At 44.0% G+C, this 72089-nt stretch overlaps 1 long non-coding RNA gene and 1 pseudogene across 2 annotated transcripts; one reads left to right on the top strand and one right to left on the bottom strand.

Moving 5' to 3' along the window:
• The first annotated feature begins 30391 nt into the window (after positions 1-30391).
• On the top strand, positions 30392-32166 carry LOC134929132 (uncharacterized). Of its 2 annotated transcripts, XR_010178309.1 has the most exons (5): positions 30392-30535; positions 30913-31010; positions 31478-31574; positions 31671-31776; positions 31959-32166. It is a non-coding gene; the product is annotated as an uncharacterized LOC134929132 (long non-coding RNA). The 2 variants fall into 2 exon arrangements; XR_010178308.1 differs by having other exon boundaries at positions 30392-31010.
• Positions 32167-51324: 19158 nt separating this feature from the next.
• Positions 51325-54647, bottom strand: LOC134929131 (spindlin-Z-like; annotated as a pseudogene).
• Positions 54648-72089: the final 17442 nt, after the last annotated feature.

The raw sequence follows: 72089 nt of genomic DNA, 5'->3' as shown, positions 1-72089 counted from the left end.
TACCTGTCACACCTCATCCATCGCCTGGTTACATGTGATATCATAAAAACACCATTCTAACAGACAATAGCAGATTCACTGTCCATCACGCTGTAATAACAACAAGAGCATAGAACCTAGTTAGGTATATCCCTCAATCCAGTTTAGACCGCACCAAATAGTGTAAAAACATTTGTCAACTCTCGTGCTGATGACCAGGGGAACCGTGAAAATTACCTAGTGTATAGTATATAGTCATTGTTGTCCCTGGATGCAGTCACAGCTGTTGGTATTTACAGTGCTGCAAGGGGAGAGAATCTAGCATCAACATCAGTTAAATTAAACAGCCAGAGAAAACAATGCACAACTTGGAAAGAATCAATTCAATAACTTACACAGGACTGGAGGCGTCTTGCTTGTGACTGCATGACCCTCCTAGCTCCGGAGTGTGTTTAAATACCGCGCCAACCGGAAATGACGCAACACTCAATATCATATACCACAATATCCTCCTTATGTCACAGAACTCATACAGGCTTCACTTGTGGGCAGTACCCATGGCAGCCACATCATATCTACAAAGGGCATCTACCACGCGGCCCCCCCAGACATGCCAATCGCCGCCAGCACTGGACCCGCAAATCATTGGCTGGAAGCAGCGCCATGATGCGTTCCACGGCGGCGGAAATGCTCCCATGGTGCGTTCCACAGCGGCGGAAGTGTCGTGGCCGTCCGTATGTAAATACACTGAACGGTGCGTTCCACAGCGGCGGAAGTGTCGTGGCCATCAGTATGTAAATATACTGAACGGGTCACATGTGAATGACGCTTAAAGTAAGATTCAACTATACTGTAGTAACCAAAAATGGGCGATACCCCTTCTGACAAATACATAGTGTGCATGCACATCGGAAAAAACGGATGCAATGACAATACACAATCCAACACGGTTATACCATATCCTCAGATAGGTAACCATGGTAACTAGCATAATCATCCAACATAAACGGAATAATTGCCAAGAGTCACCACCTTTTAAGTGTTAGCAATAAGCTAACCCTATAGTGGCGAATGGGTGTTCAAAAACACCTCAAGATAAACTCATTGACCTAACTACTCATTGTATCAGTATTAAAACCAAACAACAAATAACAATATATGGATAAGGTGTGACAGGTATGGGTCACCTATTATCCACCAGGTGGAGGATATACACATGGGTGATAACATAGCATAGTGTGCACTGATTCGAATTGGCATTATATATATATATATATTTTTTTTTTTTTCTATTTGGTGTGGGGCTTCCCAGGGACCGGTGAGGCATGTGATTTTAATTATGATCATTGTTCTTACAGATTTTTTTCTCTGTTAATGCAACTGAATACTTGATCTGCTGTTTCACCGGTCTTGAGAAAGGCCTGTTAACAGGCCGAAACGTCGACATTAAACTACGGTGACATCCGACTGTTCAAAATTGAATTATTTCTTCATAGCGAGAGTGCATCCCCACTTTGTGGACATTCTGTATATATAGTGGACCTTATGGTCTGTTGGAAGCACCCGCCATATGTCTTCTTTGGAGGATGTGAGTGCAGGAGCACCTTTGGATATATATATATATATATATATATATATATATAATGTAAAACGGGTACTTGTAATAAGGACTCTTAGGCAGGTTTTCGGGTGAAACGCTGTGTCTTCACTGGCATCAGACATGGGACGTAGCATTTACAAGCATGCAGGTACGTAACTTAAAATGAACAAATGATAGTAAGTGTCTTAGCTTTCCCCATGCTCGACAGTTATTCTGCTGCAATGCCCTGCAGCAACCATCCACCATGCTCTACAAAACTGCAGCCTACTCACTGGCCTCTAACAGGCACCAGTACCCACAACTCTGGGTGTATGGGAGTTTTAATCTCTCCTGCTTCTTTTACCATCATCTCCCCGCTGCATCTCTCAGCACACCATCATCTCCCCCCTGCATTTCTCACCACACCATCATTGTCCTCCTATGTCATCTGTCAGCATACCTCCATTGTCTCTCCGCACACCATCATCTCCCGTCTGCGTTGTCTCTCAGCACACATCATCTCCTGCCTGCATCTCTCAGCACACATCATCTCCTGCCTGCATCTCTCAGCACAAAATTATCATCATCTCCCCTTGCGTCATATCTCAGCACACCATCATATCCACCCTGAGTTATCTCTCAACACACCATCATCTCCCTCCTGCTTCATCTCTCAGTACACCATCTCCCCCCTGCATTGTCTCTCAGCACACCATAATCTCCCACCTGCATTTCCAGCAAACCATTATTTCCCCCGTGTTGTCTTGCAGCACACTATCTCCCTCTGCCTCTCCCTCAGCATACCATCATCAAAGCCTGTATCTTCCAGCACACTATCATCTCCTTCTGCGTTGTCTCTCAGCACACCATCATCTCCTGGCGGCATCTCCCAGCACACCCTCATCTCCCCCCTACATCTCTCAGCACACCATCGTCTCCCGTCTGCGTCTCCCAGCACATCATCATCTCCCCCTCCATTTATCAGCACACCATCACCTCCTCCTTCGTTATCTCTCAACACACCATCATCTCCTGTCAGCATCTCCCAGCACAACATCATCTCCCCCTTCTTCATCTCTAAGCACACCATCTCCCCCCTGCCTCTCCCTCAGCACACCATCATCTCCCACCTGCATCTCCAGCACACCATCATCTCCTCCTGAATCGTCTCTCAGCACACCATCTCCCCCTGCATCTCTCTCAACCACATCATCTCCCTTTGCTCCCGTAGCCTCTTAACACATACAGCAGCAGCATTTGCTCCCGTAGCCTCTTAATACATACAGCAGCGCACACACACACCTCTTACTACATATAGCAGCAGCACACTGGTGCACACACATAACTCTTACCCCATATAGAGTAGCAGCAGCACACTGGTGCACACACATACCTCTTAGCAGATATAGCAGCAGCATGCTGGCACACACACACACCTCTTACCACATATACAGTAGCAGCATCAGACTAGTGCACACACACACACCTCTTACCACATATAGCAGCACCACACTGGCGCACACACACAGCTCTTACCACATACAGCAGCAGCACACTGGTGCACACACCCATCTCTTACCACAAATAGCAGCAGCACACTGGCACACACACACACACCTCTTACCACATATAACACCAGCATACTGGCACACCCATACCTCTTACCACATACAGCAGCAGTACACTGGTACACGCAGGGGGTGCAGTGCATCATTGGATTTGTAGTTTCTTTTTTACTGCACAGAGTCTGAGCAGTAAAAATTAAACTACAACTCCCATACCACCCCTCTTCCTTCTCTGGCCGATCGGGGCTGGGGTTGTGTGTGTAGGGGGCTATCAGTGAGAACAAGGGACAATCAGTGGCAGGTGGGTGATGTGAGCACGATGCCGTGGCTGGCAGCTCCCTCCTCTGCTGGGCCTGCTACAATACCCAGGGCATGTGCCCTGCTCGCCCCAAATTACTTATGCCACTGGGGGGTGGAAACCTTGGGATTTAATGCCGGATCCCATTCAGTTAGAATCCCTCTTTCTCACCCATTAAATTAATAATTAACATATAGAATCCATGATAAATTCCAGGACCTATATGTCAACACTGTTATGGCACCCAAAAACAGGCTATTTCTCCGGGATATTTTTTTCAGATCTGTTCAGACCTGAAAAGAAAAGAAATCTCTGTTAATTAGAGCCTGCGGGCTGCCTTCAGGGACTAATTGAATAGTCACAGGGATCAATTAGCCCACAGTTCAGTACCATGGCTAATTTAAACTGGTATGAATTATTTAACTTTAAATCATAAACTGTTTACAAATGTTTAGTACTAGCACAGATATATTCAGCATCCCTTCATCATAACAGACGTTTTTTTGGGGATTTCCTTCTATATAACTTTAATAAACATGTCGGTAAATAAGCCAAAACAGTGTAGTACAGGTTGAGTATCCCTTATCCAAAATGCTTGGGACCAGAGGTATTTTGGATATGGGATTTTTCCATATTTTGGAATAATTGCATACCATAATGAGATATCATGGCAATGGGACCCAAGTCTAAGCACAGAATGCATTTATGATTCATATACACCTTATACACACAGCCTGTAGGTGATTTTAGCCAATATTTTTAAAAACTTTGTGCATTAAATAAAGTGTGTCTACATTCACACAATTCATTTATGTTTCATATACACCTTATACACACAGCCTGAAGGTCATTTATTACAATATTTTGATAACTTTGTGTATTAAACAAAGTTTGTGTACATTGAGCCATCAGAAAACAAAGGTTTCACTATCTCAGTCTCACTCAAAAAATTACGTATTTCGGAATATTCCGTATTTCGGAATATTTGGATATGGGATACTCAACCTGTATATAATTGATGTATGTTCAACTTTGATGTGATGTTTTAACTGTTTCCACCTTGTTCAGTTAATTAAAGACAATTGCTATGCTTAAATAGAAATAAGTAATATCCAGTATAAGCAACAACATGTTCTCCAATTTTCCTAGAATACATTTGCTACTATTAAAATGTTGTTCTTCTGAAGTTATATGTAGTTATTAGCACGCTGTAATTGGTTTTAACTTTTCAGTACTTCATAACTCTTGGAAACTTTCATGCTCAGTTCAGCATCTGCCTGCCTGTTGTAGTGATGAGGACTTATAACTATTTATGCACCGTCTGTTTTTAGCAGACACTAACTCAATGTGATATGAGCTACAGCTGTATGTGCAATGATGTGTAAGTCATGAAGCAAGCATAAAGCATATCTGAAACTCAATATTGTAAATTCTTGGCATATTGAACTTTACTTCTTGCTGAAGAAATAAACTCAAAATGATCAGTTCTGAAAGTACCACATTTAAATATCAACTTTTGAATATAAAGAACCTGGAGTAGTATAGGGAATAGTATAAAACATATACTGTTCTGTATTATAAATGCACTAAAAGACATGTATATATAGTCTAAGGTAGCTTTGGTTAATGCAGTTTATTCTCATACAGTAAAGATAGAGCCATCTTTATCTTGGCCTTTAATAGGACTAACTGAGCCAGGACAGTGGGACTTTAATTCCCTGCTGTAATGATTTAATCCCCTGATGTATTGTTCTCTCTTTTTGTACTGCATCTGAGAACAATAGATGAAAGGCTTATGCTAATAAACCATGGTGTGCCTAGGCGCAGCATAGAAGCCAAGATGATCGTGGCTCCATCTGTATGTCTGTCATTTGTCTTGGACCCCAGATAGGTGGCTTCAGTAGACTCTTTTGCATATTTCACAGTGACCCTAAATACAGATTCAGAAACTCCACTTTGGGTCCTGTACTCACAGGGTGCGCCTTAAATATAAACTTACTGTATGTGAATTATGGGGAGATGTATCAACACTTCTAAAGAATGGAGAAGAGGACAAATGGAAAATTTGTCATTAGAAATAGCTTCTGCCTAAAGTACTTGATAAATGCTAGCTACCTGTAGAAGGTAGTTAGTTGGTTGGTTGGTTGGTTGGTTGGTTGGTTGGTTGGTTGGTTGGTTGGTTGGTATAGGGAATTTCTCCATGTCACCTGCTCAATGTTTTAGAAGGTTTGATACATTTCCCTCTAGGTGTGATTGTTCTGGCCAGATTGGGTCTCTTCTACTAATATTTAGAGTTAAATTCTTATAGGATGCTAACAATATTAACTGTTTAATTGCTGATGTAGATATCAAATACATTAATTCTGCAACTGAATCACTTGTGTACATATCCCTAAAAAAACTCTTGCAGTAGTTTATGTTCTAGATACTTCACCATTTTTGCCCAAAGGCACTAGATAGTCAGCTATAAATATTGAGAAATAATGTATAACCTTATTTCTTCTCTAATACCCCTTTCACACCATACAAATAACCCGGTATCGACCGGGTATATTGCGGGTCGACACCGGTCGACCTGCGGTGTGAAAGGGCCATGGTCGAATTCCCGGGTCGCGTGACCCGGTAATTCAACCCGGGAATAAAGCAGTGTTATTCCAAGGGTTGAATACTGGGTCAGTGGCAGTGTGAATGGGTTCCCGGGTTGATGCGACCCAGTACCCATTCATTACAATACAGAGACGCGGTACGTAGATGAGCTCATCTCCCAGCACCGCCTCCGCCCCCGCTGCTGGCTCCGTCCCCCCACTATGGCAACCGACCCTGCATATTGTCGGGTTGGGAAGCTGTTAGGGTCCAATGCCGGATCCCACCTGGGAAGGACCCATTTCCAATTCCCGGGTGGGATCCGGCATTGGTGGTGTGAAAGGGGTATTATAGGCCCTTTTTCTCCTTTTAATGGAAATTCATATAAATAAGAGAAAAAAGAAACAATCAAGATACTATAGGAGGAATTCAATTGGGTGCGAGGTTTAGTAAGGTAAAAGTACCTCGTGCCCAATTTTGGATTACAGCAGGTATGCACGCTCCCAATACCCGCAGTATCCAATTAAAACAGTGACTGAAAACCCTGCAGCGGAAGTTAAAAGAAAAGTTATACTAAACTCTTAAGGGTCTCCGGTGGTCACCCTGGCTCCTGGTGGTCTCCCTTCCATCTTTGCACAGGAGAGGGGGCTACTGGGAGTTCCAGTGGCTGCTGAAAGACTCCATGGCTCCTGGGAGACTTAAGGACTGCTGGGAGATGTAGTTCTCTTAGACACTGCCTCCAGGGTGGAATACACTACACGGGGAGGGGTTACACACACTCCGGGGTCACACATACACTACACACACAGACACTCATACATCTACACACTCACTCACATACACACAAATGCATATTCTTTTTTTGGACATGTGGGGGGACGCCCAGCACAGGGTAAGTCTCTCCCAGGGCCTGCCCCCCCCCCACCCACAGACATGTGTAATCATCGCATGGCGCATGGTTCGAGTAGCCCCCTGCCTACGCAACCCAGCTGCGACTTGCCCCAGCAATGGTCCAGATATGCCTGCATTGTCTGGACCGTGCCCCTTAAACGGAGCGTCAACACCTACAAAACGAGTCGTCAAATGCCCCATTCCCACCTCCCTCCAGGTCTTAAACTGTGTTCTGAAGAGAATGCAGTTTAGGACCTTGCACATGCGCGTACCGGCGTACGTGTATGCGCACATGTGCAAAAATCGCTTTATAGCAATATTTGCATACTAACGACAGGGTCTGAATTAGGTGCTAATACCAGGGGTAATCTGCGCACTGTGGTGATGAATCTGTACTGTTAGGGATGTGCTGCTTGTTAACGGGTGTCCTTACCCTCTTACTACTACACAAACAAACAACAGCGCTCAACCCCTACAGTCCTATATATAGAACACCCAATCCACATCAACAGACAGCGGCAAAGTGCAAGAAAAGATCGAGATCAACGGCGCTGACAAATCACCGGTAAGCCGCACAGACGGACTGGCAGAAAGAGGATCCCGCAGGTGAGTCTCCGTAGTGGAGAAGTGTGTCCCAGCCGCAGGTTCCGTTCAGACCCTGCAGGCAGAGCACCCTCTCCCCCGACAACGACTAACCCGGCGCACGGAGCCAACTCACGGGGAGATCCGTAAAAGGACGAACCGTGGGAAGGCACGGACGCAGAGGGGTAAGTCAGTCCGGAGCAGCCCGGAGATCCCGCAGCCCACCCGCACCTGTGCCCCTTATCTCACGGCCGCAACGACAGTGCACCATCACTTGCCCCCAAACGTTAGAGGTACGGGACGCCGTCCTCTATCTGTAAAGAGACTTACAAGGACAATCACAGTCCGGTTAGGACTAGGACCTTTTGATTTAATTTTCTTTAACCCATTCATCAATTTATGCCTCATTTTAGAGTCAGCATCAGTTGATAAGACTTAAAGACTCATTACCAGCTGTAGTGGTATACAGACAGAGCACCTGTGAAGAATCCATCACAAGTGACAACATTTATGACTTATAACTCATGATCATATCTGCATTTTCCCTCATTTTCACTGTTTAATTGATATAGTGCAGACTTGCACCTTTCAAGTTTTGTTTTTCAAAGATTTCTTCTATTTTCCCTACATCAATGATCTTTATTTTCTTTATTTTGCCCACAGTAGCATCAAAATACTTGCTTAGGGTTATTACCATTCAATAAATATTCTCTTTTTTATTCATCAATATTCGTGTTGCACAATATTTTCATAAGCAGACACCACTGTAGGGGTTGAGCGCTGTTAGGCTTAGCAGCCACTTTGTTTGTGAATTAGGTGCTATAAATGTGTTAGGGTCTCCTGCCCTGTGCTGCCACGTCGTCATGGCAACCGGGAGACAAGTGCTAGTGGAGTAACCTGAGCGCAGCTGATACTCCGGTTCGGGTCTTTTGCTGTGCAGTGGTTATAGGCTCTGTGCACGGCAGGGGATCCGGTGCTGGTTTTTGTGCTCACAGTCTGTGAGGTCTGAGTGGGGCGTGGACAGCACCTGCTTTATAAGGCCTCTTTTCAGGGTAAGCAGATGCTGCTGAATCTTTGTTGGTTAGTCAGTTCATGAAAGTTAGCCAGTACTGTGTAGCTTTGTATTTGTTTGTTGCTTACTGCAAATAGGCCTGGGGATTTGGTATTACACTCTGCCAATCCAGACCTAGCAGTAAGACTGGAGTCAGTCGTTTAGCTTGCTGGGGTTCTGTTACTACTCTGTGAACTTAGCAAGTTTGCGGCTGTATTCTAAGACTTGCCTGTCTAATCCTGTCTCACTGTGCTAGGTGTCAGGGGTCAGTTTAGTGGCAGTAAGCTAAAACCTGTGCACTGCAAGTGAGAATTAGGATTGTGGAGATTCTCCTTGTGTCTATCATTCCATCTCTGACCAAGGAGTTTACTGCCACACCCGTTGGTAACCCTTTAGGGTTTTGCTGTTGCCCTTAGCAACAGCATTTCGGGTTCTCTACGTATTAAAACACAACATCTTGCTTTTCCATCTGAGCAGTTCTAATACAAGGGAGATACCCAGTTCCTTAGCCTCTGGGCTTCTCTGTTCACTTTGTGTGTATTTTGTTACCCTATCACCTTCTGTGTACATTATGTCATATCCCCCAGTTTGTCTGTGAGTCCATCTGTTTTGCATTACAGTTCTAACACCAGTACATTACTGCAGACACTGGAGTGCATAGCAGTTCTGACACCAGTACTTTCCTGCAGGCACTGGTGTGCATAACATATTCAGCAGCCTAATACTCCTGTTGAAATTTTGTGGGAATATGGAGCATACCCCTCAAAATACGTTGCAACAGGTGGTCGATCAGGTGCAGGTCCTGACTCGACAATTTAATGATTTGTCCATTAAAATGCACACCTCCCAGGCTGCTGGCGGAGCTCCCGCAGCAGCAGCACCTGCAGGGGTTAAGGAGCCGAAAGTAAATCTCCCGGATCGTTTTTCTGGAGATCGCTCGCAGTTCTTTTGTTTCAAGGAGAGCTGCAAGCTATACTTCCGGCTTAGGGCTCAGTCTTCTGGGTCGGAGATTCAGCGGGTGGGCATAGTGATTTCCTTGCTACAAGGAGACCCACAGGTCTGGGCATATGGGTTGCAGCCTGACTGTCCGTCGCTTAAAAGTGTTGATGCTTTTTTTACGGCACTGGGCATGTTGTATGATGACCCTGACAAGACGGCCTCAGCCGAGGCTCAGATTTCGATCCTTAAGCAAGGGCGAAGGCCAGTTGAGGTTTACTGTACGGAGTTTCGGAGGTTGGCCCATGATACCCAGTGGAATGACCCAGCCCTGAGACACCAGTACCGAAGAGGTCTTTCTAACCAGATAAAGGACCAACTGGTACAATATCCCTTGCCTGATAGCTTGGATCAGCTCATGCAGTTATCCATCCGGGTGGATAGACGGCTGAGAGAGCGTAGGCTTGAAAGGGAGACTGAGATTTCCTTCCTTCCCAAGGGAACCTCAGACTCTGAGGAATTTTCTGAGGAGCCTATGCAGATTGGGGCTACCCGCCTCTCCTCGCGTGAGAAGACGCGGAGGAGACAGCAGGGGTTGTGTTTGTACTGTGGGAATAAAGGTCATGTGGTAGTATCATGCCCAGAAAAGCCGGAAAACTTCAGGGCCTGAGGGTGATGGGAAATATCCTGTCAGGCCAGAAGTCAGAATTTCCCAAGAAGACTTTTATCATTCCGGTGACCTTGAAGATCCTCGGTCAAACTGTCAAGACTGAGGCCTTTGTGGACAGTGGGGCCGACGGGGTTTTTATGGACCGCCAATTCGCCCTGAAACACTCTGTTCCCTTAGTACCCTTGGCATCGGAAATTGAGATTTGTGGGTTAAACGGGGAACCATTATCCCAAGGTAAAATTACCTCTTGCACTAGCCAGATTTCTTTGTTTATTGGAGCCACACACTCTGAAAAATTGTCCTTTTATGTGACTGTCTGTACTTTTGCCCCATTGGTGTTGGGGTTACCCTGGTTAAGGGCCCACAATCCTCAATTTGACTGGGTCTCTGGGGAGATTCTTAGTTGGGGTACTGATTGTTTCAGGAGTTGCTTGAGCCTTCCAGTCAGGCTCTCGCAGCTAAGTTTGCCAGGATTGCCAGGGTGTTATGCAGATTTTGCGGACGTGTTCTCCAAAAAAGTTGCAGAGGTACTACCTCCCCATCGCCCCTATGACTGTGCCATTGATTTGTTGCCAAATGCTAAGCTTCCCAAGAGCAGGTTGTACTCCCTGTCACGTCCTGAGACTCAGGCTATGGCAGAGTACATTCAGGAGAACTTGGCTAAGGGATTTATCAGACCTTCACAGTCTCCAGTTGGGTCTGGGTTCTTCTTCGTGGGTAAAAAGGACGGTTCGTTGCGACCCTGCATCGACTTCAGGGAATTGAACCGTATCACGATTAAAAACTCATACCCACTGCCTCTCATTTCGGTCTTGTTTGACCAGCTTCGTACTGCCACCATTTTTTCTAAGATTGACCTACGCGGTGCGTACAATCTAATCCGAATAAGAGGGGGGGATGAATGGAAGACTGCCTTTAATACCCACTCAGGGCATTATGAATATTTGGTGATGCCTTTTGGGCTCTGTAATGCCCCGGCAGTCTTCCAGGATTTCATGAATGATGTGCTCAGGGAATATTTGGATAGATTCTTAGTTGTATACTTAGATGACATCCTAATCTTCTCCCATTCCCTGGAGGAACATCGGAAGCATGTACGCTTAGTCCTCCAGAAACTCAGAGACCACCGGCTTGGGGCGAAGCTGGAGAAGTGCGAATTTGAAGTTCAGCAAATCGCATTTCTAGGATATATTATCTCCCCAGAAGGTTTCCAAATGGAGGGTTCCAAGGTACAGGCAGTCCTGGATTGGGTGCAGCCCACTAGTTTGAAGGCGCTTCAGCGTTTCCTGGGCTTTGCGAATTTTTATAGACGATTTATCGCTGGATTTTCGTCTATAGTGGCGCCCTTGGTGGCACTCACTAAGAAAGGGGCGGATGTTGCTCACTGGTCTTGTGAGGCTAAAGCGGCTTTTGCCCGTCTCAAAAGGGCATTTGTTTCGGCCAAGGTGCTGCGACACCCAGATCCAGAGCGTCCTTTTGTGGTGGAGGTGGATGCCTCTGAGATGGGTATTGGGGCAGTGCTTTCTCAGATGGGAGTGTCTGATAATCGCCTTCATCCCTGTGCTTACTTTTCCCGTAAATTTTCGCCTGCCGAGATGAATTATGACGTGGGTAACCGGGAATTGTTGGCTATTAAGGATGCACTCGAGGAGTGGAGACACTGGCTTGAGGGGGCTAAGTTTGTGGTCTCAATTCTCACTGACCATAAGAATCTGGCATATTTAGAGTCAGCGAAGCGTCTCAATGCCAGGCAGGCACGATGGGCTTTGTTTTTTGCTCGCTTTAATTTTTTGATAACATATCGCCCTGGGTCAAAAAACATCAAGGCTGATGCGCTCTCGCGGAGTTTTGCTCCAATCCAGGATACCACCGAGGAGCCGTTGCCCATTGTTTCCCCATCATGTATTAAAGTGGGCATCACCCAGGACCTCTTATCATTAGTCCTTAGAGCACAGGAGCAGGCTCCTCCAGACCTTCCGGTAGGTCTTTTGTTTGTGCCTCCTAGGTTAAGACAGCGAGTGTTCCTGGAATTCCATGCCAAGAAGTCGGCAGGTCACCCGGGTATTGCCAGAACTCGGGAGTTGCTATCTAGGGCGGTGTGGTGGCCCTCGGTGGCTAAGGATGTGGATCAGTGGGTTCGGGCATGTGACATCTGTGCCCGAAATAAGACTCCTAGAGGGGTTCCTGTTGGCCCATTACATCCACTCTCTATCCCATCTAAGCCATGGACCCACATTTCAATGGATTTTGTGGTGGACTTGCCCAAATCCTCGGGGATGACAGCCATCTGGGTTGTCGTTGACAGGTTTTCGAAGATGGCGCACTTCGTTCCACTGGTTGGGCTGCCATCAGCCAGACGCCTGTCTGAATTATTTATGCTGCATGTTGTGCGTCTCCACGGGTTGCCACTTGATGTGGTCTCTGACCGCGGATCCCAGTTTGTGGCCAAATTCTGGAGGGCATTTTGTTCCGATCTCCAGATTTCTGTCAGCTTGTCGTCAGGCTACCATCCGCAGTCTAATGGGCAGACTGAAAGGGTGAACCAGTCCTTGGAGCAGTTCCTCAGGTGTTATGTCTCCAAGTGTCAGACTGACTGGGTTGCTCATCTGTCCATGGCGGAGTTTGCCTATAACAACGCGGCTCACTCTGCTACAGGGATCTCTCCCTTCCTTTGTGTGTATGGGCATCATCCTAAGGCCAATTCTTTTGACCCCCTGGACTCCACGCCTGGTGGTTCCTCTGTGGTTTCGGTCCTTAGAGGTATTTGGCGGAAAGTGAAGAAAGCCCTTGTGTCTGTGTCATTAGTGACCAAAAGGGTTTTTGATAAGCGGAAAAGACCCTGCAGCTTCAAATTAGGAGACTTCGTCTGGTTGTCTACCAAGAATTTGAAGTTGAGACAGCCATCTCATAAGTTAGGGCCCCGGTTCATCGGCCCTTATAAGATCACCAGGGTTATCAATCCGGTGGCATTTCAGTTAGATCTGCCCCGATCTTTGGGTATCAATAAAACATTTCATTGTTCCCTTTTAAAACGGGCGATTAGTAATCCTTCTTCCAGTGGAAGACCTTCCCCTCTTCTGATACGTGGCCAGAGGGAGTTTGTTGTTGAAAGGATTCTTGACTCCAAGGTGGTTCGGGGTCGGCTGTCATTTTTGGTGCACTGGAAGGGGTATGGCCCGGAGGAGCGGTCGTGGGTGCGCATTTGTGATCTTCATGCCCCCAGACTGATACGCTCTTTCTTCTCGCAGTTCCCCGATAAACCCGGTGGTAGGGGTTCTTTGACCCCTCGTCAGAGGGGGGGTACTGTTAGGGTCTCCTGCCCTGTGCTGCCACGTCGTCATGGCAACCGGGAGACAAGTGCTAGTGGAGTAACCTGAGCGCAGCTGATACTCCGGTTCGGGTCTTTTGCTGTGCAGTGGTTATAGGCTCTGTGCACGGCAGGGGATCCGGTGCTGGTTTTTGTGCTCACAGTCTGTGAGGTCTGAGTGGGGCGTGGACAGCACCTGCTTTATAAGGCCTCTTTTCAGGGTAAGCAGATGCTGCTGAATCTTTGTTGGTTAGTCAGTTCATGAAAGTTAGCCAGTACTGTGTAGCTTTGTATTTGTTTGTTGCTTACTGCAAATAGGCCTGGGGATTTGGTATTACACTCTGCCAATCCAGACCTAGCAGTAAGACTGGAGTCAGTCGTTTAGCTTGCTGGGGTTCTGTTACTACTCTGTGAACTTAGCAAGTTTGCGGCTGTATTCTAAGACTTGCCTGTCTAATCCTGTCTCACTGTGCTAGGTGTCAGGGGTCAGTTTAGTGGCAGTAAGCTAAAACCTGTGCACTGCAAGTGAGAATTAGGATTGTGGAGATTCTCCTTGTGTCTATCATTCCATCTCTGACCAAGGAGTTTACTGCCACACCCGTTGGTAACCCTTTAGGGTTTTGCTGTTGCCCTTAGCAACAGCATTTCGGGTTCTCTACGTATTAAAACACAACATCTTGCTTTTCCATCTGAGCAGTTCTAATACAAGGGAGATACCCAGTTCCTTAGCCTCTGGGCTTCTCTGTTCACTTTGTGTGTATTTTGTTACCCTATCACCTTCTGTGTACATTATGTCATATCCCCCAGTTTGTCTGTGAGTCCATCTGTTTTGCATTACAGTTCTAACACCAGTACATTACTGCAGACACTGGAGTGCATAGCAGTTCTGACACCAGTACTTTCCTGCAGGCACTGGTGTGCATAACAAAATGTTTCTTTTGACTCTTTTTATGCATTTCAATTTAATGAAGAAAAAGGAGCTATGTGAGAAGAATTAAAGTTGTTAATTATATAAATCCTATGTAGAGCCTTTGGGTAATATTTATTTATTTATTCGATTGCTGATTCTTTTGCGGTATTAAAACCCAATAAGATTGAGCTAGGGCCGCAAGGATATCTTATTGCACTAAAAATCTCTTCCTTCATTTGTTTATTAACTCCACTATAACTGCAATGCTTATCATCCTACAAGAAGCCACCCAGGGGGGTTAGGCTGTCAGGATTTCACAGATTGGGATCCCAGCGTTGGTATGGTGACCACCAGCGTCGAGTATGGTGGTTAGTCATACTGAACCTTATTCTATGGCTGCTGTCATATTTGCTAGTAGCAAGCAGCCTGCACTGTTACCTCACCAGAGACTGCTTAAAGTGTCAGGCTCCATGGAGTTTCAGCCTGTTCAGTGTAAGCCACATCACCAGTTATGCCTCATTTCCAGGCATGGGAGACTGGAAAATGCATTACCCAGAAACCCCTAAGTGGTAAATATGATTGCACTGTATATATTTTCTGTTATGCAGGAGTTTTGGAAACTGCAGGAGGCTGACAGAAGGGAGTTGTGGAACTTGATCAGGGTGCAGCAAAACTAAACATTTATGCGCTGTGTAATATTTATGTCAGTGGTTCTCTAAGTGTGCGTCGTGGCATCCTGGTGTGCCGCAACCCACTTACAGAGGTGCCGCACTGCTGTGGCTGCAAAGTCCAGTCAGTGAGTTGCACAACTGTGGTCTTTCCTGCCTTGCTGGCGGCTTTTGTCTGGAGGGTCATTATGCAGTTAGCCGCCCAATCACCCAAGGAATTTCTATGCAAGAACAGCTGAGCTTGGTAATCAGTGTGGGGTGCTTGCATGTGGGGGAGTGGTGTGGGCGGAATAGAAGTTGCTGGGGCAAATGGAGAGTGGAGGCAGGCTCCAACAGTAATGGATTGTCCAGCCCGCCCCCAATACCCAATCTTACCTAAAAGCAGTTGCGGAACAACAAGAAAATGCAACAGGGGGGATCAATAGAAGTGCCACCACTCAGGGTCCACAACTATGGTCATCCTGGTCTTCATTTCAATAGAGGGCGCAGCTCCTCGTCTACACACGCTGCGGTCCCTGTCATAAGCTCCTTCTGCAGTGAGTGTTACAGGCTCTGTAAATCACTGTACAGCTGACTTCTTGCCCTATTCCAGGCTAAAGTATGTGTTATCCCCCTGCCCAAGTGTGTATACCATAATGTCCCCCACATGCCCTAGTGACCCAGTGTAATTATGTCACTAACCCTCACAAGTCCCCAGTATGTGTGTTACCATGTCCCACTCCCCCAGACCCAGCATGTGTCACCATGTCCCCCTCCCCAATGCCTCAGTGTTTATGTTTATATGCCCCCCAGTATGTATATTACTATGTTCATCCATATGTATTCATGTCGTACCCATGCCCATGTGTGTCTGTCATCCTTATATTTTCATCTTTGCCCATTACTCCTTTTATATCTGTCCCCCCACCTTTTACTTTTATTGTCTTAACTCACCTTTCCTCTGTGCTTTTCACAAACCACTGTTTCTCTTGCACTATTTCCAATCACCCCTTTTCTTCCACCTCTGCCCTCTATACCACTTACTGTACCATCCTCTTCCTCGGCTTCTGCTGAAAGTGATAGAGTCCTGCTGTCAAGCGGTCAGAAGCAACATGGAGAAACTGGAGGATGGTAGATAAGTACAATTAAGCATAATTTTATGAATTGTTGCTGTGTTTATAGTCTAATGCAGAAGTTTCACAGAAATCTCTAGCAGAAGTCAAATTAGCGCTGAAAATTGCAGTCCCCATTATTAAGGGGACTATGATCTGACCCCTACAGTGTGTACCAAGCTCCAAAAAGCGTAGCTTTTCAGAATGTTGTCCCACTGGCACCTAGGGGTGCTGCAAAAAAGTTTGAGACACTAAAGGTGCCATGAACCAAGAAAGTTTGGGAACCACTGCTCTATGTCATTAAGAGGCACCAGCACAGCACTGGGAGGAGAGGATTCCTCCCAGTGCCCATAACGACAAAGGAAAGTGGGTGAGAGCTGTCAGTGTGTCTCTTTAACATATCAATCTGTCTTCTAGCAGTGTCAGTGTGACATCAGTACTGCTTGTATTTTTGTCACATCAGTGAGCCAGTGTTCCAGTCCTGTCTCTGTGTGTTCTTCAGTACTGTCAACTACAGGTTGCTTTTATGATGCAAAGTAGCAGTTCAATATATGGGTATGCACCAAACAATTTTTGATGGTTTTGGCTCTAATTCGTTATATGGTTTTGGGTATTTCCAAATGGTGTGGTTTGGTTCATGTTTTGTTTTTTGTTTTTTTGTGTTTTTTTTAAACTGACAAAAAAACTAAATTAAATAATTTGTGCCTTTTGTTGTACCTACAGTATTGACCCCAATAACATTAATTTCCTGTCATTTCCAATCAATTTTGACCACCTCACAGCTTACAATATTGTTTTCATCCCACCCTCCAAGCACTTCAGCACCAGGGACTGACACTTTTGTGGCTGAAGTGCTTGGTCTGTTCAGGCCCCCACAAAACAAACTACCATTGGGCTTAAGGCAGCTAGGCTAACAGCTCTGCAGTGGCAAGATGTCATCATCGTTACTATCCTCATAATCGCCCTCATCAGTGTCTGCATCATCTTCACACAATACTACAGTAATTCATCCCCGCTAGAATACACTATTACAGAAGTCTCTGTACTTTGATGTAATTGCCAGTAAAGGTCTTCCTCATGGAAATTGTAGTTCATTTTGATGAACATCATCTTTTCCACATTTTGAGGAAGTAGCCTCCTACACCGATTGCTGACAAGATTCCCAGCTGTGCTGAAAACTCTTTCTGAGTACACACTGGAGGATGGGCAGCTTAAGTAATGCAAAACCAGTTTGTACAAGGGCCTCCAAATTGCCTTTTTTCCATTCAGTAGTCTAAGGGACTCTGTGACATGTCATTGACATAACCCTTCACCATTCTTTTGATGGTGACCATAATAGATGGAGTTACATTAGAGGTTTCACTTAATTTGAGCAATTCTTTTACACCAAACCAGATGTCACAATGTTGTGCTGACTTTTTTTCCTGGCACCAATTTCAGCCTAGTATTGGGTTGTTACTCCTACTCTTCTCTAAAACTGATCATTATCCATTGTTAAACTGGCAGCTCAGCTCACACTGTGTGGAGTCAGACCGCTTTCATATGTACGTGATGGGAACAAAGCACTGGGGTACAGAGCGCACAGAACAGTACAAACAAATGATACAACAATATTTTTTTAATTATGTTTTTCACTGGCAGCTCAACTCACACTGCACGGAATCAGACCGCTTTTATATGTACATGAACAAATGCACTGTGGTACGGTGCCCACAGGTTGTGCAAAATGTAAAAAAAAATGTACTGGTGAGTTGCGGATGTTCTTTTTATTAACACATTAGTCCCTTTCTCTCAATTGTAGTCTTACATCACCCCTATTCCCACCTCAGTGAACTATTCTCATATCATGTATCAGACAGAGAGTAGCTAGTTCCATCAAGGGTAGTGACCTCCTGGGATGGACCCCTCCTGATTTGCTTTGAAAAATAACATGAGGTAAATCTAGGGGAAATAATGACTTTTGGTATGTCTCTTGTCTAGACAAAGGCCCTGCTAATAAAACTAAATCTACATTTTATTGGAAGTCTGACCTCCAAATGACCTTCACCCCATTGACTATATTTTATATGTGGAAGATATATTTCTTCTTTTCTGGGGGTATCCTACAATTCTAGATTTTGCATATAAGGTTTTAAATGTCAGACTACTGTCTTCCGCCTCCTTAGCACTTCTTCAAGTTGACCCTTCAGGCCTACCTAAATATGACTGCTATACACTTGAACATATTTGTATCTTGATCATGACAAAAATGTCTATAGCTCAGATTTGGAGAAACCCCTTTTCACATTATATTTATAAGATCATCCATAAAGTCCAATGAATGTCCTGTTTTATACTTCTGCCTCCTTGCCATTAATGAAATGGCTCCTGTGGCACAAATGTGTAACCTATGGTGAAGGGGAGAAGCAGCTACTTAGGGATGCTTCCACATCTTTCTAGGTCTTCCTGCTCTGTGCTCCCTTGCATACTTTTGATATGTCAATTGTTTTTTTTTTCTTTGTGTTGCCTTCATTTTATTGTTGTAATCTTTATTCTCTGTTAATTGCCAATGTATAGGTTAAGTAATTGTGGATTGCAGTTCTCTCCCCCTTACTTTCCCTTGTTTATCTTCCATACAGTCCCTTTTATTTTAATTAAGTCTTTTGAAAATTGAATAAAAATAATTTATGATTTATTAGATGTTTTAAAGAAAAATAGGTATAGTACTTGTACCAGTCTAAGCTATTTTGTTATTTTACAATAGACAATGATCAGCAGCACTTGGCTAGAGCAATATCCAAGATTAATCCCTCAAATCAACAAAGACGAACTATCAAAACAAATTTCTATTCATGCAAGCAACTTGATTTCCCCAATGTCATAGGGATGACTAAGAGCAGCAACTCATACTGTTGTGGGGTAGGTCTGTTAGACATGATGCTCCGGTTGTAGCATCGAGCGTTGCATTTCTGTGTTATGGTTAGGTAATGATCTTGGCTCGTTTTTACTCACAAAACTGAACAATATTTTAACTGTCAAAATGACTTTTAAAGTGCACAGAAACATAACACACAAGGCCTGTAAATGTGACTAAAATTCCCATAAGTAATTTTAATGCTTTAATATTAGGACTGTTGCTGCCTGAAGTGGAGTACAGGGCTTGGAACCTAAAAGAGAACTTGTCACTTTTATTAATATGTAAACAGCCTTTAATAAAAAGTGAGAGGTCCTCTTACAACAAACCACATCGTGTACTATTACCTCCCTTGCTCTTTATCATCCCTGACATGGTCATAAAACTACAAACTGCATTATACAAAAAATATTTTATAACAAAATTAATTTCTCTTTGAAAATAACTTTAACATTTACAGGTAGCTATCACTACCTGTAATTTGATATCAGGAACACTTATAGCATATGCAGGTTAGGAGAATATTAAACTAATAGTAAGCAGAGCATACAGTAAAGTGTGACTTGTGATAAAAACTGTACACATGCACACAGAAATAGTTTTAGAGATTTCTATCTACTTTTATTAATATAGTATATAAACAGGCACAGAGATAGCTCATTCTTCAAAATGACATCAATTTCATTGATTTGCTGATTGAACATTCCTTGTCTACAAACATGCAATTAACAGCTGTTTCATGTAGTGTTGATGAAAGGGTAATTTAGATTTCCAGAAAGTATATGAAACAGGATATTACAAATAGCTACTGTACAATCTATATAGTTGTTCCTGATCTAAGTATTTAATCAGAACCTCATGAAACATTAACAGATTATTTATACCTCTTTCCATCTTGTGCATAGTATTTATCTTCATGCCAATCTATCATGTCTCTACTCCTCTGGCATCGGTATAAATTAATGAATGTTTAAAGGCTGTTCTATTGAAAGAATGTCACATTTTCTGATTACAAGTGCTGGGTCTGGATAATGAACTATCTTGTATGTCACCACACATCATTTACAAATCAACTACTTTTTAAAAAAAATACATGTAAATAATTCTAGTTTATTATTGGTTCATTATAGAAAATTGGAACAAATTTGCACATACTGTAGTTTATATTTAGTTACCTTAAAATAGCAATAATAATCATGATATAAATAAATATATATATATATATATATATATATATTATTTTTATGTGGCAACATACACTGCAAGATATATAAGAGATGTTGAGAAATACATAAACCCTTGCAACTAAAGGTCCTTATTTAAAATTAAATTCAAAATTATTTTTCATACAGTCTTAAATACATTCTTATATATTTCTGCAGCTGTTTTGTGAGTTGCCAAACTTTGTCCAATCACAGCGCCCTAGAGTATCAGAATGTTTTTCACGGCACCCAAAGTTTCTTATTAATAAATTTAGAAACAAATATTAAATTAAGTAAATTGTGTATGTTATCCTTAAGTTCACTTGTGTGGTGAAGGACACAATTTGCTTCTGTTTGTCCACATACAGTATTGCATGATTGGCAGCCACCAATACTGGTTTTGCCTATTACACTGACCATAAATAATTTAAATTGGTCTTGGGTAATCCTGGGCAAACCAAGGCACCCCTGCAAGTGTCCCATGGCACCCCAGGGTGCCCAGGCACACAGTTTGAGAACCACTACTCTAGCTGCAGCAGTGAAAGTAGCTGTGTATACAAGTAGAATGGTACACATCCCTTTTTCATTGTCAGCTGCTGCCTATGTTTTTTTAGACCACCCCAGCCGAATACCCAGGTTTTTTCAATTCCATAGAATGGCAGTGACAGTGAAAACCTGCTGGACCATGAGTAAAGTCAGGTGAGTGGTTAAAGTCCAACCTTCTTCTACTTTAGTATGCCCACATTTTCAATTGGGTAAGCTTTTCCCCTCTTTTACTGCTTTAGTTATCATCAGAAATCATGAGGGAGAAGAGACATTGGGATTGCCATTATTACATGTGCAGTTGAGTGTATGGGTTTTTTTTACTTTTTATTCAATGTTCAAAGCATTCCTGAAAATGTGATTCTCCAGTAAGTGCAACATCAAGGTGGTGAATAATAATAATAATAAAAACACATGAAAAGTGCATAATAATAACTCCTGTTCTGAAAGTACAACACTGAGCTTCATGCTTGTGCCAATCTGTTTGTGTATATACTGTACATTCCACTGCCAATCCAAACACCCCATATATATATATATATAGATATATATAGATATATATACACACACACCCACACACACACACACACACACACTCACATAAGTGGACACACTTTAAAGAGGGTTATAAACCTGAGTCCCATACTTTGAACTAACATTTGTTGTTTGGGTACATTGAACACTCGATAGGGGTGAGCCGATAACTGTATCAGGTTGCCAATGTGTTTTTTGGATACTTATTTTAAAAGTAATTGTTTGAATATTTGGGTATATGTTTGACAGTGTGGTAATTCATCATAGTCAATTCAGATAATTGTGTATGGATGCTGAGAAGGACAACGACGGGACACACAATTCTTGAATGATATAACAGTTTATGAAATTCTTAGTATAACCTACCATGTGAGCAACAGTTTTTTATTATATGCGGTTGTAATTTACCTAAAAGGTATTATGGTTCTGCCAGTTTCTTGATATTACCATCTTCTATAATAAATCAGATTTAAGTTGAGACTGCTTTCTGAACAATTCTATGCACAGACTTGTGCTGCTTACCTCTCCGAAGTATCTTGAATGAACCTACACCTGGTTCCGGTATCCCAATCCTCGGGTACCCTTGTGACACACTCTAATTCATACTTACCTGTGGCATTACATATGCAGTAATACCTTCTGCTGAAAAAGATTATTAATACTATAACTGAAATAATGTGCAGAGATGGTCATTAATACTGGTTAGTGAACATAACAGAAAGTAAGTGTATATAAATATGGGGGTCATTCCGAGTTGTTCGCTCGTTGCCGATTTTCGCTATACTGCGATTAGTCGCTTACTGCGCATGCGCAAGGTTCGCAGAGCGCATGCAATTAGTTCTTTTACACAAAAGTTAGGTATTTTACTCACGGCATAACAAAGCTTTTTCATCGCTGTGCTGATCGTAGTGTGATTGACAGGAAGTGGGTGTTTCTGGGCGGAAACTGGCCGTTTTATGGGAGTGTGCGGAAAAACGCAGGCGTTCGAGTTGCAAAACGCAGGAGTGGCTGGAGAAACGGGGGAGTGGTTGGGCAAACGCTGGGTGTGTTTGTGATGTCAAACCAGGAACGAAAAGGACTGAGCTGGTCGCAATGGCTGAGTAAGTCTGGAACTACTCAGAAACTGCTAAGAAATTTCTATTCGCAATTCTGCTAATCTTTCATTCGCACTTCTGCTATGCTAAGATACACTCCCAGTAGGCGTTAGCTTAGCGTGTGCAATGCTGCTAAAAGCAGCTAGCGAGCGAACAACTCGGAATCACCCCCTATATGCGCATGTTTACAACTGAACAGCACTCATTACTAGTAGTGCAGAAAATAGGACTAATTTTTTGTTGGAGCTGCACCTATTTTACATGGATGCAACAGAAAATAGAGAAGAAAGAGATTATTTTCTATTGTTAAAATGGTAGCTTTTTGTGCTGAAGACTGAGCTGCAGTTGTATGTGTGGTGAATGCAAATCAAACTCAAAATCTGAAATTCAGCTTTTTCATAATAAAAGATAAGGGAGTCAGGAAGTTTATTAACTTAGTTTAAGGCTTAGGGAATTGTCTACCTAGAGAAACCTATACATATTTTATAGATATGAAAATATAAAAAAAACTTAGTGTGTTTAATTAATCCCCGCTGTTTGACAAATGCATGCAACAGTGACTAGCCCCAACTATGTTGGTTTTTTTTATGTCATTGCTATTGGCATTTTAGTCAAGATCTTTCTTTTCCATGTGCATCTGCCACTTTTTCCTTTGCAAGTCAGAATATCTAGAAATCCAACCAAGCAGAAAGCTGAGGGCAGTTTGTTTTTAATTCATTCATACTTTTCATGTTCTTTGTGTCTACAATAAAACACAGCTTCTATGATAAGATCCCTCTGGCTTAACTTTCATAGCAGTACATATTGGTGATTATATGGCAGAAAGTACTAAATTCATATTTTATACTGCTGCAAGCAATTTATGACATATAAAAGACAGTGGTTCTCTTGCTCTGTTTGAATGAAGAAAATCAAGATGTGAAAAGTAGACATCTGTGATTTCTGGAAGACCTTAATGCAATTTAGCGCCTAATTCAGATCTGATCGCAGCAGCAACAATTTTCTTTATTGGGCGCAGATATAACATGACTAGACTAGATTGCTTAGAATATCAGCATGATCGCTCCGTGTGTAGCCCCCTCGGCGATAGCGATGGGCGGCCCCGCACAACGCTATCGCTGCTGCTAGATTGGCCTGCATGCAGGCCAATCTAGCGGGTCGCTCACTTCACCCGCTGGGTGAAATGAGCGGCCCCCGCACGCTCAGCACAGATCGCGCTGTGCTGAGCGGCAGGAGAGATGTGTGCTGAGCGGTTCGCTCAGCACACATCTCTCCTGCATCGGCCCGTGGGTACTGGGCTTTAGAGTTGGGTGGAGTGTGTTCAAACTGAAATCTAAATTGCAGTGTAAAAATAAAGCAGCCAGTATTTACCCTGCACAGAAACAAAATAACCCACCCAAATCTAACGCTCTCCTCACATTACATCTGCCTCACCTGCAGTGCACATGGTTTTGCCCATTAGAGAAAGATTTTGCTGCTGCGATCAGGTCTGAATTAGTCCAGTTAAGAGGTTAGATATAGCATTTCACTCAATATATGTTTTGGAATTACATTCTTCGCAAAGAGTTTTATGAAGTCAAATACTCTTCACTTGTGGAAGCATGACAAACTTGTAATACAGTATAGTTCTGGGTCTCTCAGTTTTTGTGTTATTAAAAAATAACATTATTGTAATGGATATTTGTTAACATAGTGAGTGGAGGGCTTTTTAGTAGTGTATTGGCTGTGATTTTGTGTCTTTGGGGCGGATTCAGATTTGGTAGCAAAGCAAAAATAAGCCAGTAATTGTGCACCTTGGTAAACCCATGTTGCACTGCAGGTGGGTCAGATATAAAATGGCAGAGAGACTTTAATTTGTGAGCTGTCCAGCATTTGACTTCTCGAGTGCATTAAGTTTTGGAGAGAAAGGACAACCCTTCTATTATGTTTATGATCAGATTAGTGATGAGCGGGTTCGGTTCCTCGGAAACCGAACCCCCCCGAACTTCACCCATTTTACACGGGTCCGAGGCATACTCGGATTCTCCCGTATGGCTCGGTCAATCCGAGCGCGCCCGAACGTCATCATCCCGCTGTCGGATTCTCGCGAGATTCGGATTCTATATAAGGAGCCGCGTGTCGCCGCCATTTTCACTCGTGCATTGGAAATGTTAGGGAGAGGACGTGGCTGGCGTCCTCTCCATTTATTAATGTTGCTGCAAATATTTGTGCTTATTGCTTAATTGTGGGGACTGGGGAGCAGCTGTATTATATATGAGGAGGACAGTGCAGAGTTTTGCTGATCAGTGACCACCAGTTTTATCCGTTCTCTGCCTGAAAAACGCTCCATATCTGTGATCAGTGTGCTGCATATATCTGTGCTCACACTGCTTTATTGTGGGGACTGGGGACCACCAGTATATTATATAGGAGGAGTACAGTGCAGAGTTTTGCTGACCAGTGACCACCAGTATTATACGTTCTCTGCCTGAAAAACGCTCCATATCTGTGCTCAGTGTGCTGCATATATCTGTGCTCACACTGCTTTATTGTGGGGACTGGGGACCAGCAGTATTATATAGGAGGAGTACAGTGCAGAGTTTTGCTGACCAGTGACCACCAGTATTATACGTTGTCTGCCTGAAAAACACTCCATATCTGTGCTCAGTGTGCTGCATATATCTGTGCTCACACTGCTTTATTGTGGGGACTGGGGACCAGCAGTATTATATAGGAGGAGTACAGTGCAGAGTTTTGCTGATAGTGACCACCAGTATATATAGCAGTACGGTACGGAAGGCCACTGCTCTACCTACCTCTGTGTCGTCAAGTGTACTATCCATCTAGATTCTATACCTGTGGTGCATTTTAGTTTTGCAGTTTGCTGACAGTGACCACCAGTATATATAGCAGTACGGTATGGAAGGCCACTGCTCTACCTACCTCTGTGTCGTCAAGTATACTATCCATCTAGATTCTATACCTGTGGTGCATTTTAGTTTTGCAGTTTGCTGACAGTGACCACCAGTATTTATAGCAGTACGGTACGGAAGGCCACTGCTCTACCTACCTCTGTGTCGTCAAGTATACTATCCATCTAGATTCTATACCTGTGGTGCATTTTAGTTTTGCAGTTTGCTGACAGTGACCACCAGTATATATATAGCAGTACGGTACAGAAGGCCACTGCTCTACCTACCTCTGTGTCGTCAAGTATACTATCCATCTAGATTCTATACCTGTGGTGCATTTTAGTTTTACAGTTTACTGACAGTGACCACCAGTATATACAGCAGTACGGTACGGAAGGCCACTGCTCTGCCTACCACTGTGTCGTCAAGTATACTATCCATCTAGATTCTATACCTGTGGTGCATTTTAGTTTTGCAGTTTGCTGACAGTGACCACCAGTATATATAGCAGTACGGTACGGAAGGACACTGCTCTACCTACCTCTGTGTTGTCAAGTATACTATCCATCTAGATTCTATACCTGTGGTGCATTTTAGTTTTGCAGTTTGCTGACAGTGACCACCAGTATATATAGCAGTACGGTACGGAAGGCCACTGCTCTACCTACCTCTGTGTCTTCAAGTATACTATCCATCTAGATTCTATACCTGTGGTGCATTTTAGTTTTGCAGTTTGCTGACAGTGACCACCAGTATATATAGCAGTACGGTATGGAAGGCCACTGCTCTACCTACCTCTGTGTCGTCAAGTATACTATCCATCCATACCTGTGGTGCATTTCAGTTGTGCGCAGTATATATAGTAGTAGACCATTGCTATTGATACTGGCATATAATTCCACACATTAAAAAATGGAGAACAAAAATGTGGAGGGTAAAATAGGGAAAGATCAAGATCCACTTCCACCTCGTGCTGAAGCTGCTGCCACTAGTCATGGCCGAGATGATGAAATGCCATCAACGTCGTCTGCCAAGGCCGATGCCCAATGTCATAGTAGAGAGCATGTAAAATTCAAAAAACAAAAGTTCAGTAAAATGACCCAAAAATCAAAATTAAAAGCATCTGAGGAGAAGCGTAAACTTGCCAATATGCCATTTACGACACGGAGTGGCAAGGAACGGCTGAGGCCCTGGCCTATGTTCATGGCTAGTGGTTCAGCTTCACATGAGGATGGAAGCACTCATCCTCTCGCTAGAAAACTGCAGTGCCACTCCTAGATGGGCCAGGTGTTTGTGTCGGCCACTTGTGTCGCTTAGCTTAGTCACACAGCGACCTTGGTGCGCCTCTTTTTTTTCTTTGCATCTTGTGCTGTTTGGGGACAATTTTTTTGAAGTGCCATCCTGTCTGACACTGCAGTGCCACTCCTAGATGAGCCAGGTGTTTGTGTCGGCCACTTGTGTCGCTTAGCTTAGTCACACAGCAACCTTGGTGCTCCTCTTTTTTTCTTTGCATCATGTGCTGTTTGGGGACAATTTTTTGAAGTGCCATCCTGTCTGACACTGCAGTGCCACTCCTAGATGGGCCAGGTGTTTGTGTCGGCCACTTGTGTCGCTTAGCTTAGTCACACAGCGACCTTGGTGCGCCTCTTTTTTTCTTTGCATCATGTGCTGTTTGGGGACTATTTTTTTGAAGTGCCATCCTGTCTGACACTGCAGTGCCACTCCTAGATGGGCCAGGTGTTTGTGTCGGCCACTTGTGTTGCTTAGCTTAGTCACACAGCGACCTTGGTGCGCCTCTTTTTTTCTTTGCATCATGTGCTGTTTGGGGACTATTTTTTTGAAGTGCCATCCTGTCTGGCACTGCAGTGCCACTCCTTGATGGGCCAGGTGTTTGTGTCGGCCACTTGTGTCGCTTAGCTTAGTCACACAGCGACCTTGGTGCGCCTCTTTTTTTCTTTGCATCATGTGCTATTTGGGGACTATTTTTTTGAAGTGCCATCCTGCCTGACACTGCAGTGCCACTCCTAGATGGGCCAGGTGTTTGTGTCGGCCACTTGTGTCGCTTAGCTTAGCCATCCAGCGACCTCGGTGCAAATTTTAGGACTAAAAATAATATTGTGAGGTGTGAGGTGTTCAGAATAGACTGAAAATGAGTGTAAATTATAGTTATTGAGGTTAATAATACTATGGGATCAAAATGACCCCCAAATTCTATGATTTAAACTGTTTTTGAGGGTTTTTTGTAAAAAAACACCCGAATCCAAAACACACCCGAATCCGCCAAAAAAATTTCAGGGAGGTTTTGCCAAAACGCGTCCGAATCCAAAACATGGCCGCGGAACCGAATCCAAAACCAAAACACAAAACCCGAAAAATTCCGGTGCACATCTCTAGATCAGATAAGCATACTGCAAAAAATATTAAATGTATGCAAATGTTTAAAAGAGCACTGGAATTACTACAGTCGGTGCCTGTGACAAGACCATACACCAAAGCATATACTGTAGATTCTGAGATCTCTATCCTATTATTTGCACAAACATAGGATACAAATTAAACTTAGGAAATTTAAAACTCCAACCATATGTAAAAAAACAACTGTCCTACTTGAAAGACTCCACCGGTCTACTGAATTCACTCAGGGACCTCCAATGGCAATCCACATACCGGTGGGTCACGGTGGATGTACAGGCACTTTATACATCCATCCCCCACGATAAAGGATGTGAAGCAGTGAGTAAGATCCTGATTTTAGACCATAATGTCAGCAGAGAAGAGAGAGATTTCCTTGTGGATAGTATTAGGTTTGTCCTTAACCATAATTATTTTGAATTTCAAGAAAAATACTATCTACAGAAACAGGGTACGGCGATGGGTACCAAGTTCGCCCCTTCATATGCAAACATCTATATGGACTGTTGGGAAAATGAAATTCTGTATGTGGATGGAGATTTTAGATGTACTAACATCAAATTCTACAAACGATACATCGACGACTTGATCTTCATCTGGGACGGTGAGGTTGAAACCCTGACGAGTTTTATATCTGACATTCAAATTAATCATTATAACCTCAAGTTTACTTACAAACAACACCCTGTAGCCATTGACTACCTGGATGTTCTTTTGAAAATTGAAGAAGATGGCTCTTTAAGTACTAAAACGTTTTTCAAGAAAACTGATGCCAATAGTTTCATTCCTTCCGACAGCTGCCACCTTTCCCGGTGGAAAACCGCGGTACCATATTCTCAATTTATACGGATTAGGAAAAACTGCAGCAGTATGGATGCATATTGGGAACAGTCATCATCATTAGTTCTTCAGTTCATAGATAGGGGTTACAGTGAAAAGACTCTACGAATAGACCAAGCCCGTGCTTCCGAAATTGACAGGAACAGCCTCTTTATGACGAGAGATCGTATACAGGATGGACACCGGGGAGAGAGACCTTTTGTAACACAGTTCAATCAAGAAAACAGAACTATCAAACGTATTATGAATAAACACTGTCACCTTTTACTTAAAGATCCAGTTTTAGGGCCTCATCTACCCAGTAGACCAAGTATTGTCTTTAGGAGATCTAAGAACCTTAAAAGTATCCTTGCTCCTAGTCAATTACAGACAGAACATCGGAAAAAAGATGATAATTCCAACCAACACCCACTCATGAAGAGAGCAGGGCTGTTTCCCTGCAATAAGTGCAATTGTTGCCGCTTCATCGACAAAAAGAGTTTCTGCTGGAAAGATGAGACTAAAAGGGTTTTTAGACTAAAGTCCATTGTTACGTGCAATACCAATTACGTCATCTATAAGATAGATTGCAGTTGCAAACTCTCTTATATTGGTAAAACAAAGAGGTGTCTCAAAATTAGAATACAGGAACACTTACGAAACATCAAGAATAAGGTCCAGAATCATAGCCTCCCCAGGCACTTCCAGGAAAAACATAGGTCCGAAATTCAGGGCTTAACATTTAATGTGGTGGAACATGTACCCGAAGATAAGAGGGGAGGAGATAGGGACCTCCAGCTTGCTCGAAGGGAATCTTTCTGGATTTATACTTTAAATACTCTTATACCGAAAGGGTTGAATGAGAATATCGATATGATAGCATTCCTTTGATGTAGATAAAGTGTATCTAGTGTGTAGAGATGGAGATATTGTCAGAGTAGTTAATGGCCAGTACTGAATTTTCATACTAATGTAACGTAGTTTCATTATATATCATGTGCACGTAGAGGAATTGAATGTCAGATCTTGAAAAATCATAAGATTTCCCCGGTGTATTTATCTTTGGTTATTAAATTTTACCACTTGACATACAGACGTGTACAAGTGGGGCCATTTTCAAGTTGATAACTCTTCATCTCATTCATTTTTTTCATACATACATCACGTTTCCAGTATATATACACTCATGTACATGTTTAACCATAAAGGACTTAATTTATTTATATAAAGATCAGACATATCTGTTTATAACTTATTTTTACTTTTATTATATTTATTTATTTCTTCGTTTATTATTTATCATTTTTTCATCAATATTCTTATTTTTAGGTTTATGTTTATTTCTATATATATATATTTTATTTTTATTGTTATATTTTATATATATTTTTTTATTTATTTTTTCTTTATTTTTTATTTATTATTTATTTTTTATTTATTTTTAATTTTGTAATTTTTTTTAAATATATTTTTTTTTTATTATTATTTATTTTTATTATTAGTATTTATTTTTATTTATTTATTTTTTGTTTTTTTATTTTTATTTCCATTTTTATTTTAATTTTACTTTTATTTATTTATTTATTTATTATAGCTCCAGCGTCATGCAATACGATCAAGGGGAATTACCCACAGGGGATCAGTCTAATATGTAGGACATGAAACTGAGTTAAATGAGATGGGGTGTGTCCAACATCATTCCTGGCATTTAGCCAGGTTTGGTTTCCCTAAATAGTAACCAGAGAGACAGTGAAAAGCATTATGGGTAATATTAATCAATTAGGTATTTCCTCCTAAGGAGTTATTCTCATAATAATACCGTTAATACACTTAGTTTGATTATTTGAAAATTATAAATCTATGCACTTTTGGTTAAGTTATCTCCATTCTGATATAGTAAATGGAGCACATATATATAGAGCACCAATCACATTGCAAGGGAAGTGATGTAATCACTTTTCCCTTTATAAAGGGTGGTTATCAGGTCCAATGCCTCATTATACAGAGACTTGGCTGTCAGCACTGCACCACTGGAGGGTAAGGTTTTGTTTTTGATTTTACAATAGTATATTATCAACTTTGAAAGTGGTCCCATTTATTAGTATACACTTTGTACCAACTATATGTATTTTATTGACTGGTTAACCACTAATCATTTATAAATGTAATTTTTTTAAAGAGTATATGATATGCACTAATTATATATATTCACTATATAAATATGACAGATTTATTCATGAATATGAAACTAAGTTGTATGAGTTATACACTCACTTATATAATTTTTATAGTTAATAGATCTTCCCCTTACTAAGTGAAAGGAGTATTTGTTTCTCCATGGGGTGGGAACTCTTTGTACCATACTGGTACTTTAATAGATGGTCTAATTGATATCAACCCAATTAATTTACCAGGTCTACCACGTGTTCTAAATTGGTTAGACATTATACCCATTTGAATTGCCTTCACTCCTGAGTCTCTGAGTGTCAGGTTCAAGCTGCTGACCGACGAGGTATGTGCTATATTATAGAGATTTCTTTAATGATTGGCACTAATGAACTACACCCCCTGTGGGTAGCACTTTGAGTAATTTCTTTGAATTATTCGATCATAGATCAGTGATACCGTCCATAAAGGATGGGTTTCCCTAATAAACATATCATGTGGGTTCACTATACTGATGGTTAATACAATTAGTCCTGGGTTTTCCAAATATGAATAAATGGCTGGTTATAATCAGATCATTTAGTAGAGGATCGTTGTATAGTGGTAACATTGGTGTTTGTTATAGCCAATTCTGTGGCTTTGTTCTGTATCATATATAGAAACCACACGGGTTAGTCATGAGATCTGTTCATTAGTGATCAGACATTAATGATACCAGAATTTTTATAATTATGGGTGTCAAAATAAGATAGGGGTCTATTTATGAACTCGTAGGTGTTCTTATAATTAATACCCAATTAATCAATTTATTAGGTTCCTTATGCTTGCGAACCAGTTAGATTCTATACACATATGAATCTTCCTCATATTCGAATATCTGAATGTCAGACTCAAGCTGATGATATATGAGGTATGTGCCGTTCCCTTGGATTAATCCCAATCTCTGCCTAATTGAACAAAAAGTGTCCTTTAATTAATAAAGGTTATTAAACGTTTTTTTAATTAGGTATGGTCCTCGCTGTATCAATCAAGTCCCATTGAAATATTGAAACGTTGTTCATACATCTTTGAATGACCTTTTATGTGCTGACAATATGTTCTGAAATGAAGAGGTATGTTTTTCATAACCTGTGCTTTTTGGTTCTCTTTTTTCCTCTTTCTTCATGTTATTTATTCTGTTTTCCTCCTCATGTTGCTATGTCATGTTCTTTTGATACCAATATGTCATGTTACATGTGAGTGTAAGATGCTTATTGCTATGTATTTGTTTTGACTTATTATTCTACAATTGTAGATTTTACCCCTGATGAAGTCTTGGAACAAGACGAAACGCGTTGGGTTATTTATCTATCTATTATCTGATGTTACCTCCGAATCTACAATAAGGAGAAGGAGGAAATCGTAGTGATATATCTACGCTTTTTCCTCATCACTACAAACTGATTGTTCAAATTGTGCGACAAATGTAAATGTATCAACTCTGTATACTTATGAACATTTGTGTCGGGTTTATATGTTGTTTTAATAAATTTTTATGTTAGTATTTATCTGACGTAATTTATCCGGAGAGTACTGTGAGGGTCCGTTTTTAGGTAGGGCGTTGATATAACTCCCTTGGCGCCATCTCCTCTATTTCATTTCATATTTTCACACATTTAGTTCCTCCTAACAGGGAACTTAGAGGATACAGGCAGCCATATAATTAATTAATTTTAGTGTTTTATTTGAAATAGCGCAGTGGGAGAGTAATTCTTGTCATAAACTTAGGAAATGTTTGCAAATACACATGCAAAATTACCAAAAATAAGATCTTTTACCTTTTTTTCAGAGATTTACATAAACCTGATGTTTACGTATATTTCCAATGGTCTTAAATCTATGCATGTGCAGTGTGTATGTGCAGATCTGGGGCTGTGGCGTTACTTGCAGTGCCTTAAGCACCAAAGCATGGTTGACATGATGCAGGTGCTTAGTAGCTACATCAGGACATGGGGGTGTCGGTCCCATCTGCTCAGCATGCTGAAGCCAGTGTTGCATTTTTCGGACCCAGTTTCACTGGCTCCAGCTGATTGATTTGGTAGGACACCCTAAATAACCTGAGGTATACTCAGATCCGATGGTCAGTACTAAATGTCGACATTGTTCAAAACACATGATGTTGGAGCTACCTGGACAGTCAGAACAGAGAAAGGGAAAGTTTTAATTATGGATATGACATTACCAGAGGTGAAACTAGCAGTGGTGCAGCCAATGCAGTGCACCGGGGCTCACCGCAGTGGAGCGGCCCAAGCTGCCGGCATTACTCACTGACTGATGAAATGCTGCCGTTAGCACTGCACCATCCCGCTGCCAGTGCCCCAAAGCCTGTATATTTATGCAGCCACTGCACAGGCAGTCAGTGGTTGGGTCCCGACTCCTGGCCAGAGGGGGGAGGAGGGGCCGCACTCTCCTCTCAGCTGCTCCTCTACCCAGACTCAGAAATGCTGCCTGTGCCCAACCTACAGTACTTTCCTATTCTAAGCTTCACCTCTATTGTTGACACAGGTTCGAGCTGGAGAGGGAGGAGGGGCCACTCTCTCTGCCCCCCTCCCCCGCCAGCCTACTCCAACAGTCTGTGGGAGATGCGTAGAGGCATTGGCAATCATCTCCATGCACAGGCACAGCCCCTTATTGTCCAAACCACTGATGCCAGGTAACCTAAGAAAAAAAACAACACTAGAGTAGTACAAGTGGTAAGTGCTGCTCAGACTCTCTCTCCCTCTGCCCCCTCCTCTGTCTCCCTCCCTCTGCCCCCTCCCTCTATACTCTCCTCTCTCTCCCTCCAACTCTCCCCTTCTCTCTTCCTACTTCTTTCTCCCCCTCCTCCTCTCTCTCTCTCCCTCCTACTCTTCCTCACTCTCTTTCCCTCCCCCTCTCTCTTCCTTCATTCCCCCTCTGTTTCTCTCTCTACCTCTTTCTTCCCCTCCTCCTCCTCTCTCTCTCTCTATCTCTCTCTCCCCCTTCTGAGCCTCCATCTCTCTCCCTACCTCTCTCCGTCTCTGCGCTCTCTCTTTTCTCTCCCTACCATTTTCTTCCCCTCCTCCACTCTTGGGAGGCCCAAAAATCACTTACAAGTTCTTCCACTGGACATTACCTGACTAATTGTTGGGGAAATCATATTGATAAATGAACAGAAAAACTGATTTTGTTAACTGATAATCCCAACTGGCACCAGGAAAAACAGGAATAGAAGTCAGTATATAGAATATCCAAAGCACAGGACAGAGATTCAAGATAGCTTTGACATGACTGACATTAGTGGTGGAAAATAATCTGCAACTCAGTCAGCTGAGCTGTGTGGTTAGCTGACATGCCAGCCGTGAGCAGCACAGCTGATCACACAGCTCTGCTGACCGGGTTACAGAAGTAGCTCACCAATCAGAGATTGCAGATTATTTTCCACCACTAATGTCAGTCATGTCAAAGCTATCTATCCCTGTGCAGTTAAACATTTTTCTCACAAATTGTTTAAATTCTTTCCTTCGAGGCCTCGCTGTGTTTGCCATGCTTCGGACTCGGTGTCTCACAAGGTTACCAAAGGTGATAGTTTGTGACATGAGTAAATTTAAAAAAAGTTTTAAAAGCATTAAAAAACCCTAAAAAACACGTGTCGACCTTTTGACCCTGTCGACTTTTTGACTGTCTGGCTTTTGACCCTGTCGACCTTTGGAGTGTCGGACGTTTGACCCTGCTGTCGGACCATGGGGGTGATTCAGACCTGATCGTAGATGTGCTAAATTTAGCACATCTACGATCAGCTTCCCTGACATGCGGGGAGATGGCCAGCACAGGGCTAGTCTGACCAGAATGTCAGGCTCTACCACTGGACCGTGCCCTCTAAATGGCGGCTAAATGCAGCCCGCCATCTCCCGCCCAGCCTCTGCCTCTGCATATCAATCAGGCAGAGGCAGGAGCTGGGCTAAGACAGCCGTCGGCTGTCTGCCATGCGCTGGGTTAAGACAGCCATCGGCTGTCTGCCATGTGCTGGCAAACTGCGGCACCTGCACAGTTCAGGCCTGATCACTGTTGTGCGAACACTCGCAGAACCGATCAGGTCTAAATAGCCCCCATATCGTGTCGACCTAATGACTGTCTATCTTTTAAATGTCTATCAACCGCCTCCCCCAGCCGAAGATCTGCGCATGCCATCTCAGTAAGACTGGTCCACTCCAGCCGATAGGAACAGCGTTTTTTAAGCATTTCTGCCAATGGAGCCACTTTAGTCGCAAAGTGGCTTATAAACCACTTATAGTATCCTACCAAGCCCAGGAAGGATCTCAACTGCGACTTGTTCTTAGATTTCGACCAATTTTTAATGGCCTCAATGTTCCCTATTTGAGGTTTCACCTGACCCTGTCCAACTATGTAACCTAAATACTTGGTTTCTCCAAGAGCCACTGCACATTTCTCAGGGTTAGCTGTGAAACCTGTGGATTTCAATAAGGCCAGTACTGCCTCAGTTTTTGGGAAGTTTTTGGGAAGGTGCGATTCCCATTCTTCTGAGTATATAACAATGTTATCTAGATAAGCGGCCACATAGGCAGTATCAGTTTTCAGTACCTTGTTCATCACCCTTTGAAAATTGGCTGGGCTCCATGCATATCAAAGGGTAGGACCTTGCACTTGAAAATGACTTCAGGAGTAGTCATTGGCTGCTGGTGAAAGAAGAATCTGCCAATAGCTTTTGGTGAGTCCAAGAGTGGTCAAATATTTGCTGCCAGGCAATCTTTCCACCAGTTCATCCACCCTTGGCATCAGGTAGGCATCAAACTGGGACACACTGTCAATTATCTGAAGTCATTGCAAAACCATAAGCTGCCATTGGGTTTTGTAACCAGCACAATTGGGCTATACCACTCACTGGTAGACTTCTCAATTACCCCCAGTTGGACAATAATCTCCACCTCCATTCTAACTGCACTCTACCTAGCCTCAGAAATCCAGTAGGGCTTTTGTTTCACTTCTACCCCAGGAGGCGTGACAATATAATGTTCAGTCAAAGCTGTGCACCCTGGTAGGAAAGTGAACAAATCCTTGTCCCATTGTACCATCTCCTGACGCTTTTACTATGAGGACACGGTGGGCTCTATGTTAATCAAGGACTTTTCCACTACCGTACTCAACAACTCTGGCACCGAATCCTCATCACCCAATGGTTTCAGTAAATTTACATGATATACATGATAGATCTTACCCCCGGGACAGAAGGGCTTTTGTCACAGCAGTATCATAATTTTTCTTCTGTCAACCTTGTGCTTCGTCTACGTGTTGGAACATCAAAAAGGGCTTATCTTCCCCAACCTCTCATATATTTGAGAAACAAGTTGTACTATGTTGGTTTCTCTAGGCCCCTGTAGTTCTTAACCCTCCTTTAGCACATCCAAAATGCCCCAGGAATGCTTCCCATACAGTAGCTCAAAGGGATAAACATCATTAAGGCTTGGGGTACCTCTCTGAGATTGAAGAGCAGGTAAGGAAGAAGGGTATCCCAAGCCTTCTTTTCCTGTTCTACTGCCTTTCTGATCATATGCTTCAGGGTCCGATTAAACCTCTCCACTAGTTAATCTGTTTGTGGATGGTAAACAGAAGTGCGGAGGGTTTTCACACCTAGCAAATGACAAGTATCCCTCATAAACCTGAACATGAAAAGTGCATGCTGATCGGTCAGAATTTTCTTAGGGATTACTAATCAAGCATAAGAGTACCAGCTCCCTAGCTTTTGTGCTAGACTTTATATTGCATAAAGGTATTGCCTCTGGATAATGTGGTATGTAGTCTATCACCACCAGTACATACTGGTGGCCTCAAGCCAACTCCTAGGAGCCCAACCAAGGGGATCATTCCGAGTTGAACGCACGTAGCAACTTTTTGCTGCTCGTGTGATCAACTAGACGCCGCCTATGGGGGAGTGTATTTTAGCATAGCAGAGCTGCGAACGTTTGTGCAGCCCTGCTTTGCTAAAAAAGTTTCACTCAAAACAAGAGTAGCCCTGCAGCTACTTACCCAGTGCAACGGATACAGCGATGAAGTCAGACATCCGCCCTCCGTTCACCTGGACAAGCCTGCGCTCTTCTTACCACTCCCCGAAAACAGCTGGAAACGGTGAGTATCCGCCCTGGAACGCCTCCCGTCTGTCCATCTTCTTGCGATTGCCGCTGCGATCACATTTGTTGCTGGTGGCATCGTTGCCCGGTGACGATCATCGCCAGGCAATGACACATGAGCGCAATGCGCCCACCGCGCATGCGCATTTCCGACCCGTTCGCACCGCAGCGAAGAACCGCTGCGTACGAACGGGTCATAATGACCCCCCAAATCCACACTTATCTGTTCGAAGGGAACCTGTGTTAATGATAGTGGTACAAGAGGGGCCCAGTATAAAGGTTTAGGTCATGTTCTTCGGCGAAAAGTGCAAGCAATACTTTTTGTCACACACAAAAACTATTTTTTATATATATATATATATATATATACACTGTATATATAAAATTGTTTTTGTGTGTGTGTCGATAATGCTGTTTAATTATGAACAAAAGTGTATTCAGCAGCTGATTGACTTTTCACTATGTGTTTTGGGTTTGTTTTGAAAGTTTACAATTTAACATTTCACATGTCTGTTTACCAGCTGTAACTCTTCCTTGTCAAAGTGTGCGCAGTACGGATGGTGTAATGATTAGCATTACTGCAATCATGTGGCAACAACCCACTGCCTTGCCCTTGCATCAATATCCCTCCATCACGCTCTCTCTTAGGTCACCGTCTGCCTCTCGAAGGCATCACCCTTTCCCCATCATATGGATACGGCATTCCCTTCGTGGCCATCTAACAACTTTTTTAATCACTAGGCGTGTACAAGTTGATTGACAGGAAGCCGGCATTTGGGGTAGGTAACTGGCTGTTTTCTCAGGGTGTCAGAAAAAACGCAGGCATGCCCAAGCATTTTCAGGGTGGGTGTGTGACGTCAGTTCCGACCCAGATCAGCCTGATTCTATTGCACTGTAGGAGTAGGTCCTGGGCTATGCACAGACTGGAAAAGTCATTCGATGGTGAGTGAGTTGTGAACGGATTTGCAGCTGCTCATCGTTCGCATAGATTTTCACAAGGCGCACGCAGACTTGCACAGGTCGGGTTTTCACTCAATCTCATTTCACTCAAACCTCTGCAAATTTGCAGAGGAGTGATCAGGTCTGAATTACCCCATAGACAGTCACATTAGATTATACAATACATTCCTTCGTAGTGATTCAAATACGTTAGACGTGTCCAACGATGTTTGTGGTTATGGTTGGTAAGTCGAGTTCTTGAAATGTGGGTCCAGATGGTGCTCAAGGGGCAGGAGAGAGAAGTGAGTGAGAGAGAAAGAGGGTGCCATGGGGAAAGAGAAAGGAGAGAGTTAAGAGGAGAGAGAAAGAAAGAAAGAAAGAAAGAAAGAAAGAAAGAAAGAAAGAAAGAAAGAAAGAAAGAAAGAAAGAAAGAAAGAAAGAAAGAAAGAAAGAAAGGGTTTCATGGAAAAGAGGGAATGAGAGAGAGAGAAAGAGAGACAGTGTCAGGGAGAGAGAGAAAGAAAGTAGAGAGAGTGTTAGGGAGAGAGGGGGGAGAGAGGGAGAAGGAGCAAGCAGGAGAGACACTACTTGACTACAGCAGAGGATGGAGGTAGAGGCATAGACGGAATGATGGACGGGGAGGGTGGATGGACGGATGGGACGGACAGAGCATCATATGGGGGCATAGACAGATGTTGGTGGCATTGACGGACCTATGGACAGACAGAGCACAATATGGGGGCATGGACGGACGGGAGGGTGCATAGATGGACAGACAGGAGGGGGCATACATAGACAAACGGATGTATACAGCACCATAAGGGGGTATAAATGGACAGACGAGAGGGCGCATGGATGGATGGACAGAGGGGGCATAGACAGACGAATGAGAAGGGGCATTGATGGACAGGCATGGTCGGACCCTCTAACTATACAAGGTGCAGCGGATACAGCTGTTATGGGCCTTGGTGGCTTGGAGGGGCCCTGAAGGCAATCCCACTGCACCTTCTAAAATGTATTATTATTCAATATTATTTTATTTTTCTTTATTTTTTTATTTTCAATTACTGCTGCCGTGCCGAGTTCAGGTACGGCTGTGTACTTACTGGCAGTTAGGAGGGAAGCTTGTTTTAGAGAACCTCTAAGCATGGCTGCACCTGTAGTATCTACACTGGCGGTGCGCGGCTGACGGATGTGGCTCTGTAGAAGCACAATCAGTGCACGTCCGTCAGCTGCCATGTCCCAGCACTGCTACTGCAGGGGCGCAGACACGCTTCCAGATTCTCTAGAACAAGCGGTTTCACCTCCCTCCTCCTTACCACAACCTACCCCGAATCTGGCGTGGAAACAGTAATTAAAAATAAATAATGAAAAAAAAAATGTTTTCTAGAGCATGCAGTGGGATCGCCAGGCCCCATAATAGCTGCATCCCCTGCACCCTCTATAGTTATGCCACTGCTTGTGTAGCTGACTTTACTAATCCTTGTTATTTGTTGAGAACAAAGTGGGTAAGTTTGTTAGTAGTGTTCCATGGCATGCAGTAATATCTGGCCCGACATCCATTCACTGTTTTCATACTGTATGCACATTTACTGTATTTTGTCTAACTTGAATTTCTTAGTTTTGACCATTGTCCTGTGCTACAAAGCACTGTCGTACATTACAAATTAACAATAAAGATCATTTTTTTATATTATTATTATTATTATTATTATTAATAATAATAATAATAATAATAATATAGTCCATTCTAAAACAAAGAAGTATTAATAAGAAGGTAGCTTGCCCTTTCATCACCACTACCTATTCATGATTATTATTATTAGCATCCTAGGCTGAACATTATACTACAGTCTTGACAGCAACTGGTTTTCCAATAAATTGTTTCGCTGAACATTATAAATGTCCATCTTCTCTACTTTGTCTTAAATTGCTGCTAGCAAAACAGTTTTATTACTATTCATAAGCTGCAAACCAAGGTTCAGAACTAACACCACCTCAAAAATGTAATTGAAAAAAATGAACTGTGAAAATAGAACCTGTGGAAACAGCTTCCAATCTGTGTAGTTGCCAGAAGCTATAGAAAGTCCTGATGCAAAGTTCCTGCTGTATTTTGAATAAGTAATACAAGAATGCTTAATTTTGCAGATAAAAATCTTGATGTCATGTAGGAAAGAAGAAAGACCTAAGAAATAAGTATTACAAATGCACAAATACTTCCAACCTTATCACAGGTACATGGTTGATATACAGTAAGAGCATCTAACATGTTTGCAATACAACTGTCCACTTGTTTCAACTATAGTGGACGCACTGCCTCCTCTTCCCTCGGAAGGCAAACTTACATTCAGGGTTTAAGCTCAGTTTTGGTATTGCATTAACAGAAATCCCTCATTGCCAATGCAGCGAGTGTTGAGGGAGTTATTGGTAAGTGTAAAAATAAACTGTGTTCAGTAGAATATACTGTATGGGACTACTGACCCCTGAAAGCATTAACAGTTTTGGTTTGCTAGTGCACATAACTGGGAGAGCATATTGACATGCGCTGAACATGCAGGGTCTGTGTTTAGTGTTACAGGGAAACTCCACACTCACTATCTCAATATGTTAACAGGTAAATAAAGATTTTTCTATGACAACTGAACATTTACAAAGACTAATATGCAATGATCCTCTGATCTACTGAGAGTGACAATTATTCGATTTTTCATGTAACTTTATTAGTATGTGGTGTGATGTACCTACCCCTTTAAAACCTTACTTGTATCTGCATAAAGATGGATATGTTTGTCTCAGTCAAAGACTAGACAAAGGAGCAGGGCCGTAACTAAGGTGGTGCTGATGGTGATCAGCGCACCGGGCCTCTGGACGGACATCTGTCCGCATCTACCCATGATGGTCTATACACTGCCACCAGCTGCAGCACTGCCCGCTATAATATATGTAGGTGTGTGCCAGGCTCCTCCTCTGTTGGGCGTATTGCTACATACAGATGGGTCCACCGTTATCTTGACTAGTTTTCTGCGCCTAGTCACAACTAACATATTAGCATAAACCCTTCATATATTGTTCTCAGCTGCAATACAATACAGAGAACAATACAGCAGGGGATTAAGTCATTAAAGGAGGGGATTAAGTCCGACTGGCCAGTCTCAGTTAATCCTATTAAAGGTCAAGATAAATGTGGACCCATCTGTACATCGCTGATGCCGTAGCGGCTCAGGCTGGGAGCTGTTGGGAGAGTTACAGTCACTGCCGGTGCATGGTTACCATAACAATGAGGACTCCATCACAGAGAGTGGTGTGTGAACCCCAAGCAACCTGGTGTGCTCCATGAAAGCCTCAGCCAAGCTGTGATAACTCCCACAGCAAAGAACCTAGAGAGAGGTGGTTAGATCGGGCCAGACTGGGGAGGCCAATCCTGGGCCATTTTTTCACTCCCGGGGATCGGGATTGAAAAATTATCAGTCTCGGGATCCCTGGTATACATGGGATAGGGCTGTCAGTCACCCATCCAGTCCCCACCCCACAATAACTTACCATCCTCCTCCAAAGGCAATAGGGGTTAGGTGCACCCACAGTGTGGTGGTGTTGCAACTCCATCAGCAGCCAATCAGGCCCAGGCAGCAGGTAGGATGCCCGCAGTCACAGTCTTACTGGGCGTGTGGATGGGCCCTGGGCAGTGTGGTAGTGACACTGGTCTGGCAGCAGGCAGCAGCAGGGCAGGGCTCACTCACACACCACGTTGCTGCAAGTCACCCTTATGTGACAGACAGCATCAGCTCACCCCCACACAACATGCGGCTACTTACTGTGACTGCTCTCACTGGGAACGGGACTGAGGGTCCATCGGTCTGTGGTCTGTGGGACTCTATGGTGTGGTGTGGCACTGCACCGCACCATCCACAGCCCTCCTTATCCTCTCCGCCAGCTTCCAATTGAAAAAATGACGGGCGCAGCTGGATGGGTGGGCCGGCATGGGGCACAGCCACAGACAGCCCAGCCTAATTGAATAATGTGTATGCGCACCATAATTCGAAAAATCGCAGACATTTTGGGGCCTAATCCTGGGATCCCGCTGATCCCGGGTTTTGCCTCCCCGTAGGCCAGACCACTGCTGTTATGCTCATGATGGATCTATCTCCTGGGGAAGACTTCTTGCACAGGGGCTTACACAGCTTCACAGAAAACTTGGACTCCTCATTCATTGGAGAAATGTGTCAGTTGACCTTTGCTACTGTGATATGCATGTGAAAGGTAAGAATGGAATTTTATTATACCGCATCGCTTTACATCCATGACTAGCACAGAGTTATAATGTCAATTCCAGCACAGTAAAAGTGTCCATTTAGGATGGAGATTAAGGGGGAGATTGACTAAGTCTTGGAAAGAGATAAAGAGAAGTGAGATAAAGTACAAACCAATCAGCTCTTAACTGTCATGTTACAGACTGTTTAAAAAATGACAGTTAGGAGCTAATTGGTTGGTACTTTATTTCTCTCCACTTTATCTCTCCCCAAGGCTTACTATATCTCCCACATAAGTAACAATCTAAACCTAGAGCCTAATAAAGACCTGATCGCAGCAGCAAACTTGTTAGCTAATGGGCAAAACCATTTACACTAGAGATGAGCGGGTTCGGTTTCTCTGAATCCGAACCCGCCAGAACTTCATGTTTTTTTTCACGGGTCCGAGCGACTCGGATCTTCCCGCCTTGCTCGGTTAACCCGAGCGCGCCCGAACGTCATCATGACGCTGTCGGATTCTCGCGAGGCTCGGATTCTATCGCGAGACTCGGATTCTATATAAGGAGCCGCGCGTCGCCACCATTTTCACACGTGCATTGAGATTGATAGGGAGAGGACGTGGCTGGCGTCCTCTCCATTTAGATTATAAGAGACTGAGAGAGATTTACTGGAGCTGACTAGGAGGAGTACTGTTACTGTAGAAGTGTAGAGACTGAGTGGAGAGAGTTTACTAGTGAGGACAGTGCAGTTTACTTTATAATCCGTTCTCTGCCTGAAAAAAGCGATACACAGCACACAGTGACTCAGTCACATACCATATCTGTGTGCACTGCTCAGGCTCAGGCCAGTGTGCTGCATCATCTATTATCTATATATAATATTATATATATCTGTCTGACTGCTCAGCTCACACAGCTTATAATTGTGGGGGAGACTGGGGAGCACTACTGCAGTGCCAGTTATAGGTTATAGCAGGAGCCAGGAGTACATAATATATTATATAGTGAGTGACCACCAGACACACAGTGCAGTTTATTTAATATATCAGTTCTCTGCCTGAAAAAAGTGATACACACAGTGACTCAGTCAGTCACATACCATATCTGTGTGCACTGCTCAGGCTCAGGCCAGTGTGCTGCATCATCTATTATCTATATATAATATTATATATATCTGTCTGACTGCTCAGCTCACACAGCTTATAATTGTGGGGGAGACTGGGGAGCACTACTGCAGTGCCAGTTATAGGTTATAGCAGGAGCCAGGAGTACATAATATATTATATAGTGAGTGACCACCAGACACACAGTGCAGTTTATTTAATATATCCGTTCTCTGCCTGAAAAAAGCGATACACACAGTGACTCAGTCAGTCACATACCATATCTGTGTGCACTGCTCAGGCTCAGGCCAGTGTGCTGCATCATCTATTATCTATATATAATATTATATATATCTGTCTGACTGCTCAGCTCACACAGCTTATAATTGTGGGGGAGACTGGGGAGCACTACTGCAGTGCCAGTTATAGGTTATAGCAGGAGCCAGGAGTACATATTATATTAAAATTAAACAGTGCACACTTTTGCTGCAGGAGTGCCACTGCCAGTGTGACTGACCAGTGACCTGACCACACTGACCACCAGTATAGTTAGTAGTATACTTATATTGTGATTGCCTGAAAAAGTTAAACACTCGTCGTGTGACTTCACTTGTGTGTTTTTTTTTTTTTTATTCTATAAAAATAAAACTCATTCTGCTGACAGACAGTGTCCAGCAGGTCCGTCATTATATAATATATAATATATACCTGTCCGGCTGCAGTAGTGATATATATATATTTTTTATATCATTTATCATCCAGTCGCAGCAGACACAGTACGGTAGTTCACGGCTGTGGCTACCTCTGTGTCTCTGCACTCGGCAGGCAGTCCGTCCATAATTGTAATACCACCTAACCGTGGATTTTTTTCATTCTTCTTTATACATACATAGTTACATAGACATCTTCTCTTTATCAACCAGTCTATATTAGCTGCAGACACAGTACAGTACGGTAGTTCACGGCTGTGGCTACCTCTGTGTCTGCACTCGGCAGGCAGTCCGTCCATAATTGTATACCACCTAACCGTGGTTTTTTTTCATTCTTCTTTATACATACATAGTTACATAGACATCTTCTCTTTATCAACCAGTCTATATTAGCTGCAGACACAGTACAGTACGGTAGTTCACGGCTGTGGCTACCTCTGTGTCTGCACTCGGCAGGCAGTCCGTCCATAATTGTATACCACCTAACCGTGGATTTTTTTCAGTCTTCTTTATACATACATAGTTACATAGACATCTTCTCTTTATCAACCAGTCTATATTAGCTGCAGACACAGTACAGTACGGTAGTTCACGGCTGTGGCTACCTCTGTGTCTGCAGTCGGCAGGCAGTCCATAATTGTATACTAGTATCCATCTCCATTGTTTACCTGAGGTGCCTTTTAGTTGTGCCTATTAAAATATGGAGAACAAAAATGTTGAGGTTCCAAAATTAGGGAAAGATCAAGATCCACTTCCACCTCGTGCTGAAGCTGCTGCCACTAGTCATGGCCGAGACGATGAAATGCCAGCAACGTCGTCTGCCAAGGCCGATGCCCAATGTCATAGTACAGAGCATGTCAAATCCAAAACACCAAATATCAGGAAAAAAAGGACTCCAAAACCTAAAATAAAATTGTCGGAGGAGAAGCGTAAACTTGCCAATATGCCATTTACCACACGGAGTGGCAAGGAACGGCTGAGGCCCTGGCCTATGTTCATGGCTAGTGGTTCAGCTTCACATGAGGATGGAAGCACTCAGCCTCTCGCTAGAAAAATGAAAAGACTCAAGCTGGCAAAAGCAGCACAGCAAAGAACTGTGCATTCTTCGAAATCCCAAATCCACAAGGAGAGTCCAATTGTGTCGGTTGCGATGCCTGACCTTCCCAACACTGGACGTGAAGAGCATGCGCCTTCCACCATTTGCACGCCCCCTGCAAGTGCTGGAAGGAGCACCCGCAGTCCAGTTCCTGATAGTCAGATTGAAGATGTCAGTGTTGAAGTACACCAGGATGAGGAGGATATGGGTGTTGCTGGCGCTGGGGAGGAAATTGACCAGGAGGATTCTGATGGTGAGGTGGTTTGTTTAAGTCAGGCACCCGGGGAGACACCTGTTGTCCGTGGGAGGAATATGGCCGTTGACATGCCAGGTGAAAATACCAAAAAAATCAGCTCTTCGGTGTGGAGGTATTTCACCAGAAATGCGGACAACAGGTGTCAAGCCGTGTGTTCCCTTTGTCAAGCTGTAATAAGTAGGGGTAAGGACGTTAACCACCTCGGAACATCCTCCCTTATACGTCACCTGCAGCGCATTCATAATAAGTCAGTGACAAGTTCAAAAACTTTGGGTGACAGCGGAAGCAGTCCACTGACCAGTAAATCCCTTCCTCTTGTAACCAAGCTCACGCAAACCACCCCACCAACTCCCTCAGTGTCAATTTCCTCCTTCCCCAGGAATGCCAATAGTCCTGCAGGCCATGTCACTGGCAATTCTGACGAGTCCTCTCCTGCCTGGGATTCCTCCGATGCATCCTTGCGTGTAACGCCTACTGCTGCTGGCGCTGCTGTTGTTGCCGCTGGGAGTCGATGGTCATCCCAGAGGGGAAGTCGTAAGCCCACTTGTACTACTTCCAGTAAGCAATTGACTGTTCAACAGTCCTTTGCGAGGAAGATGAAATATCACAGCAGTCATCCTACTGCAAAGCGGATAACTGAGGCCTTGGCATCCTGGGTGGTGAGAAACGTGGTTCCGGTATCCATCATTACTGCAGAGCCAACTAGAGACTTGTTGGAGGTAGAGGTACTGTGTCCCCGGTACCAAATACCATCTAGGTTCCATTTCTCTAGGCAGGCGATACCGAAAATGTACACAGACCTCAGAAAAAGAGTCACCAGTGTCCTAAAAAATGCAGCTGTACCCAATGTCCACTTAACCACGGACATGTGGACAAGTGGAGCAGGGCAGGGTCAGGACTATATGACTGTGACAGCCCACTGGGTAGATGTATGGACTCCCGCCGCAAGAACAGCAGCGGCGGCACCAGTAGCAGCATCTCGCAAACGCCAACTCTTTCCTAGGCAGGCTACGCTTTGTATCACCGCTTTCCAGAATACGCACACAGCTGAAAACCTCTTACGGCAACTGAGGAAGATCATCGCGGAATGGCTTACCCCAATTGGACTCTCCTGTGGATTTGTGGCATCGGACAACGCCAGCAATATTGTGTGTGCATTAAATATGGGCAAATTCCAGCACGTCCCATGTTTTGCACATACCTTGAATTTGGTGGTGCAGAATTTTTTAAAAAACGACAGGGGCGTGCAAGAGATGCTGTCGGTGGCCAGAAAAATTGCGGGACACTTTCGGCGTACAGGCACCACGTACAGAAGACTGGAGCACCACCAAAAACTACTGAACCGGCCCTGCCATCATCTGAAGCAAGAAGTGGTAACGAGGTGGAATTCAACCCTCTATATGCTTCAGAGGTTGGAGGAGCAGCAAAAGGCCATTCAAGCCTATACAATTGAGCACGATATAGGAGGTGGAATGCACCTGTCTCAAGTGCAGTGGAGAATGATTTCAACGTTGTGCAAGGTTCTGATGTCCTTTGAACTTGCCACACGTGAAGTCAGTTCAGACACTGCCAGCCTGAGTCAGGTCATTCCCCTCATCAGGCTTTTGCAGAAGAAGCTGGAGACATTGAAGGAGGAGCTAACACGGAGCGATTCCGCTAGGCATGTGGGACTTGTGGATGCAGCCCTTAATTCGCTTAACAAGGATTCACGGGTGGTCAATCTGTTGAAATCAGAGCACTACATTTTGGCCACCGTGCTCGATCCTAGATTTAAAGCCTACCTTGGATCTCTCTTTCCGGCAGACACAAGTCTGCTGGGGTTGAAAGACCTGCTGGTGACAAAATTGTCAAGTCAAGCGGAACGCGACCTGTCAACATCTCCTCCTTCACATTCTCCCGCAACTGGGGGTGCGAGGAAAAGGCTCAGAATTCCGAGCCCACCCGCTGGCGGTGATGCAGGGCAGTCTGGAGCGACTGCTGATGCTGACATCTGGTCCGGACTGAAGGACCTGACAACGATTACGGACATGTCGTCTACTGTCACTGCATATGATTCTCTCAACATTGATAGAATGGTGGAGGATTATATGAGTGACCGCATCCAAGTAGGCACGTCACACAGTCCGTACTTATACTGGCAGGAAAAAGAGGCAATTTGGAGGCCCTTGCACAAACTGGCTTTATTCTACCTAAGTTGCCCTCCCACAAGTGTGTACTCCGAAAGAGTGTTTAGTGCCGCCGCTCACCTTGTCAGCAATCGGCGTACGAGGTTACATCCAGAAAATGTGGAGAAGATGATGTTCATTAAAATGAATTATAATCAATTCCTCCGCGGAGACATTGACCAGCAGCAATTGCCTCCACAAAGTACACAGGGAGCTGAGATGGTGGATTCCAGTGGGGACGAATTGATAATCTGTGAGGAGGGGGATGTACACGGTGATATATCGGAGGGTGAAGATGAGGTGGACATCTTGCCTCTGTAGAGCCAGTTTGTGCAAGGAGAGATTAATTGCTTCTTTTTTGGGGGGGGTCCAAACCAACCCGTCATATCAGTCACAGTCGTGTGGCAGACCCTGTCACTGAAATGATGGGTTGGTTAAAGTGTGCATGTCCTGTTTTGTTTATACAACATAAGGGTGGGTGGGAGGGCCCAAGGACAATTCCATCTTGCACCTCTTTTTTCTTTTCTTTTTCTTTGCATCATGTGCTGATTGGGGAGGGTTTTTTGGAAGGGACATCCTGCGTGACACTGCAGTGCCACTCCTAGATGGGCCCGGTGTTTGTGTCGGCCACTAGGGTCGCTAATCTTACTCACACAGTCAGCTACCTCATTGCGCCTCTTTTTTTCTTTGCGTCATGTGCTGTTTGGGGAGGGTTTTTTGGAAGGGACATCCTGCGTGACACTGCAGTGCCACTCCTAGATGGGCCCGGTGTTTGTGTCGGCCACTAGGGTCGCTAATCTTACTCACACAGTCAGCTACCTCATTGCGCCTCTTTTTTTCTTTGCGTCATGTGCTGTTTGGGGAGGGTTTTTTGGAAGGGCCATCCTGCGTGACACTGCAGTGCCACTCCTAGATGGGCCCGGTGTTTGTGTCGGCCACTAGGGTCGCTAATCTTACTCACACAGCTACCTCATTGCGCCTCTTTTTTTCTTTGCGTCATGTGCTGTTTGGGGAGGGTTTTTTGGAAGGGACATCCTGCGTGACACTGCAGTGCCACTCCTAGATGGGCCCGGTGTTTGTGTCGGCCACTAGGGTCGCTTATCTTACTCACACGGCGACCTCGGTGCAAATTTTAGGACTAAAAATAATATTGTGAGGTGTGAGGTATTCAGAATAGACTGAAAATGAGTGTAAATTATGGTTTTTGAGGTTAATAATACTTTGGGATCAAAATGACCCCCAAATTCTATGATTTAAGCTGTTTTTTAGTGTTTTTTGAAAAAAACACCCGAATCCAAAACACACCCGAATCCGACAAAAAAAATTCGGTGAGGTTTTGCCAAAACGCGTTCGAACCCAAAACACGGCCGCGGAACCGAACCCAAAACCAAAACACAAAACCCGAAAAATTTCAGGCGCTCATCTCTAATTTACACTGCAGGTGGGGCAGATATAACGTGCAGAGAGAGTTAGATTTGGGTGGGGTGTGTTCAAACTGAAATCTAAATTGCAGTGTAAAAATAAAACAACCAGTATTTACCCTGCACAGAAACAAAATAACTAGAAATGAGCGGGTTCGGTTCTCCGAGATCCGAACCCCCTCGAACTTCACCTATTTTACACGGTTCCGAGGCAGCGTCGGATCTTCCCGCCTTGCTCGGTTAACCCGAATGCGCCCGAACGTCATCATCCCGCTGTCGGATTCTCGCGAGATTTCTATTCTATATAAAGAGCTGCGCGTCGCCGCCATTTTTACTCGTGCATTGGAGATTGAACGGAGAGGACGTGGCTGCGATCTCTCCCTGAAAAGCTCCATAATCTGTGCTCAGTGTGCTGCAAATATCTGTGCTCAATGTGCTGCAAATATCTGTGCTCAGTGTGCTGAAAATATCTACGTTCTCTGCCTGAAAACGCTCCATATCTGTGCTCAGTGTGCTGCAAATATCTGTGCTCAGTGTGCTGCATTGTGGGGACTGGGGACCACCAGTTTATAATTATAGTAGTACAGTACAGTAGGCCATTGCTGTATATTGCAGCTCTGTGTCAAGTATACTATCCACATCTGTGCTGCATTATTGTGAGCAGTATATAGTAGGACAGTGCAGCATTTTGGTGACCAGCAATATACATATAGTACAATACAGTAGGCCATTGCTGTATCTTGCAGCTCTGTGTCAAGTATACTATCTCTGTGCTGCATTATTGTGAGCAGTATATAGTAGGACAGTGCAGAATTTTGATGACAAGCAGTATACATATAGTACAGTACAGTAGGCCATTGCTGTATCTTGCAACTCTGTGTCAAGTATACTATCTCTGTGCTGCATTATTGTGAGCAGTATATAGTAGGACAGTGCAGCATTTTGGTGACCAGCATTATACATATAGTACAGTACAGTAGACCATTGCTGTATCTTGCAGCTCTGTGTCAAGTATACTATCTCTGTGCTGCATTATTGTGAGCAGTATATAGTAGGACAGTGCAGCATTTTGGTGACCAGCAGTATACATATAGTACAGTACAGTAGGCCATTGCTGTATCTTGCAGCTCTGTGTCAAGTATACTATCTCTGTGCTGCATTATTGTGAGCAGTATATAGTAGGACAGTGCAGCATTTTGGTGACCAGCAGTATACATATAGTACAGTACAGTAGGCCATTGCTGTATCTTGCAGCTCTGTGTCAAGTATACTCTCTCTGTGCTGCATTATTGTGAGCAGTATATAGTAGGACAGTGCAGCATTTTGGTGACCAGCAGTATACATATAGTACAGTACAGTAGGCCATTGCTGTATCTTGCAGCTCTGTGTCACTTCTAGTATCCTGATCAGTGCTCAATATCTGCTGCATTGTTGTGACCAGTAGGTATACTGTACTGTGCGACGTGTGTTATACACCTGGTGATTATACATCCTGTAATCTGTACTGAGCGATGTGTGAGATACACCTGGAGATTATACACCCTATATACTGTACTGAGCGATGTGTGAGATACACCTGGGGATTATACACCCTATATACTGTACTGAGCGATGTGTGAGATACACCTGGGGATTATACACCCTATATTATTATTATTATCCTTTATTTATATGGCGCAACAAGGGTTCCGCAGCGCCCAATTACAGAGTACATAAATAATCAAACAGGAAATCAGCAACTTACAGTTGATGACAGTATAGGACAAGTACAGGGTAAATAAACATAGTTACATCAGCAGATGACACTGGAATAAGTATCAGGTGGCAGAAGACTGCTGGATGTGATACAGTTGAAGATTATTAAAGTAAGACAAATGATATGCACATGAGGGAAGAGGGCCCTGCTCGTGAGAGCTTACAATCTAAAGGGGAGGGGTAGACAGACATGGGTGACACAGATTGGGTACATAGAGAACGTGGAACAGAGGGTTAGGATGAGATTTGCCTGGGTTTGGTGAAGAAGTGGACCCCCAGAAGGCACAAGTCAATACTTAACATTGCAACATTTTACTGGGCTATGCAGGAGAAAATTAAAAATAGGGGAAAATAAAAATTAAAAAAAGAATCGATAACTTCTACCACTTTCAAAAAGGTCAATGGAAGCTGAAATAATGGACAACTACCTCATGGAAGCCAGATACAGTATACCAAACAGTACTTAGTAGAGTTAGGAATGAGTGCTTATGAAATACAGTAACATTTTGTCATAATATTTCAGAAACTGCATGGCTGGTCTCTTGCACTCTTTTGCTCTAATACACCACCTGCTTTAGGATTTATATTCAAAAACATTATGTCTCCATAATCCCAAAAATGTCAGTCTTCTTGGAAAGTGGTTTGTTCCATTGTAAAGGAAAGAGAACAAATGTTCTCAAACAACGGTTTCTCAATTTCTTTTTCCTCTGGAAAGGGATTGTGGATTCGCAGGAATATCTGAGCATTTCTGTAATCAGAAAGCAGCTACTTTCTACTAATGTTTACATTAGATTACGTTTGGCAAAAAAAAAATACAGAATCCCATTTAGGATGTCTTCACCAAATCGTAGATATAAATATGGAAATCGTCATCAAACTTAATGAAGTACACAGATGGTTTAGCTTCAACTTGATGAATAACCATGCCAGTCCTTTTTGAGCCATCTTAACATAGAAACATAGAAACATAGAATTTGATGGCAGATAAGAACCACTTGGCCCATCTAGTCTGCCCATTTTTTTTATCCTTTAGGTAATCGCAACCCTCTTTGAACCTTAATTCATTGTAAGGATATTCACATGCCTATCCCAAGCATGTTTAAACTGCTCCACAGTCTTAGCCTCTACCACCTCTGATGGGAGGCTATTCCACTTATCCTCTACCCTTTCTGTGAAATAATTTTTCCTTAAATTTCCCCTGAACCTGCCTCCCTCCAGTTTCAGTGTATGTCCTCGAGTTCTAATGCTTCTCTTCCTTTGAAAAATGTTTCCCTCCTGAACTTTGTTAAAACCTTTGGTATATTTGAAAGTTTCTATCATGTCTCCCCTTTCCCTTCTCTCCTCCATACTATACATGTTACGATCTTTTAGCCTTTCCGGGTAAGTTTTGTGATGTAGGCCATGCACCATTTTAGTTGCCCTTCTTTGTACACTCTAATGTATTTATATCCTTCTGGAGATATGGTCTCCAGAACTGGACACAGTATTCCAGATGAGGCCGCACCAATGACCTATACAGTGGCATTATTACTTCTCTTTTCCTGCTACTGATTCCTCTCCCTATGCAACCAAGCATCTAACTTGCCTTTCTCATTGCTTTGTTGCATTGCTTTCCTGCCTTTAAGTCACTTGAAATAGTGTCTCCTAAATCCCTTTCCTCCTCAGTAGTTTCCATTATAGTACCCTTGATACTATATTTAGCCTTTGTATTTTTGAGACCCAAGTGCATGATTTTGCATTTTTTAGCATTAAACTGTAGTTGCCATGTTCTTGACCATTTTTAAAGCCTAGCTAGGTCATCAATCATTTGTTTTACCCCTCCTGGTTTGTCTACCCTGTTGCATATCTTTGTATCATCTGCAAAAAGGCATACTTTCCCTTCAATACCATTTGCAATGTCACCAACAAAGATATTAAAGAGAACTAGTATGAGTACAGATCCCTGGGGTACTCCACTGGTAACATTTCCCTCCATAGATTGCACTCCATTAACTAAAACTGTTTCTTATCGTGCAACCAGGTTCTTATCCATTTAACTATTCTATAATCCACCCCCACACTTTAAAGTTTATTTAGCAGTCTGCGATGTGGGACAGTGTCAAATGCCTTACTAAAGTCTAGATATACTACATCTACAGCTCCCCCTTGATCTATTATTTTCATCACAGAGTCAAAAAAGTCAATAAGATTTGTTTGGCATGATCTCCCACCAGTAAATCCATGCTGTTTTGGATCCTGTAAGTTGTTTGATTGAAGATATTCCACAACTCTTTCTTTTAGTAGTTTTTCCATTACTTTCCCTACTACTGATGTAAGGCTTACTGGTCTGTAGTTACTTGCTTCTTCCTTGCTTCCACTTTTGTACAATGGAACTACATTTGCTCTTTTCCAGTCCTCTGGAATGGCACCTGTATTTAGTGACTGGTTAAATAATTCTGTTAATGGTGCCACCAGCACATCTTTTAACTCTTTTAGGATCCTTGGGTGTATCCCATCTGGCCCCATTGATTTATCCACTTTTAGTTTTGGAAGTTCAGTTAGGACCTTCTCCTCTGTTAATGTACTTTCATCTACCTTATTTTTATGAATGTCCTTGCAACATAACTGTGGCCCCTTCCCTTCTCCTTCTGTAGTAAATACTGAGCAAAAATAATTATTTAGGTGATCTGCTATTGCCTTGTCTCCCTCCACCAAATTCTCACTCTCTGTCTTAAGTCTTATTATTCCTCCATTTGATTTTCTCCTTTCATTTATATACTTAAAAAAAGTTTTGCCCCCTTTATCTACCGACTGGACCATTGTCTCCTCAGCTTCTGCCTTTGCACGTCTGATCGCTTTCTTAGCATCCTTCCGTCTGTCAAGATACACCTCTTTGTCATTATTATTTTGAGTCTGTTTGTATTTCCTAAAAGCCATCTTTTTTGCTTTCACACTAGTTGATACTTCTTTTGTGAACCACATTGGCTTTCTTTTCCTGGTGCTTTTCCTAACCCTTTTGATACAAAGGTCTGTTGCCCTTAGTGTTGCACTTTTCAGTTTTTCCCATCTCTCCTGCACTCCTTCCAAGTTCCTCCAGTCCGCCAATGAATCACTTAAACATCTCCCCATTTTTGCAAAGTCAGCATTTCTAAAATCCAACACCTTTGTTTTTGTGTGACAGGAGTTTGATCCTGTCTTTATACTAAACCATGCTGCTTGATGATCACTGGATCCCAGGTGCTCACCCACATATATGTCTGATATCCTGTCACCATTTGTAAGAATCAAATCTAATATTGAGTCTTTGCGAGTGTGCTCCCTCACCAATTGCTTGAGAGATGCTCCCTGTAAGGAATTTAGAAATTTGCCACTTGTAGCTGAACTTGCAAAGGACCCCTCCCAATTTACATCAGGTAAATTAAAGTCTCCCATGATTATAACTTCTCCCTTTAAAGCCATTTTAGAGATGTCCAACAATAGGTTCCAATAGGTGGGCATTTTCCACTTGCTTGCCCACCAGGCTGTCCACAACCTCCCCTGGTTCTCTTTCAGCTGGAGGGAATCATTTGATTCTGGCATGATCCGAAGATCTCCTTCTTTATAGTCATCTAAAAGTTGATACATATATAAGACTGGGTCCTTTTCATAGGTTATATAATAATAAAACCATGTGTTCATAATAGGTGCTCGTGCTAATACCATCCCTCGCCACTCATCCTTGGAACCATCCTCTGTTTCAAACATATGCTCCACTGCTTTACCAATCATTGTGTCAGCCAAATGGGCATCGCTGATTCGGGATGAGGCAACTCTGCCTGGTAGAACTTCAAGAGCAGACACCCTTTCATCCTTGTGAAGCTCAAGTCCATAGACACAATCAAATCCATCATACTTTATAAGATAGAGGGAGGGATTCACTGGTACTTGATCCAGAACTGTTCTTTTCCATTGGGTTATTGGTCCACTGCCCTCTTTCCACCCATGCTGTATTCTACAGCCTACAATATTTCGCCTTGGCTGGGAGATTGGTTTACTTGGTTTACTTGGTCCCATATTGTTTCGATGTTTCTTATGAGATGTTCTTTTCTTCATCATATTTGCAGAAACACCTGCATGTGCTGCATCAGCTCTTGATCACTGAGCGGCCGCCTTTCCAAATGGAGTCTTCATTCATCTGTGGGCTGCCGAACTAGGGTGAAAAATTAGTCACTCCAAGTTTGTTGCAGTCCTTCCAGTCTACATGAAAAAGAACCCCTTCCTTTCCACCTTTCAGAAAAACTCCGACCCTCAATTGCTCTGATCAGAAGTCACTTATCTGGGGCAGATAGGATATGTTTCCCTCCACTCCCCCTGCAGGTGATGGCTGCGGCACAGTGCTCCCCTGCGGCCAGTTGCCCCAATCCTCCTCCTCCCTCCTTTGTCAGACTCCGTCACCACCACTGTGCGCTGTTATGGAAGAGCAGCTCCCGCCTCACTCCCCCTGAACTTCCAAGCCCTCCGCTCAGACACTCCAGCGCTCGTTCCCTTCCCTCACCCCCTCCCTCTCCACACACTGCCAGATTTGGAGCTAGCTGCTACTATACGGCCGCCTGTCACTCTGCTGCAAAGACCAGGCCTCGCCTTCCTGCCAAATACTGATCCCTCCAGAGCTGCATACTGTATACTGTACTGTGCGACGTGTGTTATACACCTGGTGATTATACATCCTGTAATCTTTACTGAGCGATGTGTGAGATACACCTGGTAATATCTGTGCTCAGTGTGCTGCATTGTGGGGACCACCAGTATATAATTATAGTAGTACATTACAGTAGGCCATTGCTGTATCATGCAGCTCTGTGTCACTTCTAGTATCCTGATCAGTGTTTAATATCTGTGCTCAGTGTCAGTGCTGCATTGTGGTGACCAGTATACTACAGTACAATAGTCCAGTGCTGTTCTCGCTGCTCAGTGTCAGTTCTCCGTAGTATCATCAGTGATCAGTATAATCAGTTCTCAGTATAATCAGTGTGCTGTTAGACGTATGGCCGTTTTCCGCCATTAGTGCAGTGGGATTTAGACAATTGATGAAGTTATTGTGTCCCCGGTACAAAATCCCATCTAGATTCCACTTCACTAGGCAGGCGATAGCGAGATTTTACCAATTAATATCAGTGATTTATAATTATTAATTACAGTGATCTTGTCAAATAATTCCAGTGATTTTGTCATTTTCTTCCAGTGATTTGGACCAATAATACCATTGATTAGAACGAATAATTCCAGTGATTTTGTAATTTTCTTCCAGTGATTTGGACCAATATTACCATTGATTAGAACGAATAATTCCTCTGATATTGAGGTGTTTGTGTTGCTTAGCTCAGCCGTCCAGCGACCACAGTGCACATCTTTTCCTCTTTTCTTTGCATCATGTGCTGTTTGGGGCCAATTTTTTTAAGTGCCATCCTGTCTGATACTGCAGTGCCACTCCTAGATGGGCCAGGTGTTTGTAACGCCCTGTTGGGTCGCTTAGCTTAGTCATCCAGCGACCTCGGTGCAAATTTTAGGACTAAAAATAGTTTTGTGAGGTGTGAGGTGTTCAGAATAAACTGGAAATGAGTGGAAATTGTGGTTATTTAGGTTAATAATACTATAGGATCAAAATGACCCCCAAATTCTATGATTTAAGCTGTTTTTGAGGGTTTTGTTTTAAAAAAACACCCAAATCCAAAACACACCCGAATCCGACAAAAAAATTTCAGAGAGGTTCTGCCAAAACGTGTCCGAATCCAAAACACGGCCGCGGAACCGAATCCAAAACCAAAACCCGAAAAATTTCCGGTGCACATCTCTAAAAATCACCCACCCAAATCTAACTCTTTCTGCACATTATATCTGCACCCCCTGCAATGCACATGGGGGGTAATTCAGAGTTGATCGCAGCAGCAGATTTGTTAGCAGTTGGGCAAAACCATGTGCACTGCAGGTGTGGCAGATATAACATGTGCAGAGAGAGTTAGATTTGGGTTGGGTTAATTTGTTTTTGTGCAGGGTAAATACTGGCTGCTTTATTTTTACACTGCAATTTAGATTTCTGTTTGAACACACCCCGCCCGAATCTAACTCTCTCTGCACATGTTATATCTTCCCCGCCCCCTGCAGTGCACATGTTTTTGCCCAACTGCTAACAAATTTGCTGCTGCGATCAACTCTAAATTAGGCCCATGGTTTTGCCCAACTGCTAACAAATTTGCTGCCGCGATCAGATCTGAATTAGGCCCTTAGGGGGGCATGTACTAAACAGTGATAACAGTGGAGAAGTGAGCCAGTGGAGAAGTTGCCCATGACAACCAATCAGCATTGACGTAACATTTATAATTTGCATACTATAAAAGTATACAGAGCAGCTGATTGGTTGTCATGGGCAACTTCTCTACTGGCTCACTTCTCTACTTTTTTTTTTGTATAATCTATTTTTATTTAGGACAGTATAACAGTATAAGGATTGCTTCACATTTTAACAAAAGAAGAAGAAAATCATCAGGACACAAATGAAGGTCTAATACATTATAGCCTTAAAGAGTAGGGTAGCGTATCATCCCCATCGCTGGGGGTTAGTAAAGGCACTAGCGTTAGTAGGTGTTTCTGTGACAACCATCTGATATCCTTTCGCCATCTATCCATACTATAATGTATTTGCAATCTTAGATGGCATTGTAGAGAAGCTGTAGAAAAGAGAGAGGAAAGAAATGAGAGGGATAGTAGAGAGAAAACATGGTGTGACCAAGCTGGGGGGAGTTATCGAATTGGGGAGGAGGTGTAGTACAGTCTATCTATTCGATAGACTGTGCATTGAAATCATTTGATGGCATAAACATAATCCTTATAGTCTTTGGAGGACATATACTCTATCCAGGGCATCCATATGATCATAAACTCCGAGAGTTTTTCTCTGGAACCAGGAGGATGTTTTCCATATTCATATAGTGATTAATTCTGTTAAACCATAGTTTCCTAGTGGGTGGGCGTTGAGATCTCCACAGTGTGGGGATGACTGCCCTCGCTGCATTAGACAGGTGTCGAAGTAGCGATGTGTTATGCTGAGCTAGTGAGATTGAGGAGTGGGAAAGTAGCCAGAAGGCTGGGTCTGTGGGAACGGGAGTGTGAAGTATGTCTTGAGAGGTGGATATAACATCCTTCCAGAATGGTTATAGTAGGGGACAGTTCCACCAGATATGCATTAGGGAATCTGTGGCGCTGAGACATCTCCAACATCTGTCCGTCACTCCAGGATACATGAAGTGGAGGAGAGAGGGATGCCTGTACCATCTCATTAAAAGCTTATATTGGGTTTCCCTAACTTGTATGCAGACTGAGCTTTTGTGGGATTTTAAGAATATCATCTGCCAGTCTTTATCTGTCAGGGAGATCCCGAGATCTCTTTCCCAGGCCAGCTTAAAGGGCATGGGCGTCTGGGCGTTTTGGGTCTGTAGTAGTCTATAAAGTGAGGAGATGGTGTGCTGGAGGGACATGTGGCGACGCACATCCTCTCGAACTGTGTTAACTCACGCGAGGCCCGGAGATACCTACGCTCAGAGTGCAAAAAGTGTCTAAGCTGTAGGTACTTCCAAAAGTCACGCTGCGGGACTTCCCATTTTGACCGTATTTCTGAAAATTGTTTAACTCCTGAGGAGATTGCTACCTGGCCCACTCTAAAGAGGCCTTCGAGGGCCCAGTCACGAAAGTGGGATGGTATTAAACCGGGCTGGAAGTCGGGGTTAGCAAGAAAAGAGGTCAGTGGGCCGAAATCGGAAGAGAGGAAGGGCCAGCGGCGCGCCTTTTTCCAAAAGGATAGGGTCGCTGTAATAGTTGGGTGGGGTGAGGGGGGTTTGGGCAAGGAGGGGAGCCAGGGAAAGATCTCTGGGAATTGCTGCATGTATAGTCCCTCTATAGCCACCCATTGCTTTGTTTCTCGACTCTTCGTCCAATCCAGAACCCTATTGAGCATTATTGCCCGATAGTAGCCTCTGATGTCCGGCAATTGGAAACCACCACATCGGGTAGAGTGGATCATAATGGATCGGCTTATTCTTGGCCGTCTCCGAGACCAGATGAATTGTTGTATTAACAGTTGGATGGATCTGAACCAGGAGTCTGGGATCTGTATGGGGAGGGTCTGTAGTTTGTAGAGCAGTTTGGGGAGAGTATTCGTCTTTACAACATTCCCCCTCCCCAGCCATGAGAGTGGTTTGAGGTACCATCTGCTATAATCAGCCCTGAGTGTTCGAAGGAGGGGGGAAAAGTTTAAAGTGTATAAGTGAGATAGGTCATTTGGCAGCTGTATTCCTAGGTAGGACAGATGAGAGGCATTCCAATTAAAGGGGAAGGATTGTTTAAGTTTAGCTATGGTGTCGGGGGGGGAGGAGATGTTCAAGGCGCTTGATTTGGACATATTTATTTTAAAGTTGGAGAGTGAACCGAAGTGGGATAGCTCTCGCATAAAGTGGGGGAGGGAGGAGATCGGGTGCGTTATTGTGGCTAGTAGGTCATCCGCAAATAGGGAAAGTTTGTGCTCCGTATCACCAATCGTCAAGCCCGTGATGCCGTCATTGGCCCTAATAGCTCTAGCGAAAGCTTTGATACAGAGGACAAAGAGTAGAGGAGATAGTGGGCAACCTTGTCGTGTCCCATTACCTATAGGGAAGGAATCGGATAAAGATCAGTTCACTCGGACCCGAGCTGTGGGGGATCTATAAAGGCCCATTATCCTATTAAGCATCTGAGGACCCAATCCAATATGCTCCAGCACGGACCTCATAAAGCCCCAACCGACCCTATCAAAAGCCTTTTCAGCATCAGTGGATAGCAACACTGTCGGTGGGCCACCCCGGGACGCAATATGAATCAGGCTCAGTACCTTAGTGGTATTATCCTTGGCCTCGCGGCCCGGGACAAACCCCACCTGGTCGCTGTGGATTAGGGAAGGCAGGAATGCGTTCAATCTGTGTGCCATTAATTTTGCAAAGAGCTTGACATCGACGTTTAGGAGAGATATGGGTCTATAGCTGGAGCACACCGAGGGGTCCTTGCCGGGCTTGGGCAAAACGGAGATATGCGCCTCTAAGGATTGGCTAGAAAAATGGGTGTTTGCGGATATTGAATTAAAGGCCTGGAGAAGATAAGGGGATGTGAGGTCCTTGAATTGTTTATAATAGGTGAGAGTGAAGTCATCTGGTCCTGGGCTCTTACCGGATGGGGTCATAGTCAGGGCATTCTCCAGTTCTTGTTGGGTAAAGGGTAGTTCCAATGCTTCCCTGTTTAGAGGCGAAAGGACGGGGTAGGACACTTTTTCTAGGTACGCCTTCGCCTGTAAAAAATCGTATGGAGGGGCGGTATCATCCGGTCGATTTTCTAGATTATATAAAAGGGAGTAGTACTGTTTGAAGCTTGCCGCAATTTCTGGGGTTTTGAATCGGAGGGTATTCCCGAGATCTTTTACATTGTTAATATACAAGGAGGAGCGTTGGGCTTTGAGGGCCTGGGCCAGGAGGCGACCAGGTTTATTACCCCACTGGTAATATTTAGAATTACATTTTCGGACAGAGAGTTGGATACTATCAGTAAGGGTTTTCTTTAGTTGGGCCCCTGTATCTAGTAGAACTAAGTAATCAGTCTCCGACAGGGTCGATTTGTGCTGGGACTCGAGATGGTGTAGTTGGTCTATTAATTTAGTGATTAGTGCTGACTTCTGCTTCTTCACATATGTCCCCAACTGTATGAGTTTACCTCGTATGGTGCATTTATGTGCTTCCCATAGGGTAATCTTTGAGACGTCTTCGGTGTCATTTATGGAGAAGAACTCAGCCAGAGCTTTTTCTATTTCACCCCTGCAATACTGGTCTTGCAGCAATGACTCGTTGAGACGCCAGGTCCATTGACCTGGGGTAGTCGGCGGGGTCGAGAGTGTCATGTGTACAGGAGCATGATCAGACCAGGTTATCTGGCCGATGGAGGAGTCTATTAATAAGAGGAGATGCCTGTGACTCAGAAATAAATAATCGAGGCGGGAATATGCATTGTGGGGAGGGGAGTAGAAGGAATAGTCTCTAGTTGAGGGGTGATGAACCCGCCAGGAGTCAGCCAGTTGGAGGTCGTGAAACAGTCGTCTAACCTGTCGGTACTGACGTTGAGAGGTCTGGGGAGCGTTAGAAGATGAATCTAATGATGGATCCATTATCCAGTTCAGGTCACCTCCAAGAACAATCACTCCTGATAGGAGTGGTTCTATTTGGGAGAGTGCAGTGCGGAAGAAAGGGACCTGATCCTTGTTTGGGGCGTAAAGTGCAATAAATGTGTATGGGCAGGTGCATATTTTACAACGCACCATCAGAAGACGGCCCGGGACCAATTTATGGACTGATATGTCTGACAGCTGGAGGGTCTTGGAGAACACTATCGCTACGCCCTTCGATTTAGAGTCTGGGTTGTTATTGTAAAAAGCCTGGGGGTAGCGGTAGTTGGTCAGGGGAGGGTTCTTAGTTGAGATTTTAAAATGCGTCTCCTGGACCATTGCAACATCCACTCTATCAGCCCAAAGGGACCTCAAAAGGGATGATCTTTTCTCCGGTACATTGAGACCCTTCGCGTTAATCGAAGCGACTTTAATTTTGCCGGTGGACGTCATAGGAGATATGTGTTATGATGGAATGCGTTGAGTCCAGAATGGTCAGCGAAAGGGGAGAAAGGGGAGCAGGGAGGAAAAAGAGAGGGATAAAGCATGGAGAAAAAAACTATAATAACATTCAAAAAACATTCAAAAAAACCCGCATTGGGGTAACCTATCCGTCTAAGGATTGGGTACCCAAGAGGCCAAACAGCCAGGGGCGGGTATGGGGCAGATAAGGGAGCCACCGCCAAAGGCATAATGATAATGAGAGAAAGCATTGTATTAAACAATATACATATATAAGCTGAACTGAGTGTACGCAATAAGCTGTAAACCTGAAACCTCATCAACAAGAGGAAATCTTCGAATAGTGAAAAATGTAAGAAATCTCGTAGTAATAGAACAAGAAATAGTAATAACAATCAACGGCCCAAAACGTATGGGGGAGGTGAGGCCGGAACCTCTGTAACAGCGGAAGTTCACATGGTGGTTCTTCAGTAGCATGAAGTGATATCACGCTGTAATCTAAGAACAGTGTCACATTGTAACCTGTAGAAATATCTAAAGTAAAACCTGGACAATCAAAGGGTCCTAGATAATCAGTCAGGTAACAGGTGGATCCTTGTTGGGGGGAGAACCGTTAGTGCCTCTCCCTCCACCTTTCGGCACCACCTGCCAAGGTGGTCCTATGTTCAGGGGCTGGAAAGACGGTATCTCTGGAATAGGGAAGTCCCAATCGCGTAGATCAGGTTTTGGTATGCCAAATCCCGTGCAGAACTCTGGAAGATCCAAGTAGGAGTTGATGGTGTGGGTTTTTCCAGATGAGGAGACCTGGAGGCTGAAGGGGAAGCCCCACCGGTATTTCAACTGACGCTTGCGGAATTCTTCCGTCAGGGGCTTGAGGGCTTTTCGTTGTTGTAATGTGTGCCAGGACAAATCTTGGTAAATTTGTATCACGGAACCATTGAAGTCTATTCCATCAAGTTGGCAGACTTTGCGCATGATATCCTCTTTTTGGGAGAAATAATGCAACCTACATATGACATCACGTGGTCTATCCGCGGATAGGCCTCTTGGTTTCAAGGCGCGATGAGCCCTATCGAAGGTGATGGTATCATTGGGATCGTTACCCAGGATCTCGTTGAAGATCTTCGTAAGGGCATCGATCAGGCCTGTTGGAGGTACTTCTTCCGGTAGGCCTCGCACGCGGATATTGTTTCTTCTCCCTCTGTTGTCCAAATCTGTCAGCCGCAGTTGTAGGGAGCGGATCTCCGATGATTGAGTTTCGATGACGGTCGTCAATGATTTTAGAATTGTATCGGAGGAAGTTTGGTGATCTTCTAGGCTCGATACTCGGTCAGAGATGTGTGAAATATCCTGTCTCATGGCAGCCAGCTCACGTCTCACTGTGTTTCGTAGATCTTGTTTAGTGGGTAGGGTCTTCATATAAGCTAATATGTCTTGCAGATCCTTGCCACCCGAGGAGAGAGCGTGTGATGTATCTGCACTCGGGGGAGACGGGTGAGGGGCTGGCGGGAGAGTGGGGGAGGTTGTTACGAGGTGTTGTCAGTTGGAGCGGGTGAAGTAGGATGTAGGAAGGGCCTCATTGCAGATTGCAACATGTTCCCCCGAGGAGTCGGTTTGCCTGTCTTCTGAGAAGATTTCTTGTTCTTGGACATCACTCAGTCAGCAGCAATAAGCTTAATTTCCCTGAATCAAGTTGACGAGGTGAGATATGATTACATGTTTAGCATGAGAGTGCCTTCAGCTGTATGGCTCCCCGTGGGTTGGCTTCAGCAGCACATTATGGCATCAATGGCCACGGCGGCCGGTGTAGGAGCATTTCTTATAGCATTATAGGCTCTGAGAGATTGAGATGTGTTCATTTATTAATTCTTGTGTAAGCAGAGATATATTTCTTCTGTAAATTACCCCAGATTAGCCACTAGGGGGAGCCTTTGGCATGAGCTATACTGTGGAGCCTGTGGCTTGGTGAGTCCCGATGTCTGCCGGGTAGTGTGTAAAAATGGAGTCCCGGGTTCTGGAGGGGAACTAGGCCGTGGCCCGCAGGAAGGTGGTGGGGGTCTCCTCCAGCTCTGTAATTTTCAGCCCCAGAAGCAGAGGAATAGTTAATTCCCTGTAATATCTATATAGGAGTATGGTATTGGGAGGGGAGTGTGCTCCCATACGGGAGGCACCGCGTTAGACGGGTCAGCGATCCCCGGCCGGAACCCTCCAAGGTCGGGCGTCTGAGAGTGTAGCGAGCCCCGAGGTCTACGCGGCGTGCAAGAAGGGAGGTCAGCGTGTCCCCCCTCTGAGGTGGCCAAGCAGCCGGGCGGCCCGGGCGGGGGAAGCCGCCACGTCCTGGAGCCGCGGGCGGAAGGCAGCCAACCCGCGAGTGTCTCAGCGGCTTAGTAAGGGCGGCCGGCGCAGCGGTCGCAGGGCGGCTCCTGCTATGGAGCGAACTCACCGCTACGAAGGGGTCCGTCTCCTCGTCCCGCCGGCAGGTCACGATGAGTACAGGGAAGGCAGCCAGGTCTTGGCTGGAGGCCCGTATGCAGCGGGTGGGCGCCGTCCATTGTCCGCTCCACTCCAGGCATCGGCTTCCGTCTGGGGAGGTAGGCCGCAATCCGCAGGAGCGATTAAAAGCGCTCCCCGACTCCGCGGGCTCCCCAGATGTCGGCAGCAGGGTAGGGGAGACCTCTAGGGCTTCTTTTGGCTGGTTAGGGATGTGGGAATAGGGGGTTAGGAGGCCTTATGTGCGCCGTTTGGGGAGAGCTGGAACACTGCACGTCGCCTCCAGTTGCCTCTGATTGAACTCCACTTCTCTACTTTTATCACTGCTAAGTACATGTCCCCCATAGTCTTCTATTATGCTGAAATGATTGATACTAGTGCCAGTTTAAAGATATCTGTAGTTCAACTGCCAACATTGTTTGCCTAAAGCCAAATCAACTGTGAAGAAGCTATTTATCCCAAAGACACAATGGGGGGAATTCAGATGTTTGAAAAGTCGGTTTTGTGTCTGTTTTCTCCTGTCTATTAGATAGGAAAAAAAGACACCCAACTGACTTTTCGAACAATTGAATCTCCCCCAATAAAAATTATCTTGCAAATACATTCCATTGTTGAAGTAATAATTCATCTTAAATTGACAGTCTGTCAGGTTTTGCAGTGTGCTAAGATTCACGACCAAGCAATCAGCCCATCTGTGAGCTAGAATAAAACTAAGCTGCAAACAGAGTACAGTGCTACTGACGCCGGACAAGCTGCCTAGGTAATAGGCTGGGGTGGTGGTTCGCATTAGGATGCCAGGGCCTGGATTGTACACATATCTTATGCATGTTGTCTGTGAGCCAGAGTGGCAAACCTTTTGCAGTAACTGCTTCATTTGTATGGCATTTGTGACCTGCTGTAATTCCTGACTTGTTACCTGCTGTGCGGTGTCTACTAAGCTGCAATAAATAAACCATCCACTGTTTTTACTAGAGATGTACAGCAGGCAATTGTCGTGTTTTGTGTTTTGGTTTTGGATTCGGTTACGCGGTCGTGTTTTGGATTCGGACGTGTTTTGGCAAATCAACCCTTTCGAATTAGTGTCGGATTCGGATGCGTTTTGGATTCAGGTGTTTTTTTTAAAAAAACCTCAAAAACAGCTTAAATCATAGAATTTGGGGGTCATTTTGATCCTATAGTATTTTTAACCTCAATAACCATAATTTCCACTCATTTCCAGTCTATTCTGAATACCTCACAATATTATTTTTAGTCCTAAAATTTGCACCGAGGTCGCTGGATGACTAAGCTAAGCAACCCAAGAGGGCGGCACAAACACCTGGCCCATCTAGGAGTGGCACTGCAGTGTCAGAAAGGATGGCACTTAAAAAAATAATCCCCAAACAGCACATGATGCAAAGATAAATAAAAAAAGAGGTGCAAGATGGAATTGTCCTTGGGCCCTCCCACCCACCCTTATGTTGTATAAACAGGACATGCACACTTTAACCAACCCATCATTTCAGCGACAGGGTCTGCCACACGACTGTGACTGAAATGACTGGTTGGTTTTGGCCCCCACCAAAAAAGAAGCAATCAATCTCTCCTTGCACAAACTGGCTCTACAGAGGCAAGATGTCCACCTCATCATCATCCTCCGATTCCTCACCCCTTTCACTGTGTACATCCTCCTACTCACAGAGTATTAATTCATCCCCACTGGAATCCACCATCACAGGTCCCTGTGTACTTTCTGGAGGCAATTGCTGGTAAATGTCTCCACGGACAAATTTATAATTCATTTTGATGAACATCATCTTCTCCACAGTTTCTGGAAGTAACCTCCCACGCCGATCGCTGACAAGGTGACCGGCTGCACTAAACACTCTTTCGGAGTACACACTGGAGGGGGGGCAACTTAGGTAAAATAAAGCCAGTTTGTGCAAGGGCCTCCAAATTGCCTCTTTTTCCTGCCAGGATGCGTATGGACTGTCTGACGTGCCTACAGTGATGCTGTGTCACTCATATAATCCTCCACCATTCTTTCAATGGTGACAGAATCATATGCAGTGACAGTAGACGACATGTCAGTAATCGTTGGCAGGTCCTTCAGTCCGGACCAGATGTCAGCACTTGCTCCTGACTGCCCTGCATCACCGCCAGCGGGTGATTTTGGAAATGTTATGCTTTTCCTGGCAGCTCCAGTGGCAGTAGAAAATGAAGGAGGAGCTGTTGGCAGGTCACGTTCCACTTGAGTAGACAATTGTTTCACCAGCAGATCTTTGAACATCTGCAAACTTGTGTCTGCCGGAAAGAGAGATACAACATGGGCTTTAAACCTAGGATCGAGCACGGTGGCCAAAATGTAGTGCTCTGATTTTAACAGATTGACCACCCGTGAATCCTGGTTAAGCGAATGAAGGGCTCCATCCACAAATCCCACATGCCTAGCGGAATCGCTCCGTTTTAGCTCCTCCTTCAATCTCTCCAGCTGCTTCTGCAAAAGCCTGATGAGGGGAATGACCTGACTCAGGCTGGCAGTGTCTGAACTGTCTTCACGTGTGGCAAGTTCAAAGGGTTGAAGAACCTTGCACAACATGGAAATCATTCTCCACTGCGCTTGAGTCAGGTGCATTCCCCCTCCTTTGCCCATATCGTAGGCAGATGTATAGGCTTGAATGGCCTTTTGCTGCTCCTTCATCCTCTGAAGCATATGGAGAGTTGAATTCCACCTTGTTACCACCTCTTGCTTCAGCTGATGGCAAGACATGTTCATGAGTATTTGCTGGCGCTCCTGTCTTCGGCACGTGGTGGCCGAATGCCGAAAGTGGCCCGCAATTTTTCGGGCCACCGACAGCATCTCCTGCACGCCCCTGTCATTTTTTTAAAAATTCTGCACCACCAAATTAATTGTATGTGCAAAACATGGGACGTGCTGGAATTTGCCCACATGTAATGCACGCACAATATTGGTGGCGTTGTCTGATATCACAAATCCCCAGGAGAGTCCAATTAGGGTAAGCCAATCTGCAATGATGTTCCTCAGTTTCCGTAAGAGGTTGTCAGCTGTATGCCTCGTATGGAAAGCAGTGATACAAAGCGTAGCCTGCCTAGGAATGAGTTGACTTTGCGAGATGCTGCTATTGGTGCCGCCGCTGTTGTTGCTGTGGGAGGCAATACATCTACCCAGTGGGCTGTCACAGTCATATAGTCCTGAGTCTGCCCTGCTCCACTTGTCCACATGTCCGTGGTTAAGTGGACAGTGGGTACAACTGCATTTTTTAGGACACTGGTGACTCTTTTTCTGACGTCTGTCTACATTCTCGGTATCACCTGCCTAGAGAAGTGGAACCTAGATGGGATTTGGTACCGGGGTCACACTACCACAAGCAATTCTCTAAGTCCCTGTGAACTAACGGTGGATACCGGACGCACGTCTAACACCAACATAGTTGTCAAGGCCTAAGTTATCCACTTTGCAACAGGATTACTGCTGTGATATTTCATCTTCCTCGCAAAGGACTATTGGACAGTCAATTGCTTACTGGAAGTAGTACTAGTGGTCTTCCGACTTCCCCTCTGGGATGACGATCGACTCCCAGCAGCAACAACAGCAGCACCAGCAGCAGCAGTAGGCGTTACACTCAAGGATCCATCGGAGGAATCCCAGTTAGGAGAGTACTCGTCAGACTTGCCAGTGACATGGCCTGCAGGACTATTGGCGTTCCTGTCTAAGGAGGAAATTGACATTGAGGGAGTTGGTGGTGTGGTTTGCAGGAGCTTGGGTTCAAGATGTAGAAGGGATTTAGTTGACAGTGGACTTCTTCTGCTGTCACCCAAAGTTTTTGAACTTGTCAATGACTTCTGATGAATGCACTCCAGGTGACGTACAAGGGAGGATGTTCCTAGGTGGTTAACGTCCTTACCCCTACTTATTACAGCTTGACAAAGGCAACACACGGCTTGACACCTGTTGTCCGCATTTCTGTTGAAATAATTCCACACCGAAGAGGTGATTTTTTTTTTTGTATTTTTACCAGGCATGTCAATGGCCTTATTCATCCCACTGACAACAGGTGTTTCCCCGGGTGCCTGACTTAAACAAACCACCTCACCATCAGAATCCTCCTCGTCAATTTCCTCCTCAGCGCCAGCAACACCCATATCCTCATCCTGGTGTACTTCAACAGTGACATCAGGGTTCGTGCAAATGGTGGAAGGAGCCACCTCTTCCCGTCCAGTGTTGGGAAGGTCAGGCATCGCAACCGACACAATTGGACTCTCCTTGGGGATTTTTGATTTAGAAGAACGCACAGTTCTTTGCTGTGCTTTTGCCAGCTTAACTCTTTTCATTTTTCTAGCGGGAGGATGAGTGCTTCCATTCTCATGTGAAGCTGAACCACTAGTCATGAGGAACATAGGAGAGGGCCTGAGCCGTTTCTTGCCACTTCATGTCGTAAATGGCATATTGGCAAGTTTATGCTTCTCCTCAGACGATTTTAATTTAGATTTTTGGGTCATTTTACTGAACGTTTGCTTTTTGGATTTTACATGCTCTCTACTATGACATTGGGCATCGGCCTTGGCAGACGACATTGATGGCATTTCATTGTCTCTGCCATGACTAGTGGCAGCAGCTTCAGCACTAGGTGGAAGTGGATCTTGATCTTTCCTTATTTTACCCTCCAAATTTTTGTTCTCCATTTTTTAATGTGTGGAATTACATGCCAGTGATATATCTGGAATTAAATGGCAGTAATGTCTGTAATTAGATACCACTAGATAGATACCAGATACCACTGTGACTGGAATGATGATGACCTATGCACAGTAACAGGACACTACCACAGCACCCTACAGCATCAAGATGCAGCAAAAGACACTGTACTGGTATTAGTAATGTAGTATTACTGAGCACCATAAGACACTGAGCACTGATGATACTGAGCACTGATGATACTGAGCACTGATGATACTACAGAGAACTGACACTGAGCAGCACGATGCAGCACAAGAAACTGTACTAGTATTACTGAGCAGCAGAAAAGCACTCTGGAATTGTCACCACCCAGATACCACTGTGACTGGAATGATGATGAACGATACACAGTCACAGGACACTACTAACACAGCACCCTACAGCAGCAAGATGCAGCACAAGAGAGACACTGTACTAGTAACTATTACTGAGCAGCACAAAAGCACTCTGGAATTGTCACCCCCAGATACCACTGTGGCTGGAATGATGATGATAAATGATACACAGTCACAGGACACTACTAACTAACACAGCACCCTACAGCAGCAAGATGCAGCATAAGAGAGACACACTACTAGTATTACTGAGCATCAATAAGCACTGATACTGAGCACTGATATTGAGATTTGCCACTGGGAGAACGTAGCCACGTCCTCTCTGAACCCTCTACAATGCACGAGTGAAAATGGCGGGCGATGCACGGCTCTTTATATGGAATCCGAATCTCGCGAGAATCCGACAGCGGGATGATGACATTTTGCCTCGTTCGGGTTTTCCCGAGTCAGGCGGGAACAACCGAGCCTTGCTCAGACCCGTGTAAACCACGTGGAGTTCGGGGGGGTTCGGTTCTCGGAGAACCGAATCCGCTCATCTCTAGTTTTTACCATACCACTGAGTGTGACTCTTCCCACCTTGCGACAATGTATTGTTTTGGATCATACAATGTCTTCCTGAACTAAAACCCACTGACACATTTGGGTATAAACATATCTGCTATAATATCTACAAACATATATTTAGTTGGATCCAACCCACAAATGTAAAAAATTAAAATTGTCTGTGGCCAAAGATATAAAAGTTAGTATAAAAGTTATATAGTTTGCATCCATGCCTTCTTCCACCTCTTCTCTAACTTCTACAACCCAATAACTTTGTCCACCTATTCTATCGGTGACAACCTCTTCCCATTCCTGTTGTCATTCACCTAATTAAAGTTGAAATAGCACTTTGATCACACATTTATTATCCACGCTGTGTAGTCCTGAGAATATAGCTCAGAACTCTTTTCAATAAAAAAAGAGGATCTACTGTATCATGCCACAAGCATGTTTAGGATCCTGGATCAGTCTGCCAAATTTTACATAACTTAACTAGAGGTGCAGGGTCTAACAGACACCCTAGTATTAACTGCTGCAAGGTGGGATAGACTTCACTGCCAGGGAGTCCACATGTTGTGGTCCTCAGCAGTAGCAGTGTGTGAAGAGATGGTAGTGAAATACTGGGACAAAAGAAAGTGGTCTGCAAACTGAGAGGAGCACCGAGGTGTGAGGAACTTAAAGAGACTACAGCATATTGCAGGAGCAGCAAGGTGTGGGGCAATAGAAGATACTCTGTAGTATTGCAGGAGGAGTGAGGAACTAGAAGAGACTCCAGTGTATTGCAAGAACAGCAGGGTATGAGGCACTTTATTTTGAGTGAGAATGAACTGAGGGTTGGCACAAACTAGACTGGTACACCAGAAGCCCGAAGACAATCACCCACAAGGTAAAGATGAAGTCCTGGCAATGGTGAGTCAGAAAGAAGGGATTAAAATAAGACATCACAACCAAGAGCCAGTGGGATTTGTGCATGCCTGATAACCTGACTGAGGCTTGCTGTCTTGTGATTGGTCGTGGATGGCAGGTGCAGGGCCGTAGAGAGCCACGCCGGGTCCCCGGTAAAGGGAGCGTGGATTAAAAAGGGAGGGGCGTGGTGGCTCCCTTTACTACTAATATATTAATATAACAATATAATTGCAAGGCCGCACACTCCACAGGGTGGCACAATTTTAACATGATGGGGGGCTTCACACAGGAATGACCTTCTGGACAAGTTATCACTCTGAAGAAAGTGAACATCTCCTGAAGTACTGGCTTCAGCCAAAGTATAATTTAAAAAAATAATTGACCTATTGTACAGTGACGTACTGTAAGTAAAAAAATTATATTCTGATCCTTTATCTTATTCTTTATGTGTATATATCCAGGAGAGGAGGGGGAGAGCATGTCTACAGTATGTTGGTTTAAGAAAAATAATCTTAATTTTTCCAAATGTACACTAGTGCTTGAAAGTTGAACCATTCAGAATTTTCTATATTTCTGCTGAAATTTGTCCAAAAACTACCTCAAATTTCACACAAGTCCTTAAAGCAGATAAGAGAACCAAATCAAGCAAATGAGACAAACAAATTAGACTTGCTCATTTTTTTTTTTTGAGGAAAATGATCCAATATCACATATCTGTGAGTGACAAAAGTATGTGAACCTTTAGGCTTAGCAGATATTCTGAAGGTGAAATTAGAGTCGGGCATTTTCAATCTATAGAATAACAATTAGGTGTGAGTGGTCAAGAAGTCTTTTTAAAAGAAAAAGGGTTTATCAAAGGACCTTATTCAGAGTTGATCGCAGCAGCAAATTTGTTAGCAGTTGGGCAAAACCATGGGTGTAATTCCAAGTTGATCGCAGCAGGAATTTTGTTAGCAGTTGGGCAAAACCATGTGCACTGCAGGGGAGGCAGATATAACATGTGCAGAAAGAGTTAGATTTGGGTGGGTTACTTTATTTCTGTGCAGGGTAAATACTGGCTGCTTTATTTTTACACTGCTAATTAGATTGCAGATTGAACACACCACACCCAAATCTAACTCTCTCTGCACATGTTAAATCTGCCTGCAGTGCACATGGTTTTGCCCAGCTACTAACAAAATTCCTGCTGCGATCAACTTGGAATTACCCCCCATGTGCACTGCAGGGGGGGGGCAGATATAACATGTGCCAAGAGAGTTAGGGTGTGTACACACGGTGAGATAAATCTGTGCGATTTTGACTATATAGTCAAAATCTTATGAAAAGTTAGTGCATATCTCATGGTGCTAGGCAGCTTGCGATACAGATTCGATCCTGATGCGCGCTCCCGTGGGGTCAGTATCGTAAGGCTAGATAGACTGTGCAGGCAAGTCAATCTTGACTATCTAGTGTACAATCTAGTACAAAGTATAGTCAAAATTGGCACTTAGTCAAAATCGTACATAGACAAAATCTCAAGCACAGATAGTCAAAATCTGTACAATCTGTGCTATCTGGGTTCTGGGGGAGTTCAAGGGAAATCGCATAGTCAAAATCGAACATAGCAGGGATCTCACCGTGTGTACACTAGTGATGAGCGGATTCGGTTTTACTCGGTCGAGTAAAACCGAGTAAAACCGAATCCGCTAATCACTAGTGTACACACCCTTAGATTTGAGTGGGGTGTGTTCAAAATGAAATCTAAATTGCAGTGTAAAAATAAAGCAACCAGTATTTACCCTGCACAGAAACAAAATAACCCACCCAAATCTAACTCTCTCTGCAAATGTTATATCTGCAACACCTGCAGTGCACATGGGGGGTAATTCTGAGTTGATCGCAGCTTCAAGTTTGTTAGCAATTGGGAAAAACCATGTGCACTGCAGGGG

The sequence above is a fragment of the Pseudophryne corroboree genome, chromosome 5 (assembly GCF_028390025.1).
Source record: "Pseudophryne corroboree isolate aPseCor3 chromosome 5, aPseCor3.hap2, whole genome shotgun sequence".
Classification (NCBI taxonomy): domain Eukaryota; kingdom Metazoa; phylum Chordata; class Amphibia; order Anura; family Myobatrachidae; genus Pseudophryne; species Pseudophryne corroboree.
Note: the sequence above shows the minus strand (reverse complement) of the source record. Positions and strands in the feature narration are given on the sequence as shown.